Source organism: Stenella coeruleoalba, assembly GCF_951394435.1.
Source record: "Stenella coeruleoalba genome assembly, chromosome: 5".
Classification (NCBI taxonomy): Eukaryota; Metazoa; Chordata; class Mammalia; order Artiodactyla; family Delphinidae; genus Stenella; species Stenella coeruleoalba.
The window spans coordinates 125,483,653-125,555,741 of record NC_137150.1 but is presented as its reverse complement, the minus strand read 5'-3'; positions in this window follow the sequence as shown (position 1 = coordinate 125,555,741).

Below are 72,089 nucleotides of genomic sequence, written 5' to 3'. Positions count from 1 at the left end.
TAAAAATTAATGTAGATTGGGGGGCCTAAAAAGCAGACATCGATTTCTCACAGTTCTGGAGGTTGGGAAGTACAAGATCAAGGTACCAGCCAATTTGGTTCCTGGTGAGGGCTCTCTCTCTTCCTGGTTTCCAGATAGCTAACTTCTTGCCATGGCCTCCCATGGGCTTTCCTCAGAGCATGCACATAGAGAGGGGTGTCTCTCTGTTTTATAGGACCACTAGTCCTGTTGAATTAGGACTTCACCCTTATGACCTTGTTTAACCTTAATTACCTCCTAAAAGCTCCATCTCCTAGTACAATTACATTGGGGGCTAGGGATTCAACATAGGAATTGACATATGTTGAATGCACTCATTGACTATCATAATGGTGTTTGGTTTTCTCTCTGTATTCTTTTATATAAATAAAATAATCTCAGTTTTCTCTTTTCAGAGATTTATTTTTAAATTAGTTAAATATTCCCAGTGGCTCTTTTGTACCCTCTTCTGCATCTCCAGGCCTGTTTTTGTTTTGTTTTGTTTTGTTTTTTTGCGGTACGCGGGCCTCTCACTGTTGTGGCCTCTCCTGTTGCGGAGCACAGGCTCCGGATGCGCAGGCCCAGCGGCCATGGCTCATGGGCCCAGCCGCTCTGCGGCATGCGGGATCTTCCCGGACCGGGGCACAAACCCGTGTCCCCTGCATCGGCAGGCGGATTCTCAACCACTGCGCCACCAGGGAGCCCAGTCTATTTCTGTTTTGTAAATAAGTTCATTTGTATCATTTTTTAGATTCCACATATAAGTGATATCATATGATATTTGTATTACTCTGACTGACTGACTTCACTTAGTATGATAATCTCTAGGTCCATCCATGTTGCTACAAATGGCATTATTTAATTCTTTTTTATGGCTGAGTAGTATTCCATATATATATATATATATACACACATATATACATATAACATCTTCTTTATCCATTCATCTGTCAATGGACATTTAGGTTTCTTCCAAGTCTTGGCTATTGTAAATAGTGCTGCTGTGAACATTGGGGCACGTGTATCTTTTCAAATTAAACTTTTCTTCAGATATATGTCCAGGACTGGGATTGCTGGATCATATGGTAACTCTAATTTTAGTTTTTTGTTTTTTTTTTAGCTGTACGTGGACCTCTCACTGTTGTGGCCTCTCCCGTTGCAGAGCACAGGCTCTGGACACGCAGGCTCAGCGGCCATGGCTCACGGGCCCAGCCGCTCCACAGCATGTGGGATCTTCCCGGACCAGGGCGTGAGCCTGTGTCCCCTGAATTGGCAGGCAAACTCTCAACCACTGTGCCACCAGGGAAGCCCTAATTTTAGTTTTTTAAAGAACCTCCATACTGCTCTCCATAGTGGCTGTACCAGTTTACATTCCCACCAGCAGTGTAGGAGGGCTCCCTTTTCTCCACACGCTCTCCAGCATTTATAATTTGTAGCCTTTTTGATGATGGCCATTCTGACTGGTGTGAGGTGATACCTCATTGTAGTTTTGATTTGCATTTCTCTAATAATTAGCGATGTTGAGCATCTTTTCATGTGCCTGTTGGCCCTCTGTATGTCTTCTTTGGAGAAATGTCTATTTAGTTCTTCTGCCCATTTTTTGATTGGGTTGTTTGTTTTTTCGTTATTGAGTTGTATGAGGTGTTTGTATATTTTGGAAATCATGCCTTTGTTGGTCACATTGTTTGCAAGTATTTTCTCCCAGTCCATAGGTTGTCTTTTTGTTTTGTTTATGGTTTCCTTTGCTGTGCAAAAGCTCATAAGTTTGATTAGGTCCCATTTGTTTATTTTTACTTTTATTTCTATTGCCTTGGGAGACTGACTTAAGAAAACACTGCTATGATTTATGCCAGAGAATGTTTTGTTTTTTTTTATGCCAGAGAATGTTCTCTTTAGGAGTTTTATGGTGTTATGTCTTATATTTAAGTCTTTAAGCCATTTGAGTTTATTTTTGTGTATGGTGTGAGGGAGTGTTTTAACTTTATTAATTTACATGTGGCTGTCCAACTTTCCCAACACCACTTGCTGAAGAGACTGACAGCCTTAAATCTTAAAGTTCTTTATTCTATTCTTATTGTTCCTAACCATTAAATGATCACTTTTGCATTTACATGCTGTCTTTACCACTATACTTGGAAATCATATTCACAAATTATACTGAGAAATGATGTAAAATAATTCAAGAAGTTCTACCTCCATTGGGTCGATTTGTAGAAAACAGAAGATTCCCACCTCATATGGAGAAAAAGTGTGTATAGATTAGTTTATTAATAACTTTGGCTTCCTTGGAGTAATAAATTGTGTGCAAACACTAATATAATCTTTTAGGGCATTAGATATGCTGGAATCATGAATCTACTGGGCAAGTGTCCAAGGATGTACAAGAGAATACAGGACAAGTTGTGTATTCTTTTTTTTTTTTCTTTAAAGAATAGTTTCAGAGACACAGCAAAATTGAGAAGGTACAGAGGTTTCACATATACTCCCTGCCCTCACACATGCAGAGACTGCCCCATTATTAACATTACTACCAGATTGATATGTTTGTTAAAACCAATGAACCTGCATTGACACATCACAGTCACCCCGAATCTATAGTTTATCTTAGAGTTCACTCTTGATGTTGTACATTTTATGGGTTTGGACAAAAGTATAAAGACATATATCTGCCATTATGGTATCATTCAGAGTTTTTCATTGCCCTAAAAATACTGTATTCTGCCTACTCATTCCTGCCTCATACTCCAACCCCTGGCAACCACTGACCTTTTTACTGTCCCCATAGTTTTGGAGTTCCCAGAATGTCATATAGTAAATAGCCTTTAAGATTGGCTATTTTCACTTAGTAATATGCATTTAAGATGCCTCCATGTCTTTTCATGGCTCGATAGCTCATTTAAGTGCTGATAATATCCCATTGTTTGGATGTACTACAGTTTATTCATTCACCTACTGAAGGACATCTTGGTTGCTTCCAAGTTTTGGCAATTATGAATAAAGCTACTGTACACATCTGTGTGCAGGTTTTTGTGTGGCCATAAATCTTCAGTTTAGGGTCATTTTAGGAATTTAGGTAATTAGGTTTTAGATATTTAGGTAAATACCAAGATGCATGATTGGGTTGCATGCTGGGTTGTATGGCAAAATTATGTTTAGTTTTGTAAGAAACTCCCAAACTGTCTTCCAAAGTGGCTGTGTCATTTTGCATTCTTTCCAGCAATGAATGAGAATTCCTTTTGCTCCACATCCTCTCCAGCGTTTGCTGTCAATGTCCTGGATTTTGGACATTTTAATGTGTGTAGTGGTATCTAGCTGTTTTAGTTTGCATTTTCCTGATGACGTATGAGGTAGAGCATCTTTTGATATGCTTACTTTCCATCTGTATATCTTCTTTGGTGAGGTATCTGTTAAGGTGTTTGACCCATTTTTTAATCAGGTTGTTTATTTTCTTATTGTTGAGTTTTAGTAGTTGTTTGTATACTTTGGATAACAGTATTCACAGAGAAGTTTTTAATTTTAAAAAAGTTTAGCTTATCAATTATTTCATTCATGTATCATGTAGCCTTCAGGGTTATATCTAAAAAGTCATCAACACACCCAAGATCTTCTTGGTCTTCTATGTTTTCTTCTAGGAGTTTTAGAGTTTTGCATTTTACATTTAGGTCTCTGATCCATTTTGAATTAATTTTTGTTCATGCTGCATATTTTTAAATTAAAAAAAAAATGTTATGCAACAGGCAAACTTAGCTCTAGAAATAGCTACCGGTGTAACTAATTATGAGACTTCTAGGGATTTAAGAAGCCTGGTTCGAAGGCTTCTGGTATGAAGGTATGAAGATAGTAAGATCATTTGGCAAAATAGTAAGATCATTTTTGTCTCATCCCAGTGAGAGAAACTACAAGTGCCCTGTTCTTGCTGTAGATGACCATGCATTCGGTTTTACCATCCCTGTCTCTCTGGCTTGTGTGAATATGGGTTCTGGATACTATAGGTTTTCTGTCATTGTTCTTTTCTCTTCTCATTACTGCATTACTATCTTCTGTAACAAAATGTTTGCTTTAATTCGCTAGAGTGTTAAGTACTTTTGTTTGCTCTTATCAAAATTATCTGATGGGGCAGGCTCCAAGCATTTTGATTGACCACGATTTAATGCTTTAAGCACTAGGCTGTATTCAATTTCCATGGAGCAAATAATTTAATAGCACCAAAGCTGCTGGGTTGGTATTCGTTGGGGAAAATTCATGAGTACATTGGCAGCAGCAGATGTGAAGGTTCCTTGTTACCATTCACATTCTAAGGTGGGTCACAGCAACCTGATAGGAAAAGACTTAGATTTTGGGAGAGTGATAACTGACTCCTGGGCTGTGTGGCTTTAAGCATCATGATTAGGGAGGCACTTGCCTTTCTCCTGATGTGATCGGGGGCCAGGGTCCAAGCCTTCTAGTTGTAGCTGTATGATATAACAAGTTAGTGACAGAATTCACCATATTAGCATTCGTAGTTGGGGAAACATAAACCTCTTTCCTGGCATGTCCTGGGTGAGGTGTTTAGGAAGCAGAATAATGGTCTTCTCAAAGATGTCCTCGTCCTAATCCCTGGATCCTGTGAATATGTTATGTTACATGGAAAGTGAGAATTAAGGTTTTAGTTAGAATTACATTTGCCCATCAGTTGACCTTAAAATTAGATTATACTAAATTCTTCAGGTGGACCCAATTTGATCACAAGGGTCATTTAAATGTAACAGAGGGAAGCAAAAAAGTTGGCATCAGAGTATAACTTGATGTGAGAAAGACTGGCCCAGCCATCACTGGCTTTGAATATGGAAGAAGGCCATGAGCCAAGGAATGTGGGCAGCTTCTAGAAGCTGGAACAGGCAGGAAAACAGTTTCTCCCCTAGAGCCTTCTAAAGGAACAGAGCTCTGCTGATCCATTTTCCAATTCTGCTTTTCAGAACTGTAGAATAATAAATCTATGTTGTTTTAAAGTATTAAGTTTGTGGAGGTTTGTTACAGCAGCATAGGAAACTAATACAGAGAGAGTTGCTAGGTCTAAACATCATGCCTGGCCAGGACTGATTGCCTTGGGTGGCTGGGTTGTAGCCAGTTGTCACATAGCTTCACAGAGGCCAGCTCCTTCTCCTTGCAGGTGACCATTCTTGGACAAGTTAACCCTTATCAGAGGTATCACTACCTCTCACTAATATTTTTAGTTTATATTTAAAACTACATGGTATTACTTTACTTTGATGTCACACCTGTATCTCTTCTCTCCCATGCCAGGTATCTTTACATTACTACTTGTTTACCTTATCCTACTACACACACACCAGAGTGTATAACACCAGCACTGTTGCTGGTAATAATACTACTGAAAACAGCTTAATACTTTATAATTTTTTTTCACTTCTCTTTGTCCTCAGAGTATAGCCCACAGGGGATGTATAGTCCAAATACTTCGTTTTGTTTTGTTTTGTTTTTTGCGGTACGCGGGCCTCTCACTGCTGTGGCCTCTCCCGTTGCGGAGCACAGGCTCCGGACGCGCAGGCTCAGCGGCCATGGCTCACGCGCCCAGCCGCTCTGCGGCATGTGGGATCTTTCCGGACCGGGGCACGAACCCGCATCCCCTGCATCGGCAGGCGGACTCTCAACCACTGCGCCACCAGGGAAGCCCCAAATACTTCGTTTTAAAGTCACTTGAAGTAATTTCTCCCTGTTGGCTAATAACGTGATTCACAATTAAGTTCACTTCTTTAATTTACTTTCAATTTTTAGGTATTGCTTTTTTATTTTGAGTTATTTTTGTTTTATGTATTTTCATAAGTCATTTGCATGGTTTCAAACTCAAATTTAGAAAACAAGTATATTTAGAGAAGTTTATCTTTTCTTCCTGTCTTCTCTCTGTTTCTTCTTTTACTTTCCCTAAAATATATTTTTATAATTTATCCTTCAATTTTTGAGCATATATCTTCCTTTCTTACATAAATGTCAGTGTGCTGTCTACACTTTTCTTTATCTTGTGTTTCTTGATTTGCAATGCATTTTGGATATCACACCATAGCAGAAGATAGAGTTAGTCTTTATTCCTTATTTTAGATGCATAATTGTCTTATACAGTTTGGGCTGCTATAACAAATATCATAGACTAGATCAACAGAAATTTATTTCTTACTGTTCTGTAGGATGGAAGTCCAAGATCAAGGTGCTAGCAGATCTGGGGTGTAATAAGACTCTTCTTCCAGGTTTGTAGATATTGCCTTCTCGTGTCCTCACACGATGGAAAGAGGAAGCAAACTGTCTCCTGATTCTTCTTATAAAGGCACTAATCTCATGAGGAGGGTTCTATTCTCATGACCTAATTACCTCCTAAAGGCCCCATCTCCAAACACCATCGCATTGGGGATGAAGGTTTCAACATATGAACTTTGAGGGAACACTAGCTTACAGTCCATAGCAATAGTCCTCCATTGCAGTCCCCATATTGATGGACATTTTCAATTTTTTGCAATTATAAATAGTGCTATAATGAATACTCTTGTGTTATGCCTTTTGGTATTTTTACCAATTTTATTAGTCAGGGTTCCACCAGAGAAACAGAACTAGTAGGATATTTATTGCAAGGAATTGGCTTGAGTGATTATTGAGACTGACTAAGTCAGTTGAAATTGGCAGGACAGGATGTCAGGAAGCTAGAAATCTTGCTTGTAAGGTGAAGTTCTAGTTCACAGGTGGGAATTTCTTCTTCCTCAGGGAAACTTCTGCTCTTAAAACTTTCAAACTGAAAGAATCAGGCCCATTCAAACTACTTAGTATAATCCTTCTTACTTAAAGTAAACTGATTATGGCCATCAATCACATCTACAAAATACCTTCACAGCAACACTTAGATTAGTGTTTGAATGAATAACTGAGGACTATAATCTAGCCAAGCTGACACATAAAAACTGATAGTCACACCAATGTGTCTTTTGCACAGATTACTAGATGTGGAATTGCTGGGTCAAAGAATAAATGCATATATAATTTTTCTAGAGGTTGCCAAATTCCCTTTCAGAGGGACTGTTTTGTATTCTAACTACTAACATATGAGAATACCTGTTTCCCCATAGCCCCACCAAGAAAATATATTTAGGATTTTTCTCAATTTCATAGGTAAGAAATGTTACCTCGCTGTAGACTTATTTTTCATATCAGTTATTGTGGTAAATTGAGCTTTGTGGTACATTGGATTACTGGTCTTAATCCATTACTACTTCCTTCTGGCATATAACCATACAGTACACTGGAGTGGGTGTGGTATATTTTCATGCCTGCTATAGACTGAATGCTTTTGCCCCCTAAAATTCATATGTAAAAATTATAATTCCCAGTGTGATAATATTTGGAGGTGGGGCTTTTGGGAGGTAATTAGGACATGAGGGTGGAGCCCTCATGAATGGGAATAGTGCTGTGATAAAAAGAGACACATGAGAGATGATCTCTCCACCATGTGAGGATACAGCAAGAAGGCAGTCATCTACAAACTGGAAGAGAATCTGACCATGCTTGCACCTTGATCTTGCCTCCAAAACTGTGAGAAATATATGTTGTTTAAGCTACCCAATCTATGGTACTCTGTTATAGCCTGAACTGGTTAAGACATTGCCCCATTGTCTACCTTTGGACAATAGAATGTTAGTGGATGGATGCTTGTAAAGGCATTAAGTGTGCCTGCATAATTTTGCTTGGCCTCTTGTATGCCTGTGATCTATCATGAGACGAGAATGCAATGAGCAGTCTGTGGTCCAAGATGAAGATGAAGATACATGGAATAGAACTGAATATAGCATTTAGCCTGGAGCCTTGGGGCTTAGAGCTTGAACCCCAGAATCTGGAACTCAGCATAGTCCAGCAGATATGTAGCCAACTTGCAGACCTACAAGTGAGAAGCATGTGCTTTAAAAGTTCTATTCTGTATTTGTTTCTATATTCTTTAAGAAATTTAATGTTTGTTCATTCAGTTTTTTGATTTAACAAATATCTACAGAGTACCTATATATACCAGGCAATTTTCTTGGTGCTGAGAATGCAGTGGCAAATAAGGCTCTCATGGAGCTTAATTCTAGTGATGTTTTCCTTCATTAGACTTGCTTGGAGTTTGTGTATTTCACTGCTGTTTTCCAAAGAACCAGTTCCTATATTTATTTTCCAAGATTAATTTTCTCTTCCATATTTCATTACTTTCTTCTTTTAACTGTATGCTTTTCTTCCTTCTATTTTATTTTGGTTTATTTAATTGTTATTTATTTATTGTTTTTTATTTATTGGTTTTTGTTCTTTTTCTAATTCCTTAAGACCTTTCTCCCTCCCTCCCTCCCTCCCTCCTTCCCTCCCTTCCTTCCTTTTCTTTCTCTCTTCCTTTCCTTCTCTCTCTTTTTCTTTCTTTCTTATAAATAATTGTAAAGCTAAAAATACTTCTTTGCATACCACTTTGGCACAATTTCATTAGTTTTTATATGTGTTGTCCTAATTTTATTAATTTCTAATTAGTCCATAATCAGAGTTTACATTTCTTAGTATTCAAGCACTTTTCATAAGACTCAAACATTACTAAGTGGCTAGATTTTTGGTTTGATTTGTTTTATAAACAGTCTGTTCTTGTGTTTTTAGGTGGTATTTTTTCTCAAATCTCTTTGAGGGAAGGCAAATCCATTTATGAAGCTGTGAAGAGGTTGGGCACTGGAAATCATCCAAAATCAGATAACAAATTGAGAAGAATTTATTCTTGAAAAAATGCTAGAACTTCAGGTAAGGACAGTAGAGTGTGGCCTTTTGACTGGGACTGTATTCATCCTTCCTGCACTTGCCCCACCCGAACTTGGCTGGCAAGAATGATAGTTTTATCAGCATGGGGATTATCTTGAAACAAACAGCTTTGCTGCAAGGGAAGTGAACTAAATTTGGGTGGGGGGGTGAAAATACTTGGCTTTGTTGTTTAAAAGGGGTGGACATGGTTGGGAATAAATGGGGAATAGCTATAGCTTTGCAAATCTGACTTTGTGGTTCTGGTTGGGGTGAATGGTAGACTAGCCAGAAATTTAATGGGGAAACCCTGGAAATGAGTTATCCATAGAAAGCCTGATATAAACTCTCTATACATTCTTGGCTGACTATAAAACTGTACATGCATGGGGGAGACCTGAGAGAGCCTGGTGAAAAGTGAAAGTCAAGGAAAACTTGAGAACTGGTTGTAACTTTGCATTTTGCAAGCAACACAAAAATCAATTGACAGAGGTGGAAGTCCTATGGGAATGAGGAATTTGAGCTCAACTTCTGCCCACATCATTGGTTTACCAATAAGCTATGTGTATCAAAGGGAGACCTTTAGATAAATAGTCTAAAAAAGTAATTAAAAAACTGAGAATAGACATCAGTGATTCCACAGCTTAAGTCCGGATAAATTACTAAAAAAAGTTAAAAATCTCCACAACCCTAAGAAAGATAAAACAGAATCAAGGATTCCTACAATATTTATCTAAAAATGTTCATTAAAAAAAAACAAAATTTACTTGATATGCAAGAAACAGGAAAATATAACCCATACTCAGTTAAAAAAAAAAAAGTAAAAAAGAAAGAAGTCCACAGAAACTGCTCAGAGTGAGCCCAAGTTTGGGGTTATAGACAAAAACTTCAAAGCAGCTATTATAAATATTTTCAAAGAATTAAAGGAAATTATGTTCAAATAATGAAAGGAAAATGTGATGATGATGACTTAATACACAGAAAATATAAATAGAGAACTATAAAGTATAAAAAAACCCAAAATGTAAATTCTAGAGTTGAAAACTACAATTACTGAAATAAAAAATTTTATCAGACAGGCTTAACAGTAGATTTGAAATAGCAGAGGAAAAAAATAAGAGACTTGAAGGAAGAAAAAGATCAATAGAAATAATTCAATCTGAAAAATGAAAAGAAGAAAATTGAAGAAAAAGGAAAACTTAGGACAACATAAAGTGTACAGCATACATGTAATGGGAGTTCCAGAAAGAGAGGAGAGAGAAAGGAGTAGAAAAAAAAATTTGAAGAACTAAGGGCCAAAAACTTCCTTAATTTTTTATTGAAGTATAGTTGACTTACAATATTATATTAGTTTCAGGTGTACAACATAGTAATTCAATATTTTTATAGATTACACTCCATACAAAGTTATTATAAAATAATGACTATGTTCCCTCTGCTGTACAATTACATCCTTGTAACTTATTTATTTTATACCTAGTAGTTTGTACCTCTTAATCCGCTTCACCTGTTTTGCCCGCCCCCACCCCACTCCTCTCTGGTAACCCCTAAGTTGTTCTCTGTATCTGTGAGTCTATTTCTGTTTTGTTATATTTGTTCATTTGTTTTATTTTTTAGATTCCATATGTAAGTGAAACATACAGTATTTATCTTTCTCTGAGTTATTTCACTAAATGTAATACCCTCCAGCTCCATCCATGTTGTTGCAAATGGCAAAATTTCATTCTCTCTCATGGCTGAGTAATATTCTGTTGTATATATATGGCACATTTTCTTTATCCATTCATCTTTTGGAAGCAAACTATATTGCTTCCATATCTTGGCTATTGTAAATAATACTACTATGAACATTGGGGTGTGTATATCTTTCAGATTAGTGTTTTAGTTTTCTTTGGATAAATACCCAGGAGTAGAGTTGCTTGATTGTATAGTAGTTATATTTATAATTTTTTTGAGGAAACTCCATACTGTTTCCATAGTGGCTATACCAATTTACATTCCCACCAACAGTGCGTGAGAATTCCTTTTAATCCACATCTTTGCCAACACTTGTTATTTCTTGTCTTTTTGATGATATCCATTCTAACAGGTGTGAGATGATATCTCATTGTGGTTTTGATTTGCATTTCCCTGATGATTAGTGATGTTGAACATCTTTTCATGTGTCTGTTAGCCATTTGTATGTCTTCTTTGGAAATATGTCTATTCAAGTTCTCTGCCCATTTTTAAATCAGATTGTTTGTTTTTTTGATATTGAGTTTATGAGCTTTTTATATATTTTGGATATCAACCTCTTATCAGACATATCATTTGCAAATATCTTTTCCCATTCAGTAGATTGCCCTTTCATTTCGTTGATGGTTTCCTTTGCTGTGAAAAAGCTTTTAACTTTAATTAGGTCCCATTTGTTTATTTTTGCTTTTGTTTCCCTTGCCTGAGACATATCCAAAAAAGTATTGCTAAGACCAATGTCAAAGAGCATACTGCCTATGTTTTCTTCTAGGAGTTTTATGGTTTCAGGTTTTACATTTAAGTCTTGAATTCATTTTGACTTATTTTTGAGAAAATGTTCTAGTTTCATTTTTTTACATGTAGCTGTCCAGTTTTCCTAACACCACTTATTGAAGGGGCTGTCTTTTCCCCATTGTATATCTTGCCTCCTTTTTCATAGATTAGTTGACCATATGTATATGGGTTTATTTCTGTGCTTTCTGTTCTGTTCCATTGATCTATGTGGTTGTTTTTGTGTCAGTATCATACTTTAAAAAAAAATAAATTTATGTATTTATTTTTGGCTGAGTTGGGTCTTTGTTGCTGGGCGCGGGCTTTCTCTAGTTGCAGCGAGTGGGGGCTACTCTTCATTGTGGTGCACGGGCTTCTCATTTCAGTGGCTTCTCTTGTTGCAGAGCCTGGGCTCTAAGCATGTAGGCTTCAGTAGTTGTGGCTTATAGGCTCTAGAGCACAGGCTCAGTAGCTGTGGTGCACAGGCTTAGTTGCTCCATGGCATGTGGGATCTTCCCCGACCAGGGCTCGAGCCCATGTCCCCTGCATTGGCAGGTGGATTCTTAACCACTGCACCACCAGTGAATCCCCCTACTGTTTTAATTACTGTAACTTTGTAGTATAGTCTAAAGTCAGGGAGTATGATTCTTCCAGCTCTATTCTTGTTTCTCAAGATTGTTTTGGTTATTGAGGATCTTTTGTGTTTCCATACAAATTTTAGAATTATTTATTCTAGTTCTGGGAAATATGCCATGGGTATTTTGATAGTGATTGCATTGAATCTGCATATTGCTTTGGGTAGTATAGAATTTTTAACAATATTAATTCTTCCAATCCATGAACACAGGATATATTTCCATTTATTTGTATTGCATTTAATTTCCTTCATTAATGTTTTATAGTTTTCAGAGTACAGGTCTTTCACTTTCTCAGTTAAATTTATGCCTAGGTATTTTATTCTTTTTGATTTGATTGTAAATGGGATTGCTTTCTTGATTTATCTTTCTGATATTTCATTATTAGTGTATAGAATTGCAACAGATTTCTGTATATTAATCTTGTATCTTGCAGCTTTATTGAATTTATTTATTGGATCTAATACTTCTTTGGTGGAGTCTTTATTATATATAAAGTATCATATCATCTGCAAGTTGTGACAGCTTTACTTCTTCCCTTCAAATTTGGATGTCTTTTATCCCTTTTTATTGTCTGATTTCTGTGGTTAGCACTTCCAATACTATATTTAAAAAGTGGTGAGAGAAGGTATCCTTGTCTTGTTCCTGATTTCAGAGGAAATGCTTTCAGCTTTTCACCATTTAGTATGAAGTTAGCAGTGGGTTTGTCATAAATGGCCTTTATTACATTGAGGTATGTTCCCTCTATAGCAACTTTATTGTTAGTTTCTATCATGTATATATGTTGAATTTTGTCAAATGCTTTTTCTGCATCTATTGAGATGATCATGTGATTTTTTCCTTTGTTTTGTTAATGTAGTGTATCACATTGATTATTTTCCAGATATTGGCCCATCTTGGCATAGATCTGAAAGTTGTGTTTCTATTTTCATTTGTCTCAAGGTATTTTTTGATTTCCTTTTTGATTTCTTCATTGACCTATTGGTTTTTTAGTAGCATGCTTTTTTTTTTTTTCTTTTTTAGTCTCCATGTGTTTGTGTTTTTTCTAGCTTTCTTCCTGTAGTTGATTTCTAATTTCATGTTGTGGTTGGAAAAACTGCTTGATATGATTTCAGTCTTCTTAAATTTGTTGAGACTTGTTATGTGGCCTAGCATGTTATCTACTCTGAAAAAAGTTTCATGTACTTGAAAAGAATGTGTATTCTACTGCTTTTGGTTGGAATGTTCTATAGAGATCAAGTTCATCTGGTCTAATGTGTCATCTAAGGCCACTGTTTCCATATTGATTTTCTCTCTGGATGGTTGGCCCATTGATGTAAATGGGGTATTAAAATCCCCTACTATTATTGTATTACTTTCAATTTCTCCCTTTATGTCTGTTATTACTTGCTTTATATATTTAGGTGCTCCTATATTAGGTACATATATGTTTATGAATGTTATATTCTCTTCTTCAATTGACCCTTTTATCATTAGTGCTCTTTTTTGTCTTTTGTTATAGACTTTGTCTTAATGTCTATTTTGTTTGATATGAGTGTTGCTACCCCAGCTTTCTTTTCATTTCCATTTGCACCACATATCTTTTTCCATCCCTTTGCTTTCAGTCTGTATGTGTCTTAAGTTCTGAAGTCTTAAGATAGCATATAGATGGGTATTGTTTTTTATCCATTCAGCCACCCTATGTCTTTGGTTGGAGCATTTAGTCTATTTACATTTAAAGTGATTATTGATAGATATGTACTTATTGCCATTTTGTTAATTGTTTTTGGATTGTTTTTATAGTTCTCTGTTTTTTTCTTCTTTTAGTTTCTTCTCTTGTGGTTTGATGATTTTCTTTAGTGTTATGTTGGGTTCCTTTCTCTCTGTTTTTTGTTTTTGAATCTGTTTTAGGTTTTTGATTTGTGGTCACCATGAGGTTCATATATATCGACCTATATTTACAGCTACTTGTTTTAAAAAAAATCCCAAATTTGATGAAAAACATTTACCTACACATCTGAGAATCTCAATGAATCTAGTATAAACATAAAGAGAATCACATTTAGACATATCATAGCACAACTACTGAAAGTCAAAAATAAAGAGAAATCTTGAAAGCCACAAGAAAAAAACAACTCACCACACAGAGAGCATTAACAATACAGAAATAAACAGCTGACTTCTCATCAGAAACAAGGGAGATCCAAAGACAGTGCAATGCCATAATCAAAGTTCTGGGGAAAAACAAACCTGCCAATATCCAACAAAATTATTCTTCAAAAATTATAAGATAAAATGAAGACATTCCTAGATCTACAAAAGCTGAGAGAATTCATTGCTAGCAGTCTTTCCCTTTATGGAATACTAAAAAAAAGTCCAGCAGAAAGGAAGGAAATGACAGAAGATATTAACTCAGATCCACAGGAAAGATGCAGACCACAGGAAATGTTAAATATGTAGGTATGTGTAACAGTCTGCATATGTATTTTTCCATCTTTTCTTTTATATTTCCTTAAAAATGTAAGAATGTTTAAATCAATAATGAAATAATTATAACACCATATTTTTGAGTATATACTATATATATGAAAATATATGCATTAAAATATATATTTGACAATAAATAGTATATTTGATAATAACAGTACAGAAGGAGATAATGAAGCAATATGGAGCAAATTTGCTTTATTTATCCCAGGGACAATTGCATCAGCACACTGGTGTGAGAGTAGGAGTGGTGAATCTACTCTGCATGCAGTCCAGCTCATTTCATTTCATTTCATTCCATTTCATTATTTAATTTCATCATCCAGAAGTTAATAACAACTTTGTTATTCATTTAAAATAAACATTTACCAAGCACATCATTAGAAAATCAAATGCAGAGAAACTTATGCTTAAAAACGTCAATTCTGCCCCATCCCTCCCACTCCCACTTCTGCTTCCCAGGGCCATTTTAAACACTTTTACCAGTTTTTTTCCTAGGCGATTTCAACCCTATTTCTAAATGACACATTTATATCACTGTTACTTACTTGATCAGATTTAGACATTTTAATTTACTTATACCACATACTCCCTCTTTTCTCTCTTTACAGTATAGTTCCATTATCACTTTTGATTTCTGTATTGGTCAGCATTGTACCTTTATTACTTGATACATCAGAGTCCTGCCGCACTCTGTAAGATGAAGATATTACAAAGAGAAGAGAGTTTTCCTTTAAGTCTCCTCTCCCCTTAATCTTTCAGCCTTTTTGATCTGTATTTTTCCTTTTACACTGTAATGATTGATGACATTTACTTTCTTTTTTGCAGTCATTATTGAATCTTCCATGTTTGCTTACAGGCTCATGGTACACATTGAAACTCAATAGTCAGTATTTACATTATTAGAGAAAATGGAGTTCTCTCCCTGAAGAGTATTGCCTTCACCATAGCCTCATTTCCCCGCTACCTCAGTCTCTTCATTATGTCAATCCTGTCAAGTTCTGTTTCCTAGAGACCTCTCTTCTGTCTTCCCAACACAGTATGGATTGGGTGCCCTGACTTGCTGCACGGTTGTCATCCTTACACTTTTCTTACTATTCTCTGATGTAAGAGCCATTGTTTCCTGGATCACACGTCCTTTTCTTTTCTGTGTTATGACTCCACTTGTGTGTTCCATTCTCCAAGAGGGTATGATAGATTAAGCTATTAGTTCTTTCATGTTTGTAAATATATCTTACCCTCCAGCTTGCATTATGGTTTGGAAGGTTGTAGAAATCTAGGTTGATAATCATTTTCCTGAAGAACAGTGGTCAGCAAACTTCTGTAAAGGGCCAGATAGTAAATATTTTAGGCTTTGTGAGCCATATGGTTTCTGTTGCAACTACTCAACTCTGCCTTTGTAGCATAAAAGAAGTTATAGAGAAGTTATAGACAAGAGGTAAATGAATGAGCCTGGCTGTGTTCCAGTAAAACTTCATTTTCAAAAGAGGCAGCAGGCTGCGTCTGGCCCACGGGATGTACTTTGCCAATCCCTTGTTTAGAACTTCGAAGTTTTGTTGTATTCTTGCATCTAGTGTTACAAATGAGAAGTCTGATGCTGGATTAATTCTTGTTTCTTTGTATGTGGCTTCCTTTTATGTTTTGATTTTTCTCTAACTGGGAACATTTAGAATATTGTCTTTAATTCTTGCACTCTAAAATTTCACAATAGTATGTACAGGTGTGGGTCTTTACTCATCAACTTTTGGGCATGTGGGGGGATATTTTAGTCTGAAAATCTGAGTGTGTCTTTAACCCAGGGAAATTCTCCTCTTTCATTTTATACTTATCTCTGTTCTGCTGTCTCTAATCATTTTTCTGGAACCTTTCTTTATTGGTCTGATGATGGGCCACTTGGATTAATCCTCTTTGTGTCTAATCTTTTCTCTCTCTCTCTTTCTAAAAAATATTTATTTATTTATTTTTTCTGTACTGGGTCTTTGTTGTGGCACGCGGACCCCTCAGTTGCGGCATGTGAACTCTTTGTTGTGGCATGCAGGATTTAGTTCCCTGACCAGGGACTAAACCCAGGCCCCCTGCATTGGGAGCATAGAGTCTTACACGCTGGACCACCAGGGAAACCCCTTGCCTCTCTTTTTTGAGGAGGAGTTCTTTGACTTATTTTCTGAGAGGTTTCCTCAACTATGTCTTTCAAAACTTTTATTGATTTTTGTTTTTTGGCAGTAACGTTAAAAGTACCTTTCTTGCTCTCTAATCTTCATTCTCCTCCCCCTCCTTTTTTATCTTTGCCAGAATAAATTTACCACAAAACTAAGGACCCACACTTGAGTTCAGAAAGTTGCTGGGAGTTGTAGAGTATTCTAAGTGGGCAGGTAAAGCTATGTTACAATCAGGAAACAGTTTTATGAAAGCTCTTCTGGCTGAATAGATCTCAAAAAAGAGGGATTGGAATCTCTAAGATCATGTAATTTAAATTGTGACATATTTTTCATATATAAATATTCATTTTTGCATCAAGTTTTATATTTCTAATTTTATATTTTAAAAAAGACCCCCAGTATTGATTAAGCTTTAGGTTACACAAAACCGAGATTTTTATCTTAGTTTAATTTCTCCTAGGGTACGAATTAACATTTTCTAAGTTATTTTCTGCCCTTTTTTTTGTTTGATTTGGTTTTATCTGTTTCCTTGAGGTTATTTGTAGTTAGTGTACTATGTTTTTTTTCCACAAATGTCTGGTGATCCTTGGTTTTCCATTCGTATTTCAAAATGAGAAAATAGAAAAGCTGACCATGAGGTCTGTGAACAGGGGTGGGACCTGTCAGCTGGCAAGTTTTCTTTTAGGGAAACTGGAGGTGGTGGTGGGGTTTCTGGGATGCTGACTCCGAGCTACTTCAGTTTTTCCCAGAAAGTTTACTCCATTTTAAAAGAGAATTCTCCACTTTTTTTTCTTCCTTAAGGAGAAACACAATGCTGTCAGGAGGGGATTGACTGTTCCTCTGCAGACTCTTGTTTTTAGGGCCTGCACCACCCTTCAACCGTCTGATGTACCAAGTATAGTATTTCTGAGTCTTACCAACAGACCAGGTAGACACCTCCCAGTGGTACAGTCTCTGTGTGTGTGTGTTGTGTGTGTGTGTATGTGTGTGTTTTAGGCTATACCTTCCTCTGTTCTGCATCATCAATAGCTATTCCTTCTTATGCTTTTTGTGTTCCAGAAATTTATTGAATCCCTTATTTACTGATAGTAGTCCTCCTGTTCTCTCAGCTGTGGGTTTACTATGCTGTAAGAGGACCTTGGCAGACAGAGAAAATTAAGGTGTACTCAACTACAACTTGAACTTGGAGCCTTATGGAGCTTTAATCTCCTTAACAACCAACTCATAGCTTAATAGATGGGTCAGCTTTAGCTGCCTATGCTTTTAGGATTTTTTAATTTTTTAAAAATTAAAAAAAAGTTTTTATACAGAAGATTGTTATTAGTCATCCATTTTATACACATCAGTGTATACATGTCAATCCCAATCTCCCAATTCATCACACCCCCACCTGCCACTGCTTTCTCCCCTTGGTATCCATACGTTTGTTCGCTACATCTGTGTCTCTATTTCTGCCCTGCAAACTGGTTCATCTGTACCATTTTTCTAGGTTTCATATCTATGCGTTAATATGTGATATTTGTTTTTCTCTTTCTGACTTACTTCACTCTGTATGAGAGTCTCTAGATTCATCCACATCTCTACAAATGACCCAATTTCGTTCCTTTTTATGGCTGAGCAATATTCCATTGTATATATGTACCACATCTTCTTTATCCATTCATCTGTCAATGAGCATTTAGGTTGCTTCCATGACCTGGCTATTGTAAATAGTGCTGCAATGAACATTGCAGTGCATGTGTCTTTTTGAATTATGGTTTTCTCTAGGTATATGCCCAGTAGTGGAACTGCTGGGTCATATGGTAATTCTATTTTTAGTTTTTTAAGGAACCTTCATACTGTTCTCCACAGTGGCTGTATCAGCTTACATTCCCACCAACAGTGCATAAGGGTTCCCTTTCCTCCACACCCTCTCCAACATTTGTGTTTGTAGATTATCTGATGATGCCCATTCTAACTGGTGTGAGGTGATACCTCATTGGAGCTTTGCTTTGCATTTCTCTAATAATTAGTGATGTTGAGCAGCTTTTCATATGCTTCTTGGCCATCCGTATGTCCTCTTTGGAGAGAAGTCTACTTAGGTCTTCTGCCCATTTTTTAATTGGGATGGTTGTTTTTCTAATATTGCTCTGCATGAGCTGTTTATATATTTTGGAGATTAATCCTTTGTCCGTTGATTCATTTGCAAGTATTTTTTCCCATTCTGAGGGTTGTCTTTTCATCTTGCTTGTAGTTTCATATGCTTTGCAAAAGGTTTTAAGGTTCATTAGGTCCCATTTGTTTATTTTTGTTTTTATTTCCATTACTCTAGGAGGTAGATCAAAGAAGATCTTGCTGTGATTTTTGTCAAAGAGTGTTCTTCCTATGTTTCCCTCTAAGAGTTTTACAGTGTCCAGTCTTACATTTAGGTCTCTAATACATTTTGAGTTTATTTTTGTGTATGGTGTTAGGGAATGTTCTAATTTCATTCTTTTACATCTAGCTGTCCAGTTTTCCCAGCAACACTTATTGAAGAGACTGTTTTATCTCCATTGTATATCCTTGCCTCCTCTGTCATAGATTTGTTTACCATATGTGTGTGGGTTTATCTCTGGGCTTTCTATCCTGTTCCATTCATCTATATTTCTTTTTTTTTTTGTACCAGTTTTTGTACCAGTACCATATTGTCTTGATTACTGTAGCTTTGTAGTATAGTCTGAAGTCAGAGAGTCTGATTCCTCCCGCTCCATTTTTTTCCCTCAAGACTGCTTTGGCTGTTCACGGTCTTTTGTGTCTCTGTACAAATTTTAAGATTTTTGCTCTAGTTCTGTAAAAAATGCCATTGGTAATTTGATAGGGATTGCATTCACTCTCTAGATTGCTTTGGGTAGTATAGTCATTTTCACAATGTTGATTCTTCCAATCCAAGAACATGGTATATCTCTCCATCTGTTTGTTTCATCTTTAATTTCTTTCAACAGTGTCTTATAGTTTTCTGCATACAGGTCGTTTGTCTCCCTAGGTAGGTTTATTCCTAGATATTTTATTCTTTTTTTTGCAATGGTAAATGAGAGTGTTTCCTTAATTTCTTTTTCAGATTTTTCATCATTAGTGTATAGGAATGCAAGAGATTTCTGTGCATTAATTTTGTATCCTGCAACTTTACCAAATTCATTGATTAGCTCTAGTAGTTTTCTGGTGGCATCTTTAGGATGCTCTATGTATAGTATCATGTCATCTGCAAACAGGGACAGTTTTACTTCTTCTTTTCCAATTTGTATCTCTTTTATTTCTTTTTATTCTCTGATTTCTGTAGCTAGGACTTCTTAAACTATGTTGAAGAATAGTGGCGAGAGTGGACATCCTTGTCTTGTTCCTGATCTTAGAGGAAATGGTTTCAGTTTTTCACCATTGAGAATGATGTTTGCTGTGGGTTTCTCATATATGACCTTTATTATCTTGAGGTAGGTTCCTCTATGCCCACTTTCTGGAGAGTTTTTATCATAAATGTGTGTTGAATTTTGTCAAAAGCTTTTTCTGCATCTATTGAGATGATCATATATTTTTTATCCTTCAATTTGTTAATATGGTGTATCACATTGATTGATTTGTGTATATTGAAGAATCCTTGCATCCCTGGGATAAATCCCACTTGATCATGGTGCATGATCCTTTTAATGTGTTGTTGGATTTTGTTTGCTAGTATTTTGTTGAGGATTTTTGCATCTATATTCATCAGTGATATTGGTCTGTAATTTTCTTTTTCTGTAGTATCTTTGTCTGGTTTTGGTATCAGGGTGACAGTGGCCTCATAGAATGAGTTTGGGAGAGTTCCTTCCTCTGCAAATTTTTTGAAGAGTTTGAGAAGGATGGGTGTTAGTTCTTCTCTAAATGTTTGATAGAATTCACCTGTGAAGCCATCTGGGCCTGGACTTCTGTTTGTTGGAAGTTTTTTTCTTTTTCTTTGTGGCATGCGGGTCTCTCACTTTGTGGCCTCTCCCGTTGCAGAGCACAGGCTCCGGACGCACAGGCTCAGTGGCCACGGCTCACGGGCCTAGCTGCTCCGCGGCATGTGGGATCTTCCCGGACCGGGGCATGAACCCGTGTCCCCTGCATCGGCAGGTGGACTCTCAACCACTGCGCCACCAGGGAAGCCCTTGTTGGAAGATTTTAAATCACAGTTTCAATTTCATTACTTGTGATTGGTCCGTTCATATTTTATATTTCTTCCTTGTTCAGTCTTGGAAGTTTATACCTTTCTAAGAATTTGTCCATTTCTTCCAAGTTGTCCATTTTATTGGCGTAGAGTTGCTTGTAGTAGTCTCTTAGGATGCTTTGTATTTCTGCAGTGTCTGTTGTAACTTCTCCTTTTTCACTTCTAATTTTATGGATTTGAGTCCTCTCCCTCCTTTTCTTGATGAGTCTGGCTAATGGTTTATCAAGTTTGTTTATCTTCTCAAAGAACCAGCTTTTAGTTTTATTGATCTTTGCTATTGTTTTCTTTGTTTCTCTTTTCTTTATCTCTGCTCTGATCTTTGTGATTTCTTTCCTTCTACTAACTTTTGGTTTTGTTTGTTCTTCTTTCTCTAGTTCCTTTAGCTGTAAGGTTAGATTGTTTTTTTGAGATTTTTCTTGTTTCTTGAGGTAAGCTTGTATAGCTGTAAACGTTCCTCTTAGAACTGCTTTTGCTGCATCCCATAGGTTTTCGATCGTCGTGTTTTCATTGTCATTTGTTTCTAGGTATTTTTTTATTCCCTCTTTGATTTCTTCAGTGATCTCTTGGTTATTTAGTAATATATTGTTTAGTCTCCATGTTTTTATGTTTTTTACTTTTTTTCCCTGTAATTGATTTCTAATCTCATAGCGTTGTGGTCAGAAAAGATGATTGATATGATTTCAATTTTCTTAAATTTACTGAGGCTTGATTTGTGACTCAAGATGTGATCTGTCCTGGAGAATATTCCGTGACCACTTGAGAAGAAAGTGTAATCTGCTGTTTTGTGATGGAATGCCCTATAAATATTAATTAAATCTATCTGGTCTATTGTGTTATTTAAAGCTTCTGTTTCCTTATTTATTTGCATATTGGATGATCTGTACATGGTGTAAGTGAGGTGTTAAAGTCCCCCACTATTATTGTGTTACTGTTGATTTCCTCTTTTATAGCTGTTAGTAGTTGCTTTATGTATCAAGGTGCTCCTATGTTGGGTGCATTTATATTTATAATTGTTATATCTTCTTCTTGGATTGATCCCTTTATCTTTATGTAGTGTCCTTCCTTGTCTCTGTAACATTCTTTACTTTAAAGTCTATTTTATCTGATATGAGTATTGCCACTCCAGCTTTCTTTTGATTTCCATTTGCATGGAATATCTTTTCCATCCCCTCACTTTCTGTCTGAATGTGGCCCTAGGTCTGAAGTGGGTCTCTTGTAGACAGCATATATATGGGTCTTGTTTTTGTATTCATGTTCCTATGACCGTTTTCTTAATGTTTTGGGTTTGTTTTTGTAGGTCCTTTTCTTCTCTTTTGTTTCCCACTTAGAGATGTTCCCTTAGCATTTGTTGTAGAGCTGGTTTGGTGGTACTGAATTCTCTTTGCTTTTGGTTGTTTGTAAAACTTTTGATTTCTCCATCGAATCTGAATGAGATCCTTGCTGCGTAAAGTAATCTTGGTTGTAGCTTGTTCCCTTTCATCACTTTAAGTATATCATGCCACTCCCTTCTGGCGTGTAGAGTTTCTGCTGAGAAATCAGCCGTTAACCTTATGGGAGTTCCCTTGTATGCTATTTGTCATTTTTCCCTTGCTGCTTTCAATAATTTTTCTTTGTCTTAATTTTTGCCAATTTGATTACTATGTGTCTCAGTGTGTTTCTCCTTGGGTTTATCCTGTATGGGACTCTGCATTTCCTGGACTTTGGTGGCTATTTCCTTTTCCATGTTAGGGAAGTTTTCAACTATAATCTCTTCAAATATTTTCTCAGGTCCTTTCTCTCTCTCTTCTCCTTCTGGGACCCGTATAATGCAAATGTTGTTGCATTTAATGTTGTCCCTGAGGTCTCTTAGGCTGTCTTCATTTCTTTTCATTCTTTTTTCTTTATTCTGTTCCTCAAGAGTGAATTCCACCATTCTGTCTTCCAGGTCATTTATCCGTAATTCTGCCTCAGTTATTCTGCTATTCATTCCTTCTAGTGTAGTTTTCATTTCAGTTATTGTGTTGTTCATCTCTGTTTGCTCTTTAGTTCTTCTAAATCTTTGTTAAACATTTCTTGCATCTTCTCGGTCTTTGCCTCCATTCTTTTTGTGAGGTCCTGGATCATCTTCACTATCATTATCCTGAATTCTTTTTCTGGATGGTTTTCCTATTTCCACTTCATTTAGTTGTTTTTCTGGGGTTTTATCTTGTTCCTTCATCTGGTACATAGCCCTCTGCCTTTTCATCTTGTCTATCTTTCTGTGAATGTGGTTATTGTTCCACAGGCTGCAGGATTGTAGTTCTTCTTGCTTTTGCTGTCTGCCCTCTCTCCTTTTAGGATTTTTTTTCAGGGTTTCTTCTGAAGAAAGACTCACTTTTTGAGTTAAAACCTAATTTGTTTATATCTTGTTTTGAAAGACATTCAGCATCCATTTTCTCTCCTTTATATGTTCAAGAAATCCTCATTGTTTCTGTCCAAGCCTTCCTGGCTTTCCTGCATTACCATAGTTATTCATATTTTTATATTGTATTACTTCAGAGGGATTTGTTGTGGGAAGAAAAGGAAATGTGTATGTTTAGTCAACCATCTTCTATTGGAAGGCAGAACTTTCAAATTTTTTTTTTTTTTTTTTTTTTAGCTGTACATGGGCCTCTCACTGTTGTGGCCTGTCCTGTTGCGGAGCACAGCCTCCGGACACGCAGGCTCAGCGGCCATGGCTCACGGGCCCAGCCACTCTGTGGCATGTGGGATCTTCCTGGACCGGGGCACGAACCCGTGTCCCCTGCATCGGCAGGCAGACTCTCAACTACTGCGCCACCAAGGAAGCCCCAAGTTTTTAAATGATATAATTCAATGGCTTTTTCTCTTTTCATAAAAGCCTTATAGGCTATAAACCAGAAAGCTTTCAGAAAAAGCAGTGTAAAAATATAATTATCCACATACATTTAGAGAAGTTTCTAGTTAACTTCTCTTTAAAAATATTTGATCCTGAAGGCATAATCTAAAACTTCTTATCAATTACATTCTATTTTTGACTTATTTTCTTCTCAAAGATATATATTCTTGTCTGTCCCTTCTTCTTTTGGTTGGGTATTTAACGCCTTCATAATGTGTGATTCAAGGCCTTCTTTTCTTTCTTTGAATTTTACTGTATTTTAAATTATTTTCTTACATACCTCTTCTGCCAAAGACCACTGATATTTTAGGTGAACCAGAATCCACTGAAGATTACAAGAAATATTCTGTGTACTATGTTATTTAAACTGAAAGGAAAATATAGTGTTTTGCTGAGTACTCTCAGATTTGTATATATCCATGAATTAATCCAATAAGAGATTTTTTTTTTTGTAGTACGCAGGCCTCTCACTGTTGTGGCCTCTCCCGTTGTGGAGCACAGGCTCCCGATGCGCAGGCTCAGTGGCCATGGCTCACGGGCCTAGCCGCTCCGCGGCATGTGGGATCTTCCCGGACCGAGTCATGAACCCGTGTCCCCTGCATTTGGCAGGCGGACTCTCAACCACTGCACCACCAGGGAAGCCCAAGAGATTTTTTTCAATGCATACAATGTGCCAGACATATTTTAGGCTCTAAACGTGACCAAGTGACCAGTAAGCAAGCCAGAAAAATCCCTGACCTCATGATTTTAGATTCCAGTGGGAGACAGCCAATAAGATAAATAGGTAAAAGATATGTGTATTATGGCTCTCTAGAGAAACAGAACCAATAGAAGGTATACATATAAGAGATTTATTATAAAAATTTGGCTGATACAATTATGGAAGTTGGTAAGACTCAAGATCTGCTGAGTGAGTTGGCAAGCTGGAGACCCAGGAGAGTTGATGGTTTAGTTCTAGTCTGGGTCCTAAGGCCTGAGAACCAGGAGAGCCAAAGACATAGTCCCATTCCAAAAGCTGGCAGGTTTGAGACCCAGGAAGAGCCTGTGTTTCAGTTTGAGCTTGAAGGCAAGAGAAAGCCAATGTCCCTAATCAAAGACAGTCAAGCAGAAGGAGCTCCCTCCTATTCAGGAGGATCAGTCTTTTGTTCTATTCTGGCCTTTGATTAATTGGACAAGCCCTGTGTATATTAGGGAGGACAATCTGCTTTACTGAGTCTATCTATTAAAATGGAAATCTTGAAAATAAAAACAAATTAGAGATGAAACTGACCCTGAGGCTTAGAACATATTCTACTCATGCAGTTGTAATGTATACACAAGGAGCCGACTATAACATCGTGGAGATTCATAATGAAAGACTACAATGCAAATTTAACTGTAGAAGTGGCCCTGGAATTGTGTTTGTTTGAAGCATTCAATTCAATGATGGGCTGTGACATGCAGTGTCACTTGAAGTGAATGGAAACTATGCCAGATTGGTTCTAGACCAAGTCCACACTGCATCAGGCACAGCCCCAGGGGCTCTGAAAACCTGAATAATCAGTAATTATCAAAACCTGGATAATCATGTGTTTTAGGGGGTCATATCCACCAGCAAGGCACAAGGCATGGAAGAAGTTAATAATGGTTTCAGGGGTTGTATGGATTCCATTTATTTGAATGGGCAGGAGATCCCTTTAAATAGCAAACCAAGAAGCTATGTGCACATTGAATAACCAGTGGATATATCTCTTGGGTGCTTATGAACAGCTATAGAGGACTGCTCAAGTAACCCCTGCCAGGATGGAGGCATTTACAATTCATCACCTACTGGAGGTTATTACTGCAAATGCAGTGCCTTAAACATAGGTGAGGTGAACAGCAATCTATGTTCCTCCAATCCATGCCTATATGGTGGTACATGCATTGTGGACAATGGACTTTGTTTGCCAATTATTTACTGGTCAGAGCTGCCAGCTTAGTCCATGCTGCAAAGATGAACCCTGTAAAAATGGTGGAACATGTTTTGACAGTTTGGATGGTACCGTTTGTCAGTGTGATTCAGGTTTTAGGGGAGAAATGTGTCAGAGTGACATCGATGAATGTGCTAGAAACTTCTGCCATAACAGGGCCCTTTGTGAGAATACACATGGCTCCTATCACTGTAACTGCATCCACGAGTACAGAGGAAAATACTGTGAGAATGCTACCTCCTATCAACATGTGTTGACTCCATGACATGTTAAATTGGCTGAAAGAATAGGAATATTTTTTATAACAAGGATATATTTACTGGTGGTGGTGTTCGTCCTTTGCCATAAGATGTTTAGCTGAAAGAAGAAACACCAGGCTGAAGCTGAAGACAGACACTTGGGACCAGCCACAGCTTTTTTGCCAAGACCATAGTTTGATTCAAAGCTAAATAAGAATATTTACTCAGACATACCACCCCAGGTGTCTATCCATCCTATTCCCTACACTCCAAGCATTCCAAGTGGCTCTTGGAACAATCTTTACTGAAATTCCTTTGAAGGATCTGTTATACCAGAGCATCCTGAATTCAATACCTTTAGCCCTGAGTCTGTGCACAGACATGGAAAAGCAGTAGATGTCTGTACATAGCCCCAACCTTGCCTCCCTCTCATCCTTTGAACTCTCCTCCTGACAGTGACTCAATAGAGAAGCCTAACACAGACATCCACCACGGTACTAAAGTAGTGGATCTAGATCCTTGCCTCTCCAAGAAACGTCTAGAGGAAAGGCTTTCTCACTCATACAGTGCCTGGGAAATCCTGTCTGAAGGGAAATCCCATAGCGCCTTTCCATCTGAATCATGTGATGACACTGGGTATCACTGGCATACATCGGATTGGATGCCAAATGTTCCTATGCCACATATATAAGAATTCCCCAATTATTGATAAGCAGACACTCCTGTATTCAGCATATCCAAATGCCGTTGATACAGACTATAACCCTGGAGGTTACGACTTTGAAAGTGATTTTTCTGCCATCACTAGAAGACTTTCGTGTGCCTGATGAACCATCAACATGACCTCCAGAATTCAGTGATCAGTTTGAATCCATAAACCCTCCAAGAAACATGCTTGCTCCAGGTAGTTTGGGTTCTTCATTGAGAAACCGGCCAAAGTTCAACTTGAATCACTTATCTGCCCAGTTTCTATCGTGTCAGTATGTCTGAACCTCAAAAAGTAGGCACTGGTGAGAACAATACTAGTAGAGAACCCTATGCCCCTTACTCTTCAGGGTATCAAAGAAACTTTGAAGCCTCCACTGTAGCAAACATGCCTATGTCTGTGTACATGCCCACACCTTCCTCCTCAGATATGTCGGCATGTTCAGAGTCTGAGGTCTTGACGAGTGTCCATGAGAGTGCCATGACAGCCACTTTGAAGAGGTGACAGTTCCTCGACTAGATTCATAACAACATATGGAAGTCTGATGCTCAAACTCCCCTCAAAGTGCCTGGACTTTAATGAACCCAGAGATTATATAAGTAATTTTCGTCATTGTTCTTTGCAGCTGTGCTTAAGTGCTTTTTCTTGGTGAGCTAAAATGGGCATGGCTGTACTGAATTCCACAGTTCTTGATGTGTGAATCATTTCTAGTGTCCTAACCAACTGTCACTGGTTGAGATTTACATTGGTGCCATTTATGAACATCTTTTTTGTATTTACATTTGTGTTAAAATCATGAAATGAAAATCAGTCTTGAAATCTTGTTAACATGATTCATGTATTTATATAGATTCAATCATTTTAATTTTCCTGGTTTCTTTAGATAAATTTTATGTACAGATTTGATTTTTTATAGTTTTAACTAGATTTTCAAGATATTTTGTGCATTTGTCTTTGGCCGAATTTTGATGGTGTTAGTGTCACTGCCTAGCACCCTGATTTTTTAATATAATTGGGGTTTCACTATTTGCCATTTTCCACTGAAGTATGACATCTCACTGATACATTTCAATATAATCATTCATTTCTAGCGCTATGTAAGATGAGGAAAGATCTGATACATGAACACGTCTTAAATGTTTGCTGTAATTTAGAATTATAAGCATTTTCATTATTGGAGAGTGTAAGGGGGACCTTCTGCACACCTGTTTAGAACCAAAACCACCATGACACAGTTTTTTCTTTTTTCAATAGTGTCTGTATATTTGTGATGCAGTGGTCTTGTAAAGGATTTTTACTGAAAACTACCATTAGCCAGTCTTCTTACTGACAATAAATTCTTGATAAAATTAAAACAAGTATTAACCTCATTCAGAAACACCCTCACAGGCACACTCAGAATAATGTTTGACCAAATGTACGGGCACCTCATGACCTGGTCAAGGGGACACATTAAATTAACCATCATACAATGGTATATTAGGTGTAGTGTGTGTGTCATGTTGAGGAATAGCCAGGAGGCTGGTGTGTCTGGAATGGAGTGAACATGAGGAACAGAAGTAGGAGATGAGGCCAGAGAGCTAACTGGGGCCCAGATATACTCAAGCTTGGTAGACCATTGGGCTGTTACTGGAAGTGCGAACCAATAGAGGGATTTGAATGAAGTGACTTGATCTGATTTAAGGTTTTTTGTTTTGTTTTGTTTTTAAAATTTTTATTGGAGAAGAGTTGATTTAGAGTGTTGTGTTAGTTTCAGGTGTACAGCAAAGTGAACCAGTTATATACACACACACACACACACACACACACACACACACACACACACATCTCCACTCTTTTTTACATTCTTTTCCCATATAGGTCATTACAGAGTATTGAGTCGAGTTCTCTGTGCTATAGAGTAGGTCCTTATTAATTATCTATTTTATATATATTAGTGTGTATATGTCAATCGCAATTTCCCAATTTATCCCTCCCCCCCTGCCCCGCCTTCCCCCCCGGTAACCATAAGTTTGTTTTCTACATCTGTGACTTAAGTTTTGAGTCTCGTTGGCTGCAGTTTTGAGGATTGACTGAAGGACACAGTGGTGAAAGCAAGGAGTTCACTTAGGATGCCTGTAGTGGATTGAATGGTTCTCCCCCCAGGTATGTCCACATTCTAATCCCCAGAACTATGAAGCTTACCTTATTCAGAAAAAGTATCTTTGTAGATACAATTAAGTATCCTGAGATGAGGCGATCATCCTGAATTGTAAGAGAAAGACAGGAGAAGGTTTGGGACGGATAGAAGAGGAGGAGGCAATGTAACCATGGAAGCAGAGATTGGAGCGGTGAGGTCACAAGTGTAGGAACACTGACAGCCTCCAGAAGAGGCTGGAAGAGGCAAGGAAAGATTCTCCTCTAGAACCTCTAGAGGGTGCATGGCCCTGCCCAGACCTTGACTTCGGACTTCTGGCCTTCAAGACTCTGAGGGAATAAATTTCTGTTGTTTCAAGCCACCAAGTTTATGGTAGTTTGTTAAGGCAGCTTCAGAAAAAAATAATACTAAGCCCTTGTGGTAATCCTGGTGTGAGAAGTCTCTAGCTCAGCTCTTTCCCATCAGCTCTGGATTCTGGCTGCCTGATGGCTGGCACTTGGATTACCCAAAGGCCCCTCAATCTCAACTTCCAATTGTCCTCCCTTCCTCCTTCAGATTCTGCTCCACTTCCTAAATTCCCTGCTTCAGTTGACTGTACCTCATTCTTCTTGGCATTTATTTCACTCTAGGTAGTTTTACAAACTACTTATTCCCAAGCAGAGTTAAGCACTTTCTTTCTTTTTTTTTCCTCCCATAGGACCTTGCCTACAGATCTATAATAACATTGATTATGTTCTATTGTGTGTTTATCTCTTTGACTGCACACTGTGAAAGGCAGGGGCTATGTTTGATTTATTTATCTCGTGATCTAAGCACCCGGTACATTGCCTGTTTAGAGCATATGCTTAATATGACTTGATGATTTACAACATGAGTAATCTATCTTCTGAGTCAGTCAAGCCAGAAGTCTTGGAGTTGCTCATGGTTCTTAATGCCTCATTAACTCCTATATTGAATTGGCCATTGACTCCTATTCACTTTACTTTCCAAGTGTCATTTATATCTGCTTCCCACTCTCTATCCTTGCTGTCATCAGTTTGGTTTTCATAATTGTTCACTCGAACCATTTCAAAGCACTTGCTTCCTCCAGTTCTATTCATCTATGGTCTATTTACCACATGGCCATGAGTATGAGGTTTTAAACATGTACATTTGGTCATATCCTTTCCTGTTAAGATGACTTGTCTGACACACAAGTTTTTTCATGATCTGGCTATTTTCCTGTATGTCTTCATAATACATCTATGCTGAACTACTTGTTGTTCATTCATATAAATCTATAAATCTATATCTTGATCATGGGGCATTGGTGACAGGCCCTCAAGGCAGAAGGATTTGTAAGATATGATTCCTGCCCTCATTGAATTCTTAGTTGAATATTGGAGACAGTTATTTAAAATGTTATAAATGTGACAATAAAAATGATTATAAAGATGATATAAACACTTGAAAAAAAATGTAACCCAGATTGGGGGATGAAATTGTCAGATCCAAACTAGTAGAGAGGATAGGGGATAACATATGAGCTATCTGAAAGGATAAGTAAGAATTGCTCAGGTAAGGAAGAAAAGGTGATTTTTAAATTTTCAGTTAGAGGGAACTATATATGCAAAGGGAGAAAGTGCTTTGTTAGGGAAAATGGTTGCATGAGCCTGTGCGTATGAGTTGGGGTAGTGATGAGACTGCAGTTAATGGAAGGGGCTAGATCAGAAACTACCTTGTATACCAGGTTAGGTATTTGAATACTCTGTTCAAGGCAGTGAAGAGTTATCAGAAGATGGAAGTATATAAGTGGCATGATCATATTTGTGTTTTAGGGAAATAATTCTGTGAGGAATCTAATGAATGGATTGGAGTGGAGCAAAAATGGTGACGATGGAAGACCTTGGCAATGATCCAATTTGGTAAATTATGAGAACTTGAATTAAGCCAGTTGTGGGGAATCAGAGAAGAAGATATAAATTTGAAAAGTAGAAATATTAGTAATTGATGCCTGACCATATGGGTCAGGGAGAAGGAGTCAGGGATGATTCTTAGGTTTCTGGTTTCAAAGAAGAGAAAAACACAGGGAATATAGGAAAAGAGTATTGGGAGGAAGATGGACACATTGAACTAAGATGCTTATTGGATATCCAAGTGGAGACACGAATGCACAATTACATGTAATGCTCTGGAGCCCAGAGCATTAATTTTGGTTTCAGATGTATATATTTTGGAGTCACTGGTATATAGACATTATTTGATGCCATGGAGATTATACCATATCATACAGGAAAAGTACTAGTGTAAGAAGAGAATAGATGAGAAAAAAAGTCCTGTTTAAACTCAAAAAGTCTGAGGACCCCAATACTTAAGAGATGATTGAAGGAAGAGTGAAAAGTAGAAGGACAAGGAAGGAGGAAAACCACAGAAGAGTCTTAAAAGCCAACTTAGGAGAGAGTTTAGTGACACAGGAGCTGCTCTACAGATTTAGGTGTGGCAGGGAAGTCAAGTAACATAAAAATTTCTTTGATTTTTGGCAACAGGAAGGTCTTTGATGATGTTGATGACAGCGGTGTCAGGCGAGAGCTGAGGATAGAAACTGGCTTACAGCAGTGGTTTAAGAGCAGACAGGTGTTTATAAATTGGACATAAGAGTGTAGACAACTTTTTCAAGTAGGAAGTAGTTTGGCATTGAAGAGAATGATGTAGGGTAGTAGCTACAAGAAACAAGGGGTCAAAAACACGACTTTTCAAACAGAAAAGGTATTGAGGATATTTATACGCTGAAGGAAAAGAGCTAGAAAGAGAGGGAGAGCTAGATATATGGTCAAGAGGGGATAATTAATTTAGCAATATCCCTAAAGATATGGAGGAAGAATTAGGTACAGACCTCAGGAAAATATATTTAGCTGTTTACCTTTTAGAATTTAGAATTTTTCAGGGAAAATGGTACCTAAAGAATAGCAAGATAATGGCTTAAAAGACCTAGATATGAGCACTAAAGCTCGTTGAAATAAAGATACATTTAACTTACCTTGTTAAAATCTGAGGAAAAAGTCAACATTTCCTAGTGAATGCAAAATGGTAAACTAATAGCAAATATCTAAGTATAAAACATCAGATAATATTAATAACAGCTGAGAAGTAGTGATGGTAGGGAAGAGGATCAAACATGTTCTAAGTTAAATAATAAAGCTTAAAAGGTCTTAACTGACTCCCACTCAATCTCAAGGTCTTGGCTGAGATGTCATTTCCTCCATAAAATGTTCTCTGAACATCTTAGTCAAGGTGGGGGATCTCTCCTACATGCTTCCATAGCATCTTTTGCTTTCCTGTAGTTGCCCTTGTAATGCTGAGTTGTAACTGCAAATAGATTTTAAGCTATGTATGGACAAGGACTAGGTTTATCTTTTTTTGCCTTTTGATTTTCAAATCACGTTATAGTAGTTGGCATAGCATAAGGGCTCAGTATGTACTTGTTGACTGAATGTGTGAGTTTCATTTTTGATTCTGAAATTTGGATTTATAGATTAAAAATGATTTAAAAACATAAATGTAACTATTAATAGATTTTTTTTAAAAAGGACATATTTTTCCTATATATTAAAGACTAGCCTAGATAGCTGAATCATATTGTACATTATAAACAAGAAAGGATTAAAAACAGCTATAAAGGATAGATTTAATATGAAATATATAAATTATGACAATATTTATAAATGAGTTAAACTTCTCTATTAAATGAACAATACTTTCATGTAGGGTTTTAAAAATTCAACAAAATAATGTTGAAAAAAGATACCATTTAAGCAAAATCACCAAAAAAGTTAAAAGTTAAAGAATGAGCAAAGATCAATACAAATAAAAAGAAAGCTGGCATCCAAAGCAAAACCATTACCAATCTATATTGATAAAAGGTAAATTCACATTTTGCCATTATTTTTTCATCGCTCTCTACCCCTTTTATGTGTGTGTGCATTTCATTAGTGAGTTATTGTTGTTATGTTTTAAGGCATATTCCAGAGATCATATTCTTTCACTAATAACCACTTAAATAATGTAGATAACATCAGTTTTTGTATCTCACACACAAAGAATATGTTCATAGGACATTAAAACATGATCACGTTTTAGAACACATAACCTCAACATGTTATAAAAAACCAAAGTTTACGGGACCCAACCCCTGAACACAACGTAGGACAAACAGAAATTAACACTGTAAGTTTGATTTAAAGACCCAATAACTTGGAAATTTAAAAAAAGTATCCTGAATAACTTCAAGGTCTAGAGGAAAACAAAATTGCAATTACAGGATATTTAGAATAGAGTGAAAACCAGAGTAGTAAGAATGTACTCAAGATTTTCAATGTGTTATTTATTTTATTAAATAAGAAAAAATAAAGCTTAAACAGTCTGTGTTAATACAAGGAGTTAAAAGAGGGTTATACAAGGAATCTAGGAACATCAGTAGAACAGAACCAAAAAGATTAAAGCAGAAAATTATGAATTTAAAACCAAATTCTAGTATATACCTTCCAAACACAGTTCATTGAAAGGATCAATTACTAGACAAACCTCAAGCAAAACAACAAAAACAATAACAGCAACAAGATAGAGAGCAAAAGAAAGAGAGAGAGAGAGGGATTTTAAATGAAAGTGGTCATAACCACTAATTCCTGAAGTTTCTTTATTATAGAGGTAATAATTCTTCCCCAAATTACATATAAATATAATGCATTTCAATTAAAGTTGTAAATTTTTTTCAGGGACAGATTTGACAAAATAATTCTAAAGTCATCTATAAAAATAACGTTTCTGAAGTTAAAAAGCAAGTAAAATAAAGTGTTTGGTTAAACATGCTGATATGTAAAAATTGTTTTACAAAGTAAGGAAATAGGAGCTTCCCTGGTGGTGCAGTGGTTAAGAATCCGCCTGCCAATGCAGGGGACACAGGTTTGAGCCCTGGTCCGGGAGGATCCCACATGCCGAGGAGCAGCTGAGCCCGTGCGCCACAACTACTGAGCCTGTACTCTAGAGCTTGCGAGCCACAACTACTGAAGCCTGTGCCCCTAGAGCGTGTATTCCACAAGAGAAGCCACTGCAATGAGAAGCCTGCGCACGGCAACGAAGAGTAGCCCCCTCTCGCCACAACTAGAGAAAGCCCGCACACAGCAACGAAGACCCAACGCAGCCCCCCCCCCCAAAAAAAGTAAGGAAATAATATACACAAAACTGAGGATAGTGGTTACCTCCAGATGTGTGTGTGCAAAGGAGAGGCAGGGGAATAGGATGGGGTGTACATAAGTAGATGTAAGTTAATGTTCCTGTTCTTGGGCTGGGTGATAGATTAATGGGTATCCATTTTATTATTAAATAATAAATGAATAAATGCTAAATAGATAAAGTAATATAGATCTATTCCAACAACTATGATTGACCAAGAATTATGATTAATTCAATTTCATGCACCTAAATCTCATTGTGAAAATTTAATAAGAGAGAAAAGCTAAAGAAAATTTTAAATAGAAGAGTAATATGTGTGTGTGCGGGGGAGGAGAGAAGGCACTAAGGAATAGAATTTAAGCTTCTTGGCATTAAAATATATTATAAAGCTATGTTAATAAAAATAGAGTATTTCTGGTCCAAGAATACTTGGTCAATCTAAAGAAACAGAGTAGGAAATCCAGAAATAGAAGTGTTTGTGTGTGTTAATGATTTATTGAAGAGAATTTAGCATAGTGAACCTGGACTATCTACTTCTCAATAGATTTCTACTATCTTCCTTAATTTGATATTTCAAAGCAATATAAGATAGAATAAATCATTTAAAAATTATTTTGGGACAGTTGCTAAAAATTTAGAAAAAGATTAAGTTCCATCCCTTGCTTCCATAATAACTAAAATAAATTCTAGTTGGATTAACTGTTTAAATAGAAAAGGAAAGCATAGAGATTTTGTGAAACAATATGAGCCAATATTTATATAATCAAGAATAATCTTACAAAGAAAGGCTTTGTAAGGATAATGTCAAAGGACTAAATAAAAAGCTGTAAGAAGGAAATAAATCAAAAGCTTTTGATTTTCGCCTCTTCTGTTAAACAATATCTTGGAGTGTGCCCTTCCTCCTCTAGGACTCTGGATAGTTGCCTTCAGGAAATCTTGGCCAGACTCATTTCTATGCCCTTTTCAGAGAGATTTGCCTTTTCTTTGGGAGTATATGAATATTTTTTGATTTATCCTTGAAGTCAATCAATTAAAAAGGACATGAGTGAGTTATGAGTGAGTCATAGTCTGCAACAGATGTACCTGAAACACATATACTCTTTTACTTGACATAGTCAAGTTCTTTCTTCACTTTTGAAAGATTTTTCTATATTATATCTTTGAATATTTATTTATTTATTTATTTATTTATTTATTTATTTATGGCTGCATTGGGTCTTCGTTGCTATGCGTGGGCTCTCTCCAGCTGCGGTGAGGGGGGCCATCCCTCGCTGCAGTACACGGGCCTCTCATCGTGGGCCCCCCACCCACTGCAGAACATGGGCTCCAGGCACGCGGGCCTCAGCAGTTGTGGCACGTGGGCTCAGTAGTTGTGGCTTGCAAGCTTTAGAGTGCAGGCTCAGCAATTGTGGCGCATGGGCCCAGCTGCTCCTCCCAGACCAGGGCTCGAACCTGTGTCCCCTGCATTGGCAGACGGACTATCAACCACTGCGCCACCAGGGAAGCCCTCTTTGAGTATTTTTAATAAAAATATTTTGTTGAATTTAGGAGGACTGGTGAATATTACCCATTTCTTTCCCTCTCAAGTCTGAAAGCAAGAAAGAAATAAGACCCAGGAGACAGATTAATAGAGTTTAAGATGTTATCCTTATTATAATAAAGCTGGAAAGTATACGTTGAGAGCTGAGGCCAAGTGGGTTTATGATATTCCTCCTGAATTAGACAGATTTGCTCACCGTGTTTCATGCCCCTCAGTCAGCCCTCTAACTTGCCCTGAGATGCAGAGCTGGCTGTACCTCTCCACAAACAGGAAGGTCAGAAGCAAGGGCCAAAAGGCACAGATCCACCCCTTTCCAGTCCTTTATTCCAAATTCACCCATCAGGTAAATCAATCTGTCCTTGGGGAAAACAGAATGAAAGAACAGACTCAAGGTGAAATGGTTGTTTCATATTTTTTCCTCTTAGGGAACTGAGTAGAGCTTTCCTCCTCTCAGTAGAAAGACGAGCAGGAGATTCTTTGCTTGAGCAAACTTCAATCAGGTTCCTGAATCTCCTCCTAGGCCCATCTGCGCCCTTCCTTGTAAAATCTAGTTTTAGGAAGAACTTTGCTAAGTCAGTTTGACAAGAACCCTGCATACCTGATGTCTGATCACCTTCGATCTCTGATCAGGTTCCTCACCCTCACCCTCCCCATCCTGCAGGTGATGTTTTCTCATCCTGGCCTGTCTTCGGCAAAGGATCTTGTCAGGTCAGTTTAGCCAGAATCCCCCTTACCCCTGATGTTTCCTCTTAGTAATTTTCTGTCCATTGACCCTCACCCTTTCCCCTGGCTATAAATTCCCACCTGCCTGTGCTGTAATCAGAGTTGAGCCTAATCTCTTTCTCCTGCTGTAAAGTTCCATTGCAGTGGTCCATATACCTGTTACGATGGTCCCAAATAAAGTCTGCATGACCATCTTTAACAAGTGTCCCTGAATAGTCTTTTTCCATTAAAAGGGTTGTCCCAACATTATTTGGAGGGTTTTCTGCTCCAGACATCAATTATGACAGGTTATCTTTACCTAGATTCCATCATTTTCAGTTTTTCTCAGATTGCTTTAATCTCTCTTTCATCTGTCTTCCTTCTGACTAGCTCTGTCTTTCCTCCATGACAATTATTCAGTCTGTAGCCATGCGTATTATGTTTCCTGTTTTTAAAAATTCATCCATTAGGTCTTTGATAATGCTGTTTAGGTCCTCAAATTGTTTAATTAAACCTGCAATGCTCTCATGTCATTCTTTTAAAAAAAAAATTTTGAGCATTTTTGTTAATGTTCTAAATAGTTTGAAGCACTTGGGAATTTTTTTCTCTTGGTTGTGTATATTTTTTTCTTTCTCTCTCTCACCCCTTTCTGTCCTCCCTCCCTCCCTCCCTTCCTTGCTGTCTTCCTTCCTTTCTCCATGTAGCTTGCATGCATGCCACGCCATTCCTTTTTCTAGCTTACTCATGCTTGCGTGGCTCTGCCCAGAAATTTCATTTAGTCTGAGAGTGTGGGCAGATTCATACCTCCCTTTCCACCATACCTTTGACACATTTCCTTACTCCACTGATTCACAGTTTGAGTGCTGAATTTTTGGTGGTCCATCTACTTTTTGTAGCACCATAGCACAGTGGTGACTGAGAGGAAGAGCTCAGCTTCCAAAGAAGGGGGTGTGCCATCATTTTTGGAAGACATGAGCTCTGCTGTCTCTTCCAAGATTGTGTAAAGTGGTGGAGCCATTCTAGGACCCACTCTACCCAACTGGGGGTTGTATTCCATCCCTGGGGGAGAATATCTTTGCATTTCAGGTGGGATCTCTGCCCTCTGCCACAACCCCTCCCCTGGTTTGGTGTAACTCTGGATCTTGTCTCCTGACAATTTTTTTTTTACTAATTTCTACAAATCCTATATAGTATTCTAGAGTCAGAAGAGGGGAAAGATGAGACCTCTAACCCTCTGCATTTAGCTCCTTTGAGATGTGGGGTGTGGTTGGCATAAGGTCCCTTCCCTCCCCTAAAGATGTCTATACCCTAATCCCTGGAACCTGTGAATAGGTTATGTTACGTAGCAAATGGGACTTTGCAGATGCAATTAAAGTTACTGACCGTAAAATAGGGAAATTATTTTGGATTATCCAAGAGGACCGAAGCTAACCACATAAACCCTTAAAAGCAGAGAACTTTCTCCAGCTGGAGGCAGAAGGGATGAGGCAGAAAGAGAATTCAGAGAGATTCAAAGCATGAGGAGGACTTAACAGGAAGTTGCTGGTTTGCAGTTGTGGGAACAACATGATGAGGAATTCAGGCTGAGAGAGGCTCCTGGCTAACAGCCAGCAAGGAAACAGAGACCTCAGCCCTGCAGCCCAAATAACTGAATTCTGTCAACAGCCTGGACGAGCTTGGAAACCGACGCTCCCTCAGAGCCTCCAGATAAGAGTCCAGCTTGCCAACAACTTGATCTCAGCCTGTGAAACCCGGGCCAGAGGAACCAGCTGAGCTCACCAGACTCCTGACCTACAGAACGGTGGGATCATAAATTAGTGTTGTGTTAAGTGGCTAAACTTGTGGTAATTTGTTATGGAAGCTATAGAAAATGAACACATGGATATATTAGAAATGTCACAATTTTTTTTTTTTTTTTTTGCGGTACGCGGGCCTCTCACTGTTGTGGCCTCTCCCGTTGCGGAGCACAGGCTCCGGACGCGCGGGCTCAGCGGCCATGGCTCACGGGCTCAGCCGCTCTGCGGCAAGTGGGATCTTCCCGGACCGGGGTACGAACCTGCGTCCCCTGCATCGGCAGGCGGACTCTCAACCACTGTGCCACCAGGGAAGCCCCAGAAATGTCAAAATTTTGATGACTAGACTGGTCTGTGAGCAGGATGGGATGGGTAGGGGTGGGGTTCACTCTGCTCTGCTACCTGATTCTGCTTCAGGTTCTTCTTGGGTACCTTTCTTGGAAAGAATACATATTTAGACTCTGCTCTTTTGGGGGAGTTATATTGGTGAACTTATTTTGTTAATTTTGAATATATGTGCTCTAAATCATGGTGTATTGGAAGAGAGAGAATCAGTATAGCTTCATTTAGCCATCTGAATCCAGAAATCTCTTGCTCATCAAATCATCAGATATGAGAGTGAAGGAGCATTCCATGAGTCTAGAATCAGAACACATTAGTGAAAATAAAGGCTATTTGAAAATAAAATAAATTATATATATATGTGTGTGATAGTCAGTTTTATGTGTCAGCTTGACTGGGCCAGTGGGTGCCCAGATATTTGGTTAAACATGATTTCTGGGTGTGTCTGTGCGGTGTTTCCAGAAGAGATTAGCATTTGAATTCATAGATTGAGTTAAGCAGATTTCCCTTCTCAATTTGGATGGACATCATCCAATCTGTTGAGGGCCTGAGTAGAATAAAAGTTGGGGTAAGGGATAACTTGCTGTCTCTGCCTGACTGCATGAACTGAGACATGGATCTTATGCCCTTGAACTGGGACTTACATCATTGGCTCTCCTGGTCCTCAGGCCTTTGGACTCAGACTGGAACTACACTACTGGCTTTCCTGGGTCTCCAGCCTGCAGACAGACTGTGGGACTTCTCAGCTTCCATAGTCCATAATGTGCACCAATGCCTTACAATAAGCCTCTATCTATGTCTATCTATCTATCTATCATCTATCTATCTATTTATCTATCTATCTATCATCTATCAATCTATCATCTATCAATCTATATATCTATCTATCATCTATCTATCTATCTACTATCTATCATCTATCTATCATCTGTCTATCACCTATCTATCTATCATCTATCTACTATCTATCTAATCTATCTATCATCTACCTATCTATCATCTATCTATCATCTATTTATCTATCTATCATCTATCTACTATTTATCTATCTATCTAATGTATCTATCATCTATCTACTATCTATCTAATCTATCATCTATCTATCTATCTATCATCTACCTATCTATCTATCATCTATCATCTATTTATCTATCTATCTATCATCTATCTATTATCTGTCTATCATCTATTTATCTGTCTATCATCTATCTATCTATCATCTATCTATCTATCATCTATTTATCTATCATCTATCTATCTATCTATCATCTATCTACCTATCATCTATCTATCTATCTATCATCTATCTATCTAATCTATCTATCATCTATCTATCAGCTATCTATCTATCTATGTCTATCTATGTCTATCTATCTATCATCTATCTATCTATCTATCTATGTCTATCTATGTCTATCTATCTATCTATCTATGTCTATCTATGTCTATCTATCTATCATCTATCTATCTATCTAATCTATCTATCTATCATCTATCATCTATCTATCATCTATCTATCTATCTATCTATCTATCTATCTATCTATGTCTATCTATGTCTATCTATCTATCTATCTATGTCTATCTATGTCTATCTGTCTATCTATCTATCCATCTATCTATCTATCATCTGTCTCCTATTGGTCCTCTTTCACCAGAACACTGACTAATACAGGGTATGTGTATATTTATATGTACACACACTAGACATAATAGACTTTCATTTTATTCATATATTAAAGCTGAAAATAGAAATTATAAAATATTTTTTATTCTTCCTGCTGGAAAAGAAAAGTATAAAAGGCAGTTATCACTTTAACTTTGAAGAGAATATCAATAGTAGCCCCAAACACTCACCTTGGTGTCAGGAATCAAAATTGGAATCCAAGAATGAATTTCTCAAAAAGACCAAGATTTTATTGTTTTGGTCTTTTAGTGTTTTCATTCCACAAAAATTTGCTGGGAACCCATCTTGTGTCAGTACTAGATGTTGAGGAGTGAATGATGAGCAAGATGGATATTATCCCTGCCTTTTACAAGCATTTGTGACAGCCCAGGAGAGCAAGTTTGGTCCAATTAAATCAGCAAGGGTAGATTCGTATTGATGCAAATATGGTTGACCCAGGCACTCTTCTGTACTATTGGGCTGTACCGGTGTTCCTGATTTAGGGTGTACTGGAAAATACCAGTCACTAAACAAATGTCATGAAGTAGAGGATGTGAGCATCTATGGGAGTATGTAATAAGAGCCTGCCAGGCAGAGGCAGCAGCAAGCTTAAAGACCTAGGAGACAGAGAGCATGGTAAGGTGATCTGACTGGCAGGTGTTTTTCATGGTGGGAGGAAGGGAGTGGAGTGGGGTTGGGCTAATTGCTGGACAAAGGTCAGCAGCTGTAAGGTAATACCATTTTGTCAGTCTTGATCAACTGCCACAATAACCTGGGAAACTGGGAGATAAGCCTGATTTTACTTTTTCCAACTTTATTGAGATATAAGTGACATATAACATTGTGTAAGTTTAAGGTATACAGTGTAGTGATTTTTTATGTATACGTTGCAAAATGATCACCACAGAAAGCTTAGTTAACACATCCATCACCTCATATAGTTACAATTGTTCTTTTGTGGTGAGAAATTTCAAAATCTACTCTCCTAGCAACTTTCAAATATACAATACAGTGTTGTTAACTATGGTCAGCATGCTGTACATTGCATCCCCAGGACTTATTCATGTTATAACTGGAAGTTTATACCCTTTGACCAGCTTCATCCATTTCCCCTACCTACCACCCTCCACCTGTGGCAACCACCAATCTGTTCTCTGTTTCTATGAGAAACATAGAAGAGCCCACATATAAGTAAGATCGCACCATATTTTCTTTCTCTGTTTGACTTATTTCACTTAGCATAATGCCCTCAAGTTTCATTCATCCATGTTATTACAAATATCAGGACTTCTTTCTTCTTTACAGATGAATAATATTCCTTTGGATATATATATTATATATATATATATTTATTATTATTTTTCTTTATCCATTCATTCACCGATAGACACTTAGGTTGTTTCCATGTATTGGCTATTGTAAATAAAGCTGTAATGAACACAGAGGTGTAGATATCTCTTCAAGAGAGTTATTTCATTTTCTTCAGATATATACTCAGAAATGGAAGTGCTGGATCATATGGTAGTTCTACTTTTAATTTTTTGAGGAACCTCCATACTGTTTTCCATGGTGGTTGTACCAATTTACATTCCCACTGACAGTGCCCAAGGGTCCCCTTTCCTCCCCATCCTTGCCAAACTTGTTATTTCTTGTCTTTTTTTAAAAAAATTATTTATTTATTTATTTATGGCTGTGTTGGGTCTTCGTTTCTGTGCGAGGGCTTTCTCCAGTTGTGGCAAGTGGAGGCCTGTGCGTGGGCCTCTCACTATCGCGGCCTCTCTTCTTGCTGAGCACAGGCTCCAGACGGCGCAGGCTCAGTAGTTGTGGCTCATGGGCCTAGTTGCTCCGCGGCATGTGGGATCCTCCCAGACCAGGGCACGAACCCGTGTCCCCTGCATTGGCAGGCAGACTCTCAACCACTGTGCCACCAGGGAAGCCCTATTTCTTGTCTTTTTGATGATAGCCTTTCTAACAGGTGTGAGGTCATAGCTTTTTGTGATTTTGATATACATCTCCCTGATGATTAGTAATGTTGAGTATGTCTTTATGTATTTGTTTAAGCCTGACTTTTAACACATATTCTTCACTAGGCATGTTTTATCCACACTCCATAGGATGGGAAAGTTCAGGGAAATTGATGCTGGGTCTATAGATCAATTGTTATTATCACGTTCTGTGGCTGATGACTCCCTTATCTTTGATGGACCCCAGAATGTGGTTGCCAACTGCCTCATATTCCTCTATTCACTCATTTCTCCATTTTTTTCAACAAACACTGATTGAATAGCCTGTTCGTCCCCTTTAGTTGGGCACAGATCCATGTTAGTTTTCTACCACTGCCAGCAAGTTACCACAAACTTAGTGGCTTAAAACAACACAAATTTATTATCTTACAGTTCTATAGGTCAGAGTATGATGCTGATCACTAGGCTAATATCAAGGTATTGGTAAGCCTGCATTCCTTCCTTGAGGTTATAGGGAGAATCTGTTTCCTTGCTTTTCCCAGCTTCTAGAGGCTGCCCACATTCCTTGGCTTGAGGGTCCCCTTTATATCTTCAAAGCCAACAGCATAACACCTCTTTGACCCTGCTTGCCTTGTCATATCTCTTTTTCTGATTCCCTTCTGTTTCCCTCTTCCATTTTTAGGAACCCTTGTGATGACACTGGGTCTACACAGATAATCCAGGAAATCTCCCTATTTTAAGGTCAGCTGAATAGCAACCTTAATTCCACCTGTGACCTTAATTCCCTTTGCCATGTGACATAACATAGTCACAAGTTCTAGGAATTAGAATGTGGACATCTTTGCTGGGGCCATTATTCTGTCTACCACATGATTCCTTGGACTCTGCTTCTTGTCTTTTCTTAGTGCGTGGCATAAAAGTCTGATTTCTTTATTTTTTTCCCTCTAGGCACTCCTCTCCCTAGAGGAGTTGATCTCTTGCCTGTGGCCCCCTCCCCCTGACCACATCATTTTTTTTTTTTTTTTTTTTTGCAGTACGTGGGCCTCTCATTGTTGTGGCCTCTCCCGTTGCAGAGCACAGGCTCCGAACGCTCAGGCTCAGCGGCCATGGCTCACTGGCCTAGCCGCTCCGCGGCATGGACCACATCCTTTTTACACCTCACTCATCTCCCATCCCTACCTGCCTAGCTGACTCCCAGGCCTGACATTTTCTGGCTGTTTTTTTCCATCCTCTGTTATCAACTACATTTTTGAGTTCAAGGCACATCTTATACTTTGTCTTTGGACAAGCAAGCTATTCTATTCTTCCTAATATTGTGAGTTACATGGTTAAAAAGGTAGAGAGTTAATCATAGCAAGTGATGATAATAAGCCCTCCTATGGTTTCCAGCTGTGAGAAAGGACAGCTACTGCCCTTCTGCTTGGTGTTATATGGTAATAGCTGCTGTTCTTAAAATTTCAATGCAAGCTCATTCATCACTTTATTTTTCAATTAGCTTTACCACAGTAAGAACAGTGTTAGAAATGGCTTATGAGGAAGGACTTACAGAGCCAGAGAGTATGAGAAGCAGTGACATTATTTTAAATTTTTACAAGGTTTGCAAAGTACTTAGAATCAAGGAGATTATTTTTATTTGCACTTAGAGGAAAGGTTAGTAGAGAAAACAATTTTTTTTAAGAAAAAGTACCAGTCAAATAAGCCATTAATCATGTGAAAACCATGAGGAAGCTTTTAGTTTACACTTAACAAACATGAAGATTAGGTGAAAATTTCACAACAAATCACAGAAACCTATTGAATTCACAGCTGAAGAATTTTTCAGTGATTTGGGAATATTTTGTTATATGGTTTAAGTATTTTATTCCATTCTATTAGAAATCTGGATTTACAATAAATGGGGAAGATGACCTAAAGGTACATCGATGATACCAATTTTCTAAAATGGCAATTTGAACAATTTGGTTATGTTCTATTTTAATTACAGATAATACTCATTTTTCTTTTGTCTTTATTCAACAGGCAAAGCAATGTCTATTCTTACAAATTAAGTTTCTAAACCTTACATTTGTTGTGGACAGAAACTAAACCTACCTAGAATGTTGATATTTTATTACTACAATAAACCAGTTTCAAGGTTCGCTAAAATATACAATATTTCAATGAAAAGTGATCAATGAGGAAAAATGAGAAAATAACACGTACTTTCATGGTTTTTAAAATTTTTCCATTTTTAAAAAACAGGTCAAGCTATCAGCAGGAACAATATACATACCATAACAAGTCCTAGGTGAAAAAAGTAGACCTGGTTTAGTTTCTTTGATTACCCTCAGGCTGAATTATCTACCTCTAAGATTAAGGCCAAGTTTCATAACCAAATCAGGTGGAAGAATAGAAAGTCTTTAGTGGACTTTCAGTTCATTTTGCCAGTAAATAGCAATTTAGAAAAGAGATATGAAAATAATGAAAATATATGTCTCAACATGACCTCAGAAACCTACCCACGTACTTTTGTCCCTCCAGTAAATGAATTCTGTTTGGTGGTGGTGATGTATGTTTGATTTAATGAAAGTTTGAAATCCTGATGGTATTGGAGAATAGTTAGAGCAATCTGTATTATTCATTTTAGCTTTTCTCCTAAGGCTCAAAATTGAACCACCAATTTATGATGAGCTCTCCTGGGCATTCAGGTGAATTTCGTTTTCCTTGGGTGGTTCAATTTAGTGGATGGAATTGCAGCGCAGTAATCCAATACGGTTTAAAAGCACTTGAGTGAATAAGTCACTTGAGCAATTCTTATTGCTCCTGAAGTTCCCAATAAGCCATTTCTGTAATTTGCTTGTAACATTGGCAACAAATCTGATTAGTAAATATTTTCTTATCTGACAGACCCACTGTGCTTTTTGACAAGTGTTAATAGGAAGAAAAAGACATTTATTCAGAACCTTCTCTACCCAATTTGAAACATACTCAAACTTTCTGGGCCCTGGGCTGAAAATGCTTAACATGGTCACTGAATGTATCACCTGGACTCATCTCATAGGTCCTAGAGTTATCAGAAATCTGGGAGCAGAGAACTAATAAGACATGATATGAAATATATAAAAAATGAATGCAAAAGGCAGTTCTTCATTTCTTAAAATATTGACAGAATTTTACTTAGCTGATGTTTGAAAGAGACTCACGGACACAGAAAACAAACTTATGGTTGCCAAAGGCAAAAGGGGGTGTGGGGAGAGGGATAAATTAGGAGGCTGGGATTAACATATACACACGACTTTGTATAAAATATATAACCAACAGGGACCTACAGTATAGCACAGGGAACTATACTCAATTATGTAATAACCTATAAGGCAAAAGCATCTGAAAAAGAATATATATATATATATATATATACACATATGTATATAAAACACTGAATTGCTGTGCTGTACATCTGAAACTTACAAGATATTATAAATCAACTATACTTCAATAAAAAAATTTAAAAAAATAAAGAACTGATGTTTAAGAGAAACACCAGCAGTAAGGAGAGGGGATTTTTTATGTGTGCCTGTGTCTTATGTTGCAGTAATGAGAAGAATCTAAATCACATTTCCTGTAATGTCCCAAGACTGAATGTTATATGTTTGACTTTAAAAAAGCACATGTTGAGAAAAAGAAACCAACGTGTCTTCTATGCTAAGGAATGGGACTTTGAGACACGCTTCAGAGAACAATGTGGGTGGGGAATTTTTAAAATGAATTATACACTTGCCACGTATACAGAAAATTTTGATCGAGACAGTCCTTTGAGTTTTAGTAACACATGGGATTTCACACTTTCTCTGAGCAATTCAAGTTTCCTTCTTAGAATCTTTTAACTGCCTAGCTTGAATTGTATCATCATAAACTGAAGAATTTATGGGCTCAAATGTAAAACTGTTCTTAAAAATAAAGTAGAAAAATAATTTTAGTAATAAAAATATTGGGTAAGTTTTGAAAATTCTTATTAAATGTAGTACTCAATGGAAGAGAAAAGACTTCTTAAGTAGATAAAATAGATTCCAGTGCATCACTGTTCCATCCATACTTGGGATTATGAATTAAAACCCTTATATAGTACAAGATGGATAATCAGAGATTGGATTTTAAAATTAATTAATCTAAATGCCTCCTATTTTTGCTATTAAAAATTCAAGTGTAGAAAATTGTATTTGGTACTGAGAGAACAACAGAGGACACAAAAGTAATCATTGGTAAAAAAATGAATTATTTAATTTTAATACAAAAATCAAAATCATAAAATTTAATGGATCTTATTCTGGGAAACCTATTTAAAGAATTTGTCAATTTAAATAATTTAAAGCATAAGATTATACATTAGTTTTTTTCTAGTTAACATTCAAAAATGTACTTAGTATAAAACAGAGCTTTGTTATATAAAAACCTATGTTAGTGTAGAACATCATAGCTTAAGTGAGATAATTAGACATTTTGGATAATTTTGTTTCTACGTACCTCTTTCTTCCTAAAATTTTACTGAAAGGATAATGCTTCTGTGAGTAGCAGGCAATTATACTGTTAACTATTTATTTTAGAAGAGGTGATTTGGATGTTACTCATAAATGAGTTTGAAAGGGCTTGATCTTACAGTAATTGGCATGAGTCAACATGTTTTTGACAAATAAATCCCGTCAAATGAATTGACTTTTAAAAAATTGAAATAATCATGGTCATAGATAATCCCCTTCAAAAAAACCACAGAAACTAAAACCCACCTGTCTAGATGCAGTTGCTATAGTTACTATTTTATTTTAGAATTTCTGGAATATAGTAATAACACCTACTATTTGCTGGCCAACTAGTTTATGCCAGACACTTTTCTAGGAACATTTCATGACTTCTCATTAAATTCTCAAAAAAGTCATGGGGCTATTACCCTCATATTACAGGTAAAGAAAATAGGGTCTCGGTTTAAATAGCTTGTCCTGGGTGGCAATGAAAGTGCAGGAGGCAGAGTTGGAATATGTCTATCTTTTCCTGAAGCCTCTGTTTTTTGCCTCCACTTTGGGTGGCCTCACCCAAGGCCAAAGACAGCACTGACTCTAGGATGACCAACTCTTTCAGTTTTCCCACGAAAGAGGGATTTTTGGAACGTGGGACTTCAAGGCTAAGCTTGAGAAAGTCTTGGGCAAACCCAGGTGAATTGGTTACTTTATCTGTAGGCGTGCTCTTCTGGTTACTGCATAGTCAGCAAGGCCATACGACTGTATTAGAAGCTTCCTATTTGTGTTAAATTATCTGCACTGGTCAGGCCATTTCTCTAACCAATAAGATAAAACCAGAGAGCTGCCTCCTACAATAGCGGTGTAACTGTGCTGGCCAGCTCTTGACATACAGGGAGAATTGAGCCTGCTATTCATCAATTAATCCCAATCCTTAGCTTAACTTCAGAACACTTAGGTAAAATTAGTTCAAGACATATTATCATAAATATATAAAGTAGGACAGTACAAAACATATTAAAGCAGAAAATTATGAATTAAAAAAAGAAATTCCAGTATATACATTCCACAGTTCATTGAAAGGGTCAGTTACTAGACAAACCTGAAGCAAGACAACAAAAACAATGACAGCAATAGGAGAGAGATGTATTTTCATCCTTTGTGCCTAATGCAAGCAGAATTGGGGTGTTCTGGTTAAAATACTTTTTATTTGTTTTTTTATTTTTTATAATTATAGTTAATTTACAATGTTGTATTAGTTTCAAGTGTACAGCAAAGTGATTCAGTTATACATGTGTATCATATATATATTCTTTTTCAAATTCTTTTCCATTATAAGTTATTACATAATATTGAGTTTAATTTCCTGTGCTATACAGTAGGTCCTTGTTGTTTACCTATTTTATGTATAGCAGTGGGTATATGTTAATCCCAAACTCCTGATTTATCTCTTCTTATCCCCAATTGGTCCCCCTCTTCCCACTCTCCTATCCCCTTTGGTAACCATAAGTTTGTTTTTTACTTCTGTGAGTCTATTTCTGTTTTTTAAATAAGTTCATTTGTATAATTTTTAAATTAATTAATTAATTAATTTTTGGCTGCATTGTGTCTTCATTGCTGAGTGCAGGCTTTCTCTAGTTGTGGTGAGCGGGGGCTACCCTTCGTTGTGGTGCATGGGCTTCTCATTGCAGTGGCTTCTCTTGTTGCGGAGCATGGGCTCTAGGCACACAGTCTCAGTAGTTGTGGTGCGTGGGCTCAGGAGTTGTGGTGCATAGGATTAGTTGCTCCATGGCACATGGGATCTTCCCAGACCAGGGATTGAACCCATGTCCCCTGCATTGGCAGGCAGATTCTTAACCACTGTGTCACCATAGAAGCCCTCTATCATTTTTTTTAGATTCCATACATAAGTGATATCATATGATATTTGTCTTTCTCTGTCTAACTTACTTCACTTAGTATGGTAATCTTTAGGTCCATCCATGTTGCTGCAAATGGCATTATTTCATTCTTTTTTATGGCTGAGTAATATTCCATTGTATATATATATATAGCACATATTCTTTATCCATTCATCTTTTGGAAGCAACTTATATTGCTTCCATTTCTTGGCTATTGTAAACTGTGATGCAATGAACATTTGGGTGCATATATCTTTCAGATTAGTGTTTTTGTTTTCACTGGATAAATATGCAGTAGTGGAGTTGTTGCATTGTATAGTAGTTATATAAATATATATATATATATATATATATATATATATATATATATATATATATATATATATAGAGCATCTTCCTCATCCATTCATCTGTCTTCCATGTCTTACTATTGTAAATAGTGCTGCTATAAACATTGGGGTGCATGTATCTTTTCGAATTAGAGTTTTCATCTTTTCCGGATAAATGCCCAGGAGCAGGATTGCAGGATCATAAGGTAACTCTATTTTTAGTTTTTTAAGAAACTAAAGAGCTTCAAGATGGTGGAGGAGTAAGATGTGGAGATCACCTTCCTCTCCACAGAAACATCAGAAATACATCTACACGTGGAACAACTCCTACAGAACACCTACTGAACACTGGCAGAAGACCTCAGACCTCCCAAAAGGCAAGAAGCTCCCCAGGTATCTGGGTAGGGCAAAAGAAAAAAGAATAAACAGAGACAAAAGAATAGGGACGGGACCTGCACCGGTGGGAGGGAGCCGTGAAGGAGGAAAGGTTTCCACACACTAGGAAGGCCCTTCACTGGCGGAGACAAGGGGGTGTCGGGTGCGGGGAGATTCAGAGCCATGGAGGAGAGCACAGCAACAGGGGTGCGGAGGGAAAAGCGGAGAGATTCCCGCACAGAGAGGATCAGTGCCAACCAGCATTCACCAGCCCAAGAGGCTTGTCTGCTCAACTGCTGGGGCAGGCGGGGGCTGGGAGCTAAGGCTCGGGCTTCGGGGGTCGGATCGCAGGGAGAGAACTGGGGTTGACGGCGTGAACACAGCCTGAAGGGGGCTAGTGCGCCACAGGAAAAGGTCTGGAGCTGAAAAAGAGGCAAGAGACCATTCTTTCGGGGTGCGAAAGGAGAGGGGATTAAGAGCGCTGCCTAAACGAACTCCAGAGACGGGCGTGAGCCGCGGCTATCAGCGTAGACCCCAGAGACGGGCATGGGACGCTAAGGCTGCTGCTGCCGCCACCAAGAAGCCTGTGTGAGCACAGGTCAGTCTCCACACTGCCCCTCCCGGGAGCCTGTGCAGCCCGCCACTGCCAGGGTCCCATGATCCAGGGACAACTTTCCGGGGAGAACACACGGCGCGTCTCAGGCTGGTGCAACATCACGCTGGCCTCTGCCGCCGCAGGTTTGCCCAGCATCCGTACACCTCCCTCCCCTCGGCCTGAGTGAGCCAGAGCCCCCGAATCAGCTGCTCCTTTAACCCCGTCCTGTCTGAGGGAAGAACAGACACCCTCAGGCGACCTACATGCCGAGGTTCAATCTAAAGCTGAACCCCAGGAGCTGTGCGAACAAGGAAGAGAAAGGGAAATCTCTCCCAGCAGCCTCAGGAGCAGTGGATTAAATCTCCACAATCAACTTGATGTGCCCTGTATCTGTGGAATACCTGAATAGACAACGAATCATCCCAAATTGAGGAGGTGGACTTTGGGAGCAACTGTAGACTTGGGGTTTGCTTTCTGCACCTAATTTGTTTCTGGTTTTATGTTTATCTTAGTTTAGTATTTAGAGTTTATTATGATTGGTAGATTTGTTTATTGATTTGGTTGCTCTCTTCCTTTTCTTAAAATATATATATACATACATATATATTTTTCCTTTTCCTTTTTTTGTGAGTGTGTATGTGTATGCTTCTTTATGTGATTTTGTCTGTATAGCTTTGCTTTTACCATTTGTCCTAGGGTTCTGTCTGATTTTTTTAAAATTATTACTACTTTTAAATTTTAAAAAAATTTAATAATTTTTTATTTTAATAACATTTTTATTTTATTTTATTCTTTCTTTCTTTCTTTCTTTTTTTCTCTCCCTTTTCTTCTGAGCTGTTTGGCTGACAGTGTCTTGGTGCTCTGGCTGGGTGTCAGGCCTGAGCCTCTGAGGTGGGAGAGCTGAATTCAGGACATTGGTCCACCAGAGACCTCCCGGCTCCATGTAATATCAAGTGACGAAAGGTCTCCCAGAGATGTCCATCTCAACGCTAAGACCCAGCTCCACTCACCGACCAGCAAGCTACAGTGCTGGACACCCTAAGCCAAAGAAGTAGCAAGACAGGAGCACAACTCCACCCATTAGCAGAGAGGCTGACTAAAATCAAGATAAGGTCACAGACACCCCAAAACACACCACCGGATGCAGTCCTGCCCACCAGAAAGGCAAGATCCAGCCTCATCCACCAGAACACAAGCACCAGTCCCCTCCACCAGGAAGCCTACACAATCCACTGAACCAACCTTACCCTTTGGGGGCAGACACCAAAAACAATGGGAGCTATGAACCTGCAGCCCGCAAAAAGGAGACCCCAAACACAGTAAGTTAAGCAAAATGAGAAGACAGGGAAACACACAGCAGATGAAGGATCAAGGTAAAAACCCATCAAACCAAACAAATGAAAGGAGATAGGAAGTCTACCTGAAAAAGAATTCAGAGTAATGATAGTAAAGATGATCCAAAATCTTGGAAATAGAATGGAGAAAATACAAGAAACGTTTAACAAGGACCTAGAAGAACTAAAGAGCAAACAAAGAATGATGAACAACACAATAAATGAAATTAAAAATTCTCTAGAAGGAATCAGTAGCAGAATAACTGAGACAGAAGAATGAATAAGTGACCTGGAAAATAAAATAGTGGAAATAACTACCATAGAGCAGAATAAAGAAAAAAGAATGAAAAGAATTGAGGACAGTCTCAGAGACCTCTGGGACAACATTAAATGCACTAACATTCGAATTACAGGGGTCCCAGAAGAAGAAGAGAAAAAGAAAGGGACTGAGAAGGTATTTGAAGAGATTATAGTTGAAAACTTCCCTAATATGGGAAAGGAAATAGTCAATCAAGTCTGGAAGCACAGAGAGTCCCATACAGGATAATTCCAAGGAGAAACATGCCAAGACACATATTAATCAAACTATCAAAAATTAAGTACAAAGAAAAAATATTAAAAACTACAAGGGAAAAACAACAAATAACATACAAGGGAATCCCCATAAGGTTAACAGCTGATCTTTCAGCAGAAACTCTGCAAGTCAGAAGGGAGTGACAGGACATATTTAAAGTGATGAAAGAGAAAAACATGATTGGACATCATACTATACATAGAGAATCCTAAAGATGGTACCAGACAACTACTAGAGCTAATCAATGAATTTAGTAAAGTAGCAGGGTACAAAATTAATGCACAGAAATCTCTTGAATTCCTATACATTAATGATGAAAAATTTGAAAGAGAAATTAAGGAAACATTCCCATTTACCACTGCAACAAAAAGAATAAAATATCACACAAAAAAAGAATAAAATACTTAGGAATAAACCTACCTAAGGAGACAAAAGACCTGAATACAGAAAAGTATAAGACACTGATGAAAGAAATTAAAGGTGATACAAACAGATGGAGAGATATATCATGTTCTTGGATTGGAAGAATCAACATTGTGAAAATGACTATAGTACCCAAAGCAATCTACAGATTCAGTGCAATCCCTATGAAACTACCCATGGCATTTTTCACAGAACTAGAACAAAAAATTTCACAATTTGTATGGAAACACAAAAGACCCCAAATAGCCAAAGCAATCTTGAGAAAGAAAAAACGGAGCTGGAGGAATCAGGCTCCTGGATTTCAGACTATACTACAAAGCTACAGTAATCAAGACAATATGGTACTGGCACAAAAACAGAGATATAGATCCATGGAATAGGATAGAAAGCCCAGAGATAAACCCATGGTCACCTTGTCTTTGACAAAGGAGGAAAGAATATACAATGGAGAAAAGAAAGCCTCTTCAGTAAGTGGTGCTGGGAAAACTGGACAGCTACATGTAAAAGAATGTAATTAGAACACTCCCTAACACCATACACAAAAATAAACTTAAAATGCATCAAAGACATAAATGTCAGGCCAGACACTATAAAACTCTTAGAGGAAAGCATAGGCAGAACACTCTATGACATAAATCACAGCAAGATCCTTTTTGACCCACCTCCTAGAGAAATGGAAATAAAAACAAAAAAACCCAAATGGGACCTAATGAAATTTAAAAACTTTTGCACAGCAAAGGAAACTACAAACAAGACAAAAGGACAACCCTCAGAATGGGAGAAAAATATTTGCCAACGAAGCAACTGACAAAGGATTAATCTCCAAAATATACAAGCAACTCATGCAGCTCAATATCAAAAAAACAAACAACCCAATCCAAAAATGGGCAGAAGACCTAAATAGACATTTCTCCAAAGAAGATATACAGATTGCCAACAAACACATGAAAGGATGCTCAACATCACTAATTATTAGAGAAACACAAATTAAAACTACAATGAGGTATCACTTCACACCAGTTAGAATGGGTATCATCAGAAAATCTATAAACAGCAAATGCTGGAGAGGGTGTGGAGAAAAGCAAACCCTCCTGCAGTGCTGGTAGGAATGTAAATTAATACAGCCACTATGGAGAACAGTATGGAGCTTCCTTAAACAACTAAAAATTGAACATCTTCTTTCTCTCTCTCCCTCTCTTTCCCTCTCTCTCTCTCTCAATTGGCTTATGTGATTATGGAGGTTGGCAAGTCCATGATATGCAGAGCCAAGATCACAGGTTGAGTCTGAAGGCCAGCAGGCTGCAATAGAGCCAAGAACTGATGTCCTAGTTCACAGGCCACCAGGCAGGACAATTCTCTCTTACTTGGGGGAGAGCCAGCCTTTCTGTACTCTTCAGGCCTTCAACTAATTGGATAAGGCCCACCCACATTAGGGAGGACAATCTGCTTTACTCAGTCTACCATGTAACTTAAGCTCATCCCAAGACACCTCCGTAGACAAACTCAGAATAATTTTTGACAAAATCTCTGGGAACCCTGTGGCCTAGTCAAGTTGATACATAAAATTAACCATCATAGGAACTAACAAGAGATGGTGCAACACCACTAGAAATGGTGGGGATGGGTCAAGGGAGGGAATAGTTTTCACTGGAGCTAGAAAGAACTTGAATCAGAAGAGATGCTGCCTCATATAGTCTGCGACTACAAAGAAAAGTAACTCTGCCAAAACTATAGCTATGCAAGTAAAGGGGTGGGGGTGGAGATTATGGTAAATAAATATGCTATCCTTTCTCTTCCCACTTAAGCCAGAGGGCAGAAGAGCTTGGGGGATGCTGTTTATGGAGGTCAGCCTCCTGGGACATGGAACAGGGCAGAGATTGGTGAAGGTAAGTGGGGAGATTGAGATTAACCAGCACACGTTAATAATTTAAGCCATTCTTAACTTCGTTAAGTTAATTTATAAAAGCCAGTGTAGGGTAATTAAGCTGCTCAATCAATTGCAATCCTAACTGATACAGAAGGTGACAAATGAGTAACTTTAGTCACTGGACTTTGTTTCCTTGATTGACACACTATTCATATTGGACCACATGGATGATGGCTTTCAATGTATTGCCCAATTAAGGTACACTATAGTGCAGTTTACCAGAAATATGTGGTTTGCTTACTTACATATTAAATGGCTTCATATGTTTCTCAATAAATTTTCTCACTGGAATAATAAAAAAATAAAGAAGAGAGTTGTAGATGATTTGTGAGAATGGAAAATTAGTACCTCCGTATTTCTGATAAAGGACAGTTGAACAAATATCCAAAGAACATTGATTTGAAGGGGAGCCAAATTACTAGTCTCCCTTGTTCAGACACTGGGTCTAAGGTTCTAGCTAATTCCTACTTTGTGGATTGAGGTGTTTCTAACATCTGAAGAGACAGTTTGGTCTTGTGGTTGGATGACATATGATCTAGCTATTGCTGGTGATTTCCTGGTACTGACTAAGGCAGGGACTCAGTTTATTTTTGCAGGAATCTGCACATGGGGCAGTGTCTGGATCTTCCAGGACTCTAGTTGATTCCTGTGGGTCTTGGAGTTTGTCTCAGGAAGCAGAAGGCAGCAGCTCTGGTTACACGATGCAGAACTACTGGGGTTTGGGATGCTGGCCAATCTGCTTATGGAGAAGAGAAACTGTTTTCAATGATACTGTCAAGTAGTTTATCTGATGGGTGGGCAAATACACTGAATCAGTCATGATCTCAAAACCCCTATTTGAAAGCAGACATGGCTAAGTGCTTATCTAGCTCTGCTATGACTACAGTTAAATATCTTTAAATGTGTGGGTGTGGCAGTCCAGGATGCAAATAAGCCAAAGATCTGAATTACCCAGCGAAAATAACAACTTCACTGATCCAAACTTGGCAGCTTTGCACACTGTTGTTAAGTAACACTGACTCACAGCAGATGTGGTCATTTCCAAGCGGCCAAAAGGATTGGATGGAGGGACAAGAATCCCACAGTGTGTGATGGTTGCCTAAATTGAATGGCATGGCCCCTTGAGTGCTTGAAACCTTTCTCAAATATACTAAAGTGTGAGGATCAGTGGCATTAAGGACCCATATGCTGAAGAGTCCAGGTTTCTTTAACAGACTATAATATTGGCGTGGGTCTAGATGCTGAGGGCTGGGTGTTCTGTTCAAAATAGTATACCAAGTGGGGGTCCTTAGTTTCTACATCCTTTACAATAAAACAGTTGATGGATAGTGTTCTTTGGAGAGGAGTATGGAGATAACCATGAAGTTTTGACTATTTGTAGTTACTACAAATTTTATGGATCATTAGAGATTTTTTTCATGTTGTACTTTTGCCATTTTTTTTTGAGTGATTAGCATGGAAATTCAGTACTTTTTGCATGGGTATGGAAAACACGATTTTTGTGCTAACTATTCAGAGCTCCTGGCTGACATTATATTGTGCAGACCATTAAGGCATATATGTCTCGTTCCATCTCGACACTCAGCTGACATCTAGAGATAACTGAAAAGCAAATTAATTCTTTTTAATGCAATCTCTTGAGAACAGAGAGAGCATACATCCATAACATCCAGTTAAATATCTTAAAAATCTTTTTCTCCTATATTTAGTGTTTGAACATCAATAACTGGGTTGATGATGTTGGCTGGGCAGTAGTTCTGTTCTCATGCTGTTGGCTGGTGCTGCGGTCATTTGGAAGGTCATTTGGGTGTGTGTAAGAGACCAGTGCAGATCTTTTCAGGTTCAGCTTTGGAAGTTACACAGTGTCACTTCTGTCACATTCTATTGGCCAAAGCAAGTCACAGATTCAAAGGGATCGAAGAAGAGTCTCTCTCTTGCTAGGTGTAGTGACAACGTTTGTGGCTGTCTTTAATCCTCTAACAGGCTGTCTTTCTCAATATCCTTCACACATGGTCGCTGCTCCTGAATCTCTCTCCTCTCTGACTCCCAACTCTACCCAGACCTGCCCCACTCCAGTTCTGTCTCTCAAATTGTTTCTCTCATCTCCCCCCTGCTTCCTTTCCAATCCACACCTTCCATCCCTCGTTTTTCTCTGTCCTTTCCAGGTTGAACCCAGCTAGACTTTTTGGTTTATCCAGTATTTCTCCCTTACTCATTACCTTGATTTTCATAATAAATTGTTAATTATTTTTAGGATTGTTAGTAACATAATGATTTAAAAAAATTATTGGGGGTATAGTTGATTTACAGTGTTTTTTAAATTAATTTTTATTGGAGTATAGTTGATTTACAATGTTGTGTTAGTTTCTGCTGCACAACAAAGTGAATCAGTTATACATATACATGTATCCACTCTTTTTTAGATTCTTTTCCCATATAGGTCATTACAGAGTATTGAGTAGAGTTCCCTGTGCTATACAGTAGGTTCTTATTAGCTATCTATTATATATAGTAGTGTGTTTATATCAATCCCCATCTCCCAATTTATTCCTTCTTTCCCCCTTTCCCCCCTGGCAACCATAAGTTTGTTTTCTACATCTGTAACTCTATGTCTGTTTTGTAAATAAGTTCATTTGTACCATTTTTTTTTTTTTTTTAGTTTCCACATATAAGAGATATCAAGATATTTGTCATAATGCTTCTTAATGGGAGCAAACAGACTGGAGAGTGGGTGTGATTGTTAATTTTATTCCTGTTGTCTCTATGTTTAGGTGATGCACAGCACTATGGAAACTAATTTTGGTTTTCATAGCACATGACACCAGTTGATTTTTAGAAATGTGATCCAAGGGGAGGGCTAGCAGAGAAGGTGACTGACTCAGGACTGTGTCCTGGAGATTGCCTGCAGTACATCACGCCTCAGAATTGATGGGAATGGTGCTTACTGGGTACCACATGACTTTGAAGAGCAATGGTGCTGGTCCAAGGACAATCTTAAAGAGTTTAATTTGTGACTTGAGGATTCTTAGGAGTATATTCCTTGCAGAAGTTAGTTTCTGAAGATGATGAAACTTTACGCAAATGTATCTTTCATCAGGTCTGTCCCTAATTTTGTCTCCAGAACAAGAGTGCTAATTGAGGCCATATAGTTATATGTCTAAATATTAAAAAATTATAACTCAAGTGAGAATCTGTTAAATAAAATTTGTACTGTCCTCTTTCCTTGGCAAATCTACCTTTATGTTGACTTGGGAGGCCAGGTGCAAATTTATGATTCTCAGACTTCTCAGAATTCTGTGCTAAAGCGTGACATTCTGGGGAGAGCTGGCCCCAACTCCTCTTTCCTCCGCCACGACTAGCACTCCCTTGTGCTGAGGGGAGCCTCACTACGCGTGTGTGGACAATCCAGGCTGCACTTCAAAGCTGTGTCCATAGTCCCTAAATACAGCAGCCCCTCAGCCCCTCCTCTGGTCTGGGAGGAGCAAAAGGCCAGTGCCATCTGCTTGCAGGTGACACTTCCGGTGAAGAGTTCCACTGTGGCCTCGGTAGCAGGCTCAGTGATGTCTGGCTGGGGAATTCCAGTGTCCCAGGTACGCAGAGCCTGGTCTATAAGGGGAGGCAAAAGTTCCACATGAGCAAGTTTACCTCCATAAGCTCTTTGCCTTGGGAGGGGCATGGCGAGAAGGGGGGGCTAGAGTGAGCCTTCTAGAACACAGGGCCCAGGGCTGGGACCTCACCCAGGTCAAGGGCAATGATGCCTTAAGCTATGGTATGCAAATATTCAACCTATTTTTTTTTTTTTTGTGGTACGCGGGCCTCTCACTGTTGTGACCTCTCTCGTTGTGGAACACAGGCTCCGGACGCGCAGGCTCAGTGGCCATGGCTCACGGGCCCAGCCACTCTGCGGCATGTGGGATCTTCCTGGACCGGGGCACGAACCCGCGTCCCCTGAATTGGCAGGCGGACTCTCAACCACTACGCCACCAGGGAAGCCCTCAACCTATTTTGTTTTAAACTCGAGTATCGCAGCCAAAGTCTTACCTTGCACTTTTCTTCATATGGCAGAGGTCCACAAGAGGGTGAGGCTGTATTCGGATTAGAGTGCGAATGGGTGGAAAGTGCTATGGTTAGTGGAAGAATGAATGGGGCTGAGACTGGCTGTGGACTTCTGCCAGGAGGGAATTAGGGGGCTGGCTGAGTCAGTGTCGGGGGCTGGACCAGGTCATGTGATCTTGATAGCATATGGCTCTCACCCAGGGAGGCTACCTTAGGGTAGATGGCTACACTGGGACTTTAAGGATTCAGATTATTGGAATGGTGGGTATTATAGAATACTCACTTGTAAGCTATACATAAGAAATCCAAAACACTGAAGGAGTTTTAAAAGCATTACAAACAGCTTTTTTCTGCCCAGAGATTAAATGAAGGAGAAAGTTTTGTACTGGATGTCCTGAACCATCCTTCCTTCTTGATCTGATTCAGTTTCCTTGGAAGTGCTTTCTGTGCATGGGTAATTATTTATATCTGGTACTTTCTGAGTCATCGGTTAGTGCAGGTTTGCCTCATGAGATACATGTTTTAAACCAATGTTCGGAACATTTACAAGTCATTTTCTGTGATTATATCATGGTGAGAATTTACATTCTTTCCCTGCTGATGACTGGTGTCTGTTGTCTAGGAAAAGTTGGTATCGGTTCTATCTTGTTATATTGATGCTTACTTTTTGGAGAGTATCTCTAGTGCCAGGAAATGTCTAGAACACCCTGACCCATATGGGGATTTCAAACTCTGATGGGTTCATATTATAATGAATGCCTGCCAGGCCAGATATCTATGGAGAAAGAGAAGGATCAGGTGTTTGGACCTCTGGGGTTAACTGCCACTCAATCTTTTCCTAAAGTCAGAGATCTCTTTTGACTACTGATAACACTCTCAATGCCATTTTGGACTAAAATACAAGTGCAGATTAAGTGAGCCATCCTGAAGTTTGCAATAGCATATGACGTGGGTGGTTGGTCTTCTGAACTGAGCTTGGGTTATTGCCTTACTTCTGGGATGCATTGTGCAGTTAAATAAAACCTGAGCTTCTGCAACTCAAACAGGTCTCTGTTTTTAACTAAATTATTTTAAGATTCCCCGGTACCACTGAGGTCCTGGTTGTGCATTCTGGGTCATCAGAATTAGATTTTTTTTTTTTCATTTGGGGAAATTTACTGTAGCGCTGGAATAGGGATGGTAATGCAGAATATGTGTTCATGTGATTATGTACACATGTGTGGACATGCATATGTGCCATTTGGTTGCTCCTGGAATCAATCAGGGAAATTCAGGGTGAGGTTGAAGGAGGGACTATCTCTTAGCCTTCCAGAATATTGGGAAATATAGAGTCTTTCATTTATTTATTCATTTATTTAAAAAATCTTTATTGGAGTATAATTGCTTCACAATACTGTGTTACTTTCTGTTGTACAACAAAATGAATCAGCCATATGCATACACATATCCCCATATCCCCTCCCTCTTGCGTCTACCTCCCACCCTCCCTAACCCACCCCTCTAGGTGGTCACAAAGCACCGAGCTGATCTCCCTGTGCTATGCGGCTGCTTCCCACTAGCTGTCTATTTTACATTCGGTAGTGTATATATGTCGAGTCTTTTAACATGAAAGAGAACAAGTTGCACAAATCAGCTCGAATTTAATTTCCTGGGGAAATTAAAACTCAACAGAAGAATCAGAACATATTCCTTCTCTTAGTTCTCCACCTTTTTTCGCCTTAGTTGAATGTAAAAGGGTAGACAAGAGAAAATTAATTTTTTATTTTGCAATTTACAGCTCTGAAATAATCAGGGTTATAATAAGTAGTCATATATTTGTTGTTATCAAGAATGACAAGATTTTTCTGATTGAAAATATCTGCCAGTTGGCAAGAAATAGGGCTGGAAGTTTGTACTATTTGTGTCACTTCATGTGGTTATGAAGCAGATTTCAGGAAGCTCTGTTAAAATCAGAAATGTCATCTGAGAAAAATGTACCCATTATGATCTCTTAGAAAGGATTACATTTTTTTTTTCAGATTGAGTGGAATGAAACATAGCACAAGTAAATTTTATAAAGATTCCAAGGAGAAATCCAGGATGGAGAGGAGGCAGGTCAGGGTGAGTACTTTCCGGGGAGGGCTTTGAGTTACCAGGGGCTAGCCTGTGTGTGCTAGGGACATGGAGTGAGCAAGGTTAGAAGTATTGCAAAGAAAATCAAGAAAGGATAGAAGAAAAGTTTGCCTTTACAATTTTTCCCAGAGTAAATCTTGAACATTTAATATATTTAATGTATTTCATAAGTGGTTATTGGTGCTTTCTGTATGCCAATGATTCCAAGTTATTTACAAATATTAACTGTTTTAAACCTCAAACTATGAGGTGGATAGTATTAGTATTATCCTTATCATACAGGTTAGGAAACTGAGGAAAGGAGAAGTTGTTTTCCCAGATGTTACAAGTAGCCATGACTTAAATCTGGGTGCTCTGCCTCTTTTTTTCTTTTGTAGTTAATTAATTAATTAACTAATTAATTTGTTATGTTTTTGGCTGCATCAGGTCTTAGTTGTGGCACGTGGGATCTTTTGTTGTGGCGTGCGGGCTTCTCTCTAGTTGCGGCATGCGGGTTTTCTCTCTCGAGCTGTGGCGCGTGTGCTCCAGGGCACGTGGGCTCTGTAGTTTGCGGCCTGCAGGCTCTCTCCTTGAGGCGCACGAGCTCAGTAGTTGTGGTGCGCGGGCTTAGTTGCCCTGTGGCATGTGGGATCTTAGTTCCCCGATCAGGTAACGAACCCACGTCCCCACCAGGGAAGTCCTGAGTGTACTCTGTCTCTGAGTCAGCAGTCTCACCACTATACATCCTGTCTGCCATGCATGTACAATACAAAATTGTAATGAATGTCAGGATTCAGAGAAAATCACAACTGTGCTTACTCCTTTACCTTAATTTTTCTTTAAGAAGATCTGATAATGATGTATCTTGATGGTTTTCCATCTGTCTGCTCCCATTCTTACTGTTATTAAATCACCATCTTCACATGCTAGGATGGCATCCTTCTCTAGTTCATTTGTTCCTTCCTTCCTTCATTCCTCCCTTCTTTCCTTCCTCTTCCCTTCCTCCCTTCCTTCCTTCACTCATTCATTCCTGTGCAGGGCATGACATGCTACTCTCTTTTTATTTTCTAATATTTGAAGGTGAATGGTCTTGTGGACTATCTCACAATGCTTGAGTTTACAAAAGTTGAGTATTTCTAGGCAAGATAAACCAGAAACTATCATTTAGTAAAGATATATTGAGCACTTACCACATGTTAGGCATCGTGTTAAGTACATTACAAAGATTTGCTCATTTAACACTTACCACAAACCTACAAAGTAACCACTATTATTGCCTTTATTTTGTAAATGAGAAAGCTGAGGATTAAAGAAGTAAAAACAAAAGATGAAAAAACAACAAAAACACCTAGAAAATACAAAGCCCAGATTTAAATCAGCACTCAGACTGTCTGCATTAGAATCCCAGATTTGGCTCCATTACTATAGATGCAATGAGTTAGCATGTAAAAAAGACATAAACATCAACTAGAACAAAACCAAGTACTTAATAAAGGATATCTATTAGTTTCTTTTCAGTTTGTTTTCAACTTTTATGTCTTCTTTCGTTTACTTTATTAAACTTTTAAAAAAGTGAAGTCTACATAAAGAAAGGGCATATATTCTAAAGGGTAGAACTCATTGAATTTTTACCAGTTGAACACTCCCATGTAATCACAGAATATGATCAGTACCCAGAGACCCCTTTTGCCCCCTTCCAGGCACTATCCCCTCAGTTCCCAGGAATCTCGACTTATAGGAGCATCAATTTGCTTTCACCTGATTTTGTTCCTTATATAAATGGAAGCATATAGTTTTATTTGTTTCTGTCAGGCTTCTTTCACTCAAATTACGTTTGTGAGATTCACCCATATTATTATTATGGGTGTAGTTATAGTTCATTTGTTCCTTCCTTCCTTCATTCCTCCCTTCTTTCCTTCCTCTTCCCTTCCTTATTGCATTACATTATTGCATGTAGTTAAGTGTGTGTCTTCTTATTGTATTACATTGTGGAAATATACCACAGTTTTTTTACCCATCCTACTGTTAAAAGGCATTTGGTTAGTTTCCAGTTTGGGGTGCTTGTGAATAGTGCTGTCTTAAATGTTAGCTGAGCATACTATGAGCATATGTTAGCTATTTTTTTTTTCTGGTACGCGGGCCTCTCACTGTTGTGGCCTCTCCCGTTGCGGAGCACAGGCTCTGGATGCGCAGGCTCAGCAGTCATGGCTCGCGGGCCCAGCCGCTCCGCGGCATGTGGGATCTTCCCGGACCGGGGCACGAACCCATGTCCCCTGCATCAGCAGGCAGACTCTCAACCACTGCGCCACCAGGGAAGCCCATGTTAGCTATTTTTATTAAACATTATGTACAATAAAGACAGTGCAGCATAATGGTTTAGTCAGGAGGAAGCCAAGAAGAAGAGCCTAAGTTATTAGCATGTATTATAAACTAATGTAAAGAGTGAGAAAATTTGGCAAAACAGAAATAATAGGGCAAAACAATCAGAACTCAGTAGAGCTAGCCATAGTTCTCTGGTTCATCTCATGTTGTGTGAACCTTACCTTCAAAAAATAAGATGCACTCTATAACTCACAGAAAAAGAAAAGGACCAATGGACACTAAACCATGGGAGGATTCTGTTGCAGTTTTCAGGAAGACAAGAGTGTGTGATGGTGGCTGTGAGCTGAGGGCCATGGACTACCCTGGAAGACATAACGTGGCCATTTATGAGAAGTGCTGATTTTTCAGGGGGTACATCTGAGTTAGGATGAAGAGTTTGCCAAGACTCATTAACTCACTCCCTATGTAACAAAGAGTTGAGTGGGGAACAGGATGAGTCATTTTAAATAAGAGCAGTTGGTAAGAAGTGTGTGATTATGGTTCCAAATAACCACAGTTGGATACGGTCAGTATGTATCTCACATGGAAACAAACAACATGGTAGGAAGTAAGGTGCAGTGTGCATCTGGTGATTTTAAAGTCTGGGTGGCAAACTGCTTGTGGGGCATTAATAAATATTTCCAGCTGAAGGTTACAGCTTGAAAGAGAAAGAGGATATGGAGAGAGAATAGTTGGAGATATAGAAAATGTCAAGATATAGGATTTGAATTTTAGAGTCATCAGGTTCTGACAAAAGACAGTGTCGAAATGATAAATATTGGGGAAAATACAAAGGTCAGGTTTGTTGACCTGATCAAATTAGCTTTACATTCATTTTAAGTTACAGTTACAATTGTAACTATTGCTAAATAGTGTGTCTTCTTCCACAAACAACTCACAGAAATAAATACCATTGTGAAGGAGGATCCCCATCTTCCACAAGAAAATGACAGAGAAATGGGGCTAATTTGTGAAAATCAAAGCATTGAAGATGGACATTTCATCTTTAGGAAGGTAGATGAGGCAATGGGAATGTGTCAGAGAAATTTAGGCTTGAAATATGTCTTAGGGATTGTCTGATCCAACCCTTGCACTTTATAGATGAATAAAATGGTAACTTGTAGACACTGAGTTAGGCTCTTGAATCAAGCTGTCTGGGTTCAAGTTGCAGCTATGACTTACTCTGCCCAAGTTCTCATGTGTAAAATGAGATGATAATTGTATCCATCTCAGATTGTTTTGAAGATTAATGGCATAACCTACGTAATGCGTAATGAGTGCCTGCCATAGAGTTAGTTATTGGTTTTGAGAGACTGGCCTACAGTTCCACAGAAAGTTAGCACTAATGTTGCATCTGGATCCCAAGTCCAGCTGGTTCACAAACTTCCAATTTAGTGTTGGCCAGCCATATCACACTATATCTTGCTGGAATTTCAGAAACACTTTTACTTTGCTCTGAATTCAGAACCAGGTTTAGGGTAGATACAAGAGTCAGGCAAATGATACTAAAATAATCAATTTTTTTACTCATAAAAGTTGGATTGAAGATTATGACTTAGATGTGGGACAACAATCAAATCCCTGCCCTATTCTCTTGCCCATTCATGTGCCCCAATCTAAACTTTGGTAGAACAAATCCAAAGGAAAGTCAACTAAGACTGCCACCTTGCTGGGGTAGGGGAAGGAGTATGAGAGAGATGGAGAGAAAGAGAAGAAAGATCCCAAATCCTTCTTGTGTAGAAGTTTTGCAATGTTAGCTCTATTCAGTCAATATAGACCGATAATTGTCATCCACTAACTAGAGGATGTAGTCAACATTCAGATGTCGATTACTCAATAGGCCTCTTTGGGAGATGACCAAGAGTTAGTCAGGAGAAGAAGGGGAGAAAGGACATTCTGGCTTATTCTGTGTGAAAAAGCCATTCTTGGAGATCAAGACAATGAAGTGAGGGCAGACTCTGGGAGGAAGAATGCCAGCAGCCAAGACTAGGGCACCAATGTTCTTCTCCAGCTTCTTCCAATATTGAAGCCTCAATTCAAGATTTAAAAATTAACACAAAGAATTTGCTGATGATATGGAAATGAAGGGATCGTAATGTATTCATTTATTCAACAATTATGGAACAACTGTGTTTTTAGATGCAAGGTAGATTGTATCACTATTTTTAAAGCCCGGTAGTGATTTGCAGTAGCAGTAGAACAAAATCCAAATTCCTAACCATGGCTTTCAAGGTTTTACCTGATCTGTCCTCTGCCTACCTCTGTCTCTGTCTCTTTTTTTTGTTTTCCTGGCCGCACAGAGCAGCATGTGGGATTTTAGTTCCCTGACTAGGGATGGAACCCGTGGCCCCTGCAGTGGAATCATGGAGTCTTAACCATTGGACCACCAGGGGAGTCCCCTCTCTTTCTTTCTTACTTGCTAAGATCCACCCACTTAGACCTCTTTCTGCTCCTTGGGCATGCACCTGCTATAAGGTCTGTAAGGTCTGTGTCCATAGCTTCTTCTTTTTTGAAAAACTTATTTCAGAATATTTTCCCCCCAGATTTATTGAGATATTACTGACACAAAACATATGTAAGTTTAAGATGTACAATATGATGACTTGATACATGCATGTATTGTAAAATGATGACAAGGATAAAGTTAGTTAACACTTCCATCCTTTCATATTATTACCATATTTTTATGTGTGGTGGTAACATTTAAGATCTACTCTTCCTAACAACTTGCAAGTATATAATACAGTATTGTTACTTATAGTCATCATGCTGTACATTACATCCCCAGAACTTCTTCATCTTATAGCTGGAAGTTTGTATCCTTTGATCAACATCTCCCATTTTCCCCACTTCAGGGCCTAGCAACTACCATTTTATTCTGTTTCTTTGAGTTCACTTTTTTAGATTCCTCATATAAGTGAGAACATATAGTATTTGTCTTTATCTGTCTGACTTCTTTCACTTAGCATAATGCCCTCAAGCTTCATCCATGTTGCTGCAAGAAGCAGAATTTCCTTCTTTTTATGGCTGAATAATATTCCATTGTATGTAAATGCACCACATTTTCTTTAACCATTTATCGCTTGGTGGACACTGAGGTTGTTTCCACATCTTCGCTATTGTAAATGATGCTGCAGTGAACATGGGGAGGCAGATATCTCTTTGAGATAGTGATTTCATTTCTTTGAATAAATATTCAGAAGTAGAATTGCTGGATTTTATGGTAGTTCTATTTTTAATTTTTTGAGCAACCTCCGTACTGTTTTCCATAGAGGTTGCACCAATTTACATTCCCACCAGCAGTACACAAAAATTGTCTTTTCTCCACAGCCTTGCCAACACTTGTCTCTTGTTTATTGATAATAGCCATTCTAACAGGTATGAGGTGATAACTCATTGTGGTTTTGGTTTGCATTTCTCTGACCAGATCTTCTTGATGTTTTTTCACACCATTTGGACTTCAGCTCAAATATCATCACCCAGAAAGTTTTGGTCTCACCACCCTATCTATAGTACCCTTTCCGTCACACTATACTGGCCTGTTTTATATATTTTGTGGACACCAATTAACAACTGAAATTATCTTGTTCATTTATTTGTTTACTTGCTCATTGTCAGGCTTCTTCCTACTAAAATAAAGGCTTCCAGAGAACAGAAATCTTATTTGTATCATTCACTGGTGATCTTTGGAAACAAAAATACTTGCTGGCATACAGTAGGCACTTGAAAAGTATTTTTAAAAAATAAATTTATTTATTTATTTTTTGGCTGTATTGAGTCTTCGTTGCTGTGCATGGGCTTTCTCTAGTTGCCGGAGCGGGGACTTCTCTTCTCTTTGTTGTGGAGCACAGGCTCTAAGCACGCAGACTGCAGTAGTTGTGGCATGTGGGCTCAGTAGTTGTGGCTTGCAGGCTCAGTAGTTGTGGCTCATGGGCTTAGTTGCTCCAAAGCATGTGGGATCTTCCTGGACCAGGGCTCGAACCTGTGTCCCCTGCATTGGCAGACAGATTCTTAACCACTGCACCACCAGGGAAGTCCCTTGAAAAGTATTTTAAAATGCATGATTCAATGAGTAAATAAATGGATGAATGAATACAATGTATAAGCACTGGGGACTTTGAGGTTAAGAGTTTGCTGCAAGAACTCAGTCTAGGTCACTAGTTTCAGAGAAATGTGATAATTGTTAATAGAGGCAGATGTAAAATGCTGGAGAAAAACAGAAAAGGGGGACAGGGAGGCTTCAGAGAAAAAGTGATTACTAAGTAGGTTCTCTTCGGGGATGACAGAGAGTTGGCCAGAAAAGAAGGGGAGGAAGGACATTCTGCGTAGAAGTAACAGTATGTGAATAGCCTGTTCTTGGAAATCAAAACAATCAAGGGAGTGCAACTCCAGGCACTCAGAAATGTCATTCTGGTTTTTCATGAAACAAATTTCAAATACAACTAATACAAAAATGTGGGTAATTCCATAGCAGGGATCCTAGTACATAGACACGTGGTTTAAGAGGAATTAGAAGAATCTTTCTAAACAATAACTATAAATCTCGAACAAGAAAGGAGGCACATCTAAGAGGCTCTTGGATATATTTACATTTTAATAGAAAAATGAACAGGATGTAGACACTTCTCCACACTCTTGGAGAAGTGGAATGAGGGAGATGAACCTCAGGAATTGTGTGAGGTCAGAAGCAGCTGTGGCTTAGAAAAATTCTAACAGCCCCAAAGGACTTTCAGACCCTCAGTAGGAAAAAGAGATATAAACCAACAAGGTAGAGGCCATCCCTCCACTCATGGAAGTTAGCATAATATAATTGTTGACAGAAAGAAGGCAAACCTTTCAGACTGGAAATATTATAAGCAGCAGCAAGCACAAGGAATAAAGATTAAGATGAACGAATGCTATTTTACATAAATTTATGATTCCAAACTAAAAACACATTTAAATTAATTGAAATAATTGAAAGTTTTGATAATGGAGAGATTTATCAATTTCCCTGAAATATGGAGAATGAGCAAAGGAAGTATCAGAACAAATAATGGCAAGTACAGAAGAAAAATATTGTTGCCCTATCCAGTAATGACAGATATAGGATGTTGTAGCTAATTCTGGTTTAAGAGGACATACAAATTACTTTCACTCTCCAAAAAATACCACTTTGGGTTAAAGTCACTGTGTCTAAATCCAAACATTTCCTGGCTTGGCTTTTTTGTGAAGATTTGGGCTTTTTTTTTTTTAAATATATTTTTCTATTAAATTTCCCTAGACCTCAGATATTGCACCAAAATGTGTCCTCTGGCTGAACTGTGCAATGTAGAAAATCTCTCAGAACAAGAATACTTTGGTTTGGACATTGATCCCTTAATGAATACTGAGGAGTTATTGTGAAATATTGAGTTTTAAGGGTCTATTTTCAACTATATGGGAAAGCTATCCTTTAGCTCACAAAGACCTGCTCTCCCACTCCTAATTATTTAACAGGAAATATATGTTCTGAATGTCTCTGGTACACATGTACATTTATGACACATAACCGGATTTTTTGAGGTCTTTAAAGGGTAAAATGATTAAAGCATCCCTGGGGAAATATGAAGACCTCTTTGAGTCACAAAATTACCCCCAAATAGAGCATGTTCAAAGGGACTTTTTGTCTGCATAGTGAATAAAATTATTTATTTTTTTCATGCAAACTACATACACTTTTACAACTTAGAATTTAGCAACTCATCCAAACCACTGAACGTTAGGAAGTATCCTTGCCCAGTTTCTTAGAACTTTCACTGTTCCCTTTTCTTCTGAAGGCTGTTGTTATGAACATATATGTCAAAAGTGATTTATGCGCTTCAGGATAAGTCTTGGTCCATGTTGTTATTCAAAATCTTCCTGTGCTGATTCAAGACCACATCAAAAACAAATTTATGAGTTGACATGGTCGAACTCTGAAAAACTGACCTTAAGGTTTTAGACTGTTTCAGATAATTGCCATACTGAGGTCCAAACCTTTTTCTGTTCAAATGGTTTTAAATTTTAATTTTACACTGCGTGAAGACTGTACGTATAAAGGCGTTTATCACTGGCACTCACTAAATTTAAAATTATAAACTAGGAGGAAGCATATTTTTTTTTGCCCTGCAGACAACAAATAATAATTAAGCTATACTAATTATGTTCCAGATAATTGATGTAATTTTTATGTCTCAAAGAAGAATTTTTCCAGTCAGTATGCTTTTAAGTTGTATTTTCTTTCTTTCTTTTTTTTAAATTATCTATTTATTTTTGTCTGTGTTGAGTCTTCGTGGCTGCGTGCTGCCTTTCTCTAGTTGCTGAGAGTGGGGGCTACTCTTGGTTGTGGTGCGTGGGCTTCTCTTTGCGGTGGCTTCTCTTATTGCGGAGCACGGGCTCTAGGCGCACGGGCTTCAGTAGTTGTGGCTCACGGGCTTAGTTGCTCGGTGGCATGTGGGATCTTCCCGGACCAGGACTCGAACCCGTGTTCCCTGTATTGGCAGGCGGATTCTTTTTTTTTTTTTTTGCGGTATGCGGCCTCTCCCTGTTGTGGCCTCTCCCGTTGCGGAGCACAGGCTCCAGACGCGCAGGCTCAGCGGCCATAGCTCACGGGCCCAGCCGCTCCGCGGCATGTGGGATCTTCCCGGATCGGGGCACGAACCCATGTACCCTGCATCGGCAGACGGACTCTCAACCGCTGCACCACCAGGGAAGCCCGGCAGGCGGATTCTTAACCGCTGCGCCACCAGGGAAGTCCTAAGCTGTATTTTCTAAATACATACATTCCCAAGCTATAATAGCATGCACTCAAGAGGTGCTGAAAACTAAGTTTTTCTGTTAAGTCCAAGGACTACTAAAGAAGGGTCTATACATAATGGGAAGAATTGGTGAACATTCTTTCACCTTTTCCTGTCAACATTAAGGTGAGAAGGGAAGACTTTTTAAGAGGCTATCTGAGAGGCCCAATAATATATTGAGGCTACCCTAGAAATACTATCAGTAAATATTACCAAGCCTGCTGAAATGTTCAAAGAAGTAAAGATTATATGGGGGAAAATATGAAATAGAGATGAATGGTATTGAGGTTGGTTAAAAGTCAATACAGGGACTTCCCTGGTGGTGCAGTGGTTAAGAATCCACCTGCTAATGCAGGGGACATGGGTTCGAGCCCTGTGTCTGGGAAGATCCCACATGCTGCAGAGCAACTAAACCCGTGTGCCACAACTACTGAGCCTGCAACCTAGAGCCCGCGAGTTGCCACTACTGAGCCCATGTGCTGCAGCTACTGAAGCCCGTACATCTAGAGCCCATGCTCCACAGCAAGAAAAGCCACTGCAGTGAAAATCCCGTGCACCGCAAGGAAGAGTAGCCCCCGCTTGCTGCCACTAGAGAAAGCTTGCACACAGCAACGAAGGCCCAACACAGCTAAAAGCAAAACAAAACAAAAGTCAGTATAAATGTAAGAGTTATGATATGGAAAAAGATATTTATGATCTCTATAATGGTTATCTAAGACCAATCTCTTGATGTAGGGTACATTGTGGTTGTTACTCAAATGGAAAAGTTTGCTTGTGATGTAGAATGAGGGCAAAAATAACACTTTCATCCCACTCTCCCTCCTTCTCTCTTTTTCTCTCTTCCTCTCTTCCCTCCTCTCCTTTGAACACTTACTGTGTGCTCCCAGTCCTGTAAGTACTGGTATTATTTTAATTAGCAAGACAGGGAGTCTCCCTGCTCTTAAGGAGACTGCCAATACAGATATAAAAATGGGGGCACAGAGGGAGATGTCTTTGAATTCTGGGTCTTTGTAGGTTCTCCAAGGCTGATTTCCTCTCTTTGCTGTTTCTTTAAATGCTCTCTTGCTATTGGAGCTTCTCTATTAGTATGACTATAAATAGGCTCGAGACTTTCAAGTGTTAAAAACAAAATAAACTCAAAATGGATTAAAGACCTAAATGTAAGGCCAGACACTATCAAACTCTTAGAGGAAAACATAGGCAGAACACTCTATGGCACAAATCACAGAAAGATCCTTTTTGACCCACCTCCTAGAGAAATGGAAATAAAAACAAAAATAAACAAATGGGACCTAATGAAACCTAAAAGCTTTTGCACAGCAAAGGAAACCAGAAACAAGACCAAAAGACAACCCTCAGAATGGGAGAAAATATTTGCAAATGAAGCAACTGACAAAGGATTAATCTCCAAAATTTACAAGCAGCTCATGCAGCTCAATAACAAAAAAACAAACAACCCAATCCAAAAATGCGCAGAAGATCTAAATAGAAATTTCTCCAAAGAAGTTATACAGATTGCCAACAAACACATGAAAGAATGCTCAACATCATTAATCATTAGAGAAATGCAAATCAAAACTACAATGAGATATCATCTCACACCGGTCAGAATGGCCATCATCAAAAAATCTAGAAACAATAAATGCTGGAGAGGGTGTGGAGAAAAGGGAACACTCTTGCACTGCTGGTGGGAATGTAAATTGATACAGCCACTATGGAGAACAGTATGGAGGTTCCTTAAAAAACTACAAATAGAACTAACATACGACCCAGCAATCCCACTACTGGGCATATGCCCTGAGAAAACCGTAATTCAAAAAGAGTCATCTACCAAAATGTTCATTGCAGGTCTATTTACAATAGCCAGGACATGGAAACAACCTAAGTGTCCTTCAACCTATGAGTGGATAAAGAAGATGTGGCACATATATACAATGGAATATTACTCATCCATAAAAAGAAATGAAATAGAGTTATTTGTAGTGAGGTGGATGAACCTAGAGTCTGTCATACAGAGTGAAGTAAGTCAGAAAGAGAGAGACAAATACCGTATGCTAACACATATATATGGAATCTAAGAGAAAAAAATAAAAAGGTTATGAAGAACCTAGGGACAAGATGGGAATAAAGACACAGACCTACTAGAGAATGGACCTGAGGATATGGGGAGGGGGAAGGGTAAGCTGTGACAAAGTGAGAGAGTGGCATGGACATATATACACTACCAAATGTAAAATAGATAGCTAGTGGGAAGCAGCTGCATAGCACAGGGAGATCAGCTCGGTGCTGTGTGACCACCTAGAGGGGTGGGTAGGGAGGGTGGGAGGGAGGGAGACGCAAGAGGGAAGAGATATGGGAACATATGTATATGTATAACTGATTCACTTTGTTATAAAGCAGAAACCAACACACCACTGTAAAGCAATTATACTCCAATAAAGATGTTAAAAAAATCGTTCTAAATTTTCAACTTCCTTTCCGTTTTTCTTTCCTTTCTTCTTCTTCTTTTTATCTTTTACTTTTATTTATTTATTTTTTTTAAGAAGTGAAAAGGGGTGACACAGAGCTTAGACAAACAGATGGGTTTGCTCCACAATCCCTATCTGAAAGGACAAAAGCCATTCTGAATTGAAAGCATCTCAGAGATAGAACTTTGGCTGGAATCCCTTGGTAGTAGAGGGAAGATAAGGAGGAGACAATGGAAGCAGGGCAGCAAGAGGTCTTATATGCTCACTTAGTTCTCACCCCATAGGTCACTCCACCATCATCAGGGTCTGTGTTGCTCCAGATCCTGTCAGCAACATCACATTATTGTGAAAATAAGCCCATAGACTCAACATTTACTTAAAAATCTGCACACAAGGAGAAATGAGGAGGATTGACTGCCAGCTGGAGGCCAGGGACCATTTTACTTTAGTTCTCTTTTATAAACGAATAAAATCCAAGATTCCCCTCATCTT